Below are 72,089 nucleotides of genomic sequence, written 5' to 3' on the forward strand. Positions count from 1 at the left end.
AAGTTTCAAGCTCATTTATGCTCGCATGGCTAGTCAAACTCGATATATTAATCTCAACGATGAGCTCGTTTTTTTATATGAACTCGAATTTGGGCTTTGTTTAAGCTAGAATTAATTCAAATTAAAGTTTAACGAACCAATCTTATTGATAGAGCTGTTCATAAAGCTCGTGGCTCCGAGCTCACTCGCAACTCAAAGAAATTACACATGATTTGGCACGGTTTGAAACTGAACCAGCTCGGCTAAAATTATTTTACCTTTAATATATTCTATTTTTATATACATATAATATATTATAAAAATGTAAAAAAATGAGGAAAATCTCTCAAATCCCAATTCCTACAATAGATAAGCAGTTAAAAACAAAATTTTCGTTCGTATTTATCAAAACTCTTGCATTATTGTTGGTGCGAGTTGGTTAGGATGTTAGTGATCTTACTTTGCACGATTGTGTATTGTTTTTAACTTATTTTCTATTCGGTTGAATTCATTTAGTATTTTGTATTTGGTTGAACTTGTTATGAACTTTTTTTTGGAGTTGGTTAAAACTTAATAACTTTATTTAAAAAAAAAATGTTAAGCTAGCATGGCTTAAAATTAACCCGAGCTCGAGCTCAAATTTTTAGCTTGGTTTTAAAAAGAAGCTGAGCCCGAGGCTGGTTCACGAAGATTATGGAAGGAAAAAAGTAGAAGGGCCGGGGGTAAAAGTAATAAAGTATCGATAGAATTAGGGTTTAGGGTTTAGTAATAATAATCACTCTCTCTAGGCATCGCCGACCAGTTCGTTTGTGTGTTCCATTGATTGTGCAGCAGCAGGTATTCATCCTTCTAGCTCTTTTAACCTACTATATTATTACCTTATTCTATCTGCATTTGGTTACAATTCTCATTAGAACTGTGAGAATTTTGATCGATGAATTCTTATGATGTTCCAATCTGTATTTGCTGATTAATTTGTTATGATGATTATGTGAACCTGTGATTTTTTGTGTTGCTGGTTTAGAGTTTTTTTTGTGAATTGTGATTTGCTAGCAGTTTTGATAGTTGAATTATTCTGATATTATGATCTATATATGTATGTTATGTTGATTAACTTACTAGATTACTGTCATGTTTCTGTTGATTTTTCTTTTAATTGCTACATCATTTGTGTGAATCTGACTTTTTTTGTTACTCGGTTGATTTTTCTGTCAAGGTGCGAGAATAGTGATTTGTAAGCGTTGATTTGTTGAATTCTTTTGATGTTTCGATCTAATATATGTTGGTTTACTTGATGTCTAGTGTACATTCTGTCGATTCAATTCATTCCAATAGTTGATGAATTCACTCATATATGTGTGTGAGCGTGTTTATCTTGCATTTTTACTTTTATTGCTTGCAGATTATTAACATTTATCTTAATGCTTCTTTGTTTGACATATGATTTTTTTTCTTATAGTTAGACTCGAAGATCTCAACAACTGAAAATATGGCAGCATAAGTCTTTATTATGCATTATCAGTTAAAGATAAAGTTGCTTTGATTTGGGACCTTGATTACGGTGATTTCTATTGAATAATATCATGGTTTTTTATAATCTAGTGGCCACTTTTGTAGATTTTTAGTGTTAGCCTTAACTATTAAGTCAAATTTTGATTGTGTGTTATGTGTCATTAGTGTAAATAGTTTGAAGGTCAGCTTTAGAGTTTAAAGTGTATTATATTATATATAAGTTAAAAGGGTCTTAGCGTAATTAGTTAAACTTGTGAACAATTGTAAAAGGGATGCGTTGGTTTATCAAGAAACACAGCGTTTGATCCTAATCTGTATATATAGTGCATGCATCAAACTATCATCATCATCATCATCATCATCATCATCGTACTCAGTATATCCCACCAATAGCAATGCTATGGTAGGGTCTGAGGAGGGTAAGATGTAGACAGCCTTACCTCTATCCCATAGGGATAGAGAGGCTGCTTCCGGTGAGACCCCCGGCTCGATAGTAGTTTTGAATCAAGCCTTGGACATAAGACACATAACACTCAATCATCGGGACACCGGCTGATTGGTGCATGTGCCCTTGTCTTTCGGCTATCAACGCCACCACATGATGCCTGGTTAACCTTCCTCCACTTTTAACGTTATTTTCACGTGATTAGTAAAATAACGTCAAAATTAGTGCAATTTTACCTTTGCCCACCCAAGGGTTCACACATATATACATTATATGTGTGCACCGCAAGCAGGGCGTGCATGCATCAAACTAATTCAAGGTTAATGATCCCTGCAGCGATTCATTCAGTTATTATCACTTTTTGTTTTATTATCTTTATCAGTTCTTGAATACCAATCCTGGTCCTACATCAAGATTATACATTTGTTATGTTTTTCCAATCAACTCTCTTCTTTGAAGATCTTACTAGTCTTTTTAACACTTTAACCAGGAACAAATACCCAAATTGAAATAAATGGGTTTGTTTGTAAACTGGTTTACAATGCTATCACGATTAATAAATAACTCAAGTTCAAGTTGACCTGTAGAATTAGAATTAGAACTAAAGAAATATAAATTTTAAAGTTTCAACCACTTAACTCATTTACAACACATTTAACTCGTTGACTAATCTGTTTGATCTGTTTAAAGAAATTATATCGCACGGTTCATATTCAACTTCTGTAATCTAATAAATGATTTGGTCTTGCAGTGAAGATGGTGTTGTTCCAGTTGAGGCACCTGCTCCGGCTCTTGGTGAGCCTATGGACATCATGACAGCTTTGCAGCTTGTTTTAAGAAAATCACTTGCTCATGGTGGTCTTATTCGTGGTCTTCACGAGGCTGCAAAAGTCATTGAGAAACATGCTGCTCTGCTTTGTGTGTTAGCTGAAGATTGTAACCAGCCTGATTATCAAAAGTTGGTCAGAGCTCTTTGTGCTGACCATAACGTGAGTTTGGTAACCGTCCCCAGTGCAAAGACTCTTGGCGAGTGGGCTGGTGTAAGTTTCTTGTCTTAGAATTCTCTTATAATTATCATTTAATCAAACCTGTTTGAGTTATAGTTTGTTGTTAAACTTATTAGCATCCAAGTAGTCCCTTCATAAACACAATTATCATTATACATTGCATTATTAAATAAAGTTGAACTGATTTTATTATGGTGTAGTTTTTGAAGTCTTATTTAACATGTTAAATTTATTGCCGTTAAAGTATATCAGATTTATTATTCCTATCACTGGTGGTTTATAGGATTCTTTCTAATGTTGATATAAAATATGCAATAAAAATAGAAGTTTTGACGGTTTCATTGACATGTAATACTACAGTTGTGCAAGATTGACTCGGAAGGGAAGGCAAGGAAGGTTGTGGGTTGCTCATGCCTTGTCGTGAAGGTATTGCTAACTTTCGAAATCGTAAAAGTATATACTTGTTTATTGTACATAATTTTATTATTAATTTAAATTTTGTTAAATCTTGCAGGATTATGGCGAGGAAAGTGAAGGGCTTCACATTGTTCAGGAGTATGTGAAATCTCACTAGATAATATATGTTATATGCTAGTAGTTCATCAATGTGTTTTTTTGAACTTTTGTACGACGGATCTGTTTTAGTAATTGTTTTTGAGTGAAGACTCGTTAGATTTTTGATTATTCAAGTTTTTGTTGTACTCCTTTTGTGTCGTTGTTTTCATGAACATGGTTAAAGTACCATTAAGCATTATTCCTTGTCAAGTATATTTTTGGGTCGGAGTTTTTGTGTCAATTCCATTAACCATACATTTAAAATCACATGAGAAATAAAAAAAAAATAAAAATAAAAATGACCGCTTTACCCTTGATTTAATGGCCAAAATAGACGGAGTTTGCGAAAATTATGAAAATGACATTATTTGGAAACGTCAGGTGTTTAGTTGCAAAACATAACCTCAGGTATGAAAATGACATTTAACTCTTAATTTATTTTTCTTGATAAACAAACTTGAGTTTATATATTTAGCTGTATATTGAACAACATGATGGAAAACACTAGGGATCTTAGAATGGGGAAGTGAGAATTTAGTTGAGAGCATGTCACACCCTACACTGACGAGGCTAAATGTGACTAATTGATATCAAACTTAATAGCAGAAACACAAATGATAGAATTTAAGCACAACCTATCATTCTTATACCGATAGGCAAAGTGAACTAACAGTTCAAACCTTGAAAGATATGCTTAGAGCCTGTAATTGAGTTTGGAGGTAGATGGGATAACCATATTCCTTTAATAGAATTTTTCTATAGTTATAGTTATCACACGAGCATATAAGCTGCACAATTCGAAGAATTTTATGGAATAAAGTATAGAACACCGGTGTGTTATTAGGGCTGGTAATCATTCAAGAAACAATTGACAAGGTAATGCAGATAAAAGATTGATTAAAAGCTGCACAAGACCGTTAAAAAAGTTATACCGAAAGCCAATAGGTGAAGAAAACATTTGGAATTTCAAGTTAGGGGACCGTGTAATGTTGAAAGATCACCTTGAAAAAATGTATTGCGATTTGAAAAGAAAGGTAAATTCTAAATATGCTTGACCATTTGAAATAGTTTTCCAAGGTTGAGTCAGTGGTGTGTTAAAAAAAGCCCGAATTAAAGAGTATTCATAATACATTCAACATGTAATAGTGTAAAACATAAGAAAATGTTTACCTGACGCATAGTTGTACTAATAAAAAATTACCATACACAATTTGATGTAATGACAAATGTGGTTTACTTTTAAAATGATTAAAATAATTATCAGAGGTTCAATCCTCACTAAGAATGGTTAGTAAATAATATATTTAATTATTCAAAAATAAGTTGTTCTAATAAATGACACATATCAATGAAAAATAACGCGTCAACGACGCCTTGCATGTAGATCTTGTCATAATTTTCTTTTAACTATCTATTTAATATAATTTCAAAGACATTCAATTTTTAATTACTTTTTAGTGACTAATTTGGATCACTTACGGGCTACATACTTACTTGATCATCTCCATTTCACTCTCAGAAGGAAATCAACCAATAGGTGAGAAAACACCATGGCCCAACTTGATGTATGCATGTGGGTATGTATGTATGTATGCATGTACAGATGTATGTGTGCATGCATGTACGCATGTATGACCAGTGACGAAGCTTGGGCGAGTTCGCCTGGGCCAGACTCAAAATGTATTATAAAAATCAATGTTTTGAAACCCGGACCGGACCGGTCGGTCCGACCGGCACCCGCTACTAATACCGGTTCGGTCCATGTATTTAGCCCGTTTTCAAACAAACCGGCCGGGTTTGACGGTCGACGGCGGACCGGACCCGATGACCCGCCGGTTGAACCGGTAAAATGCTTTTGTTTTTACTTTTTAATAAAAGAAAAATTAAAAACCATGTTAGTCGCACTCTGCCTCGTTTCAATCTCACCTTGTCGCTTGCCGGACCAAATCAGCCTTGATTCTGGCTGGATTCAATGTAATTCCGGTAAGAATGAATGCAATTTTTCCGGCCATTTAAACCATTTTAGACTTTGTAAATGAATTGTGATGAAGATCTGACAAAGATGTGTGATAAACTATGATTATGTTGATTGAGGCAGCTGAGTGGCGGTGGCTATGAAGTATCTAATTAGGGTTTGAAGTTTTTAGAGTAGGGAAGAGGAGAGAACGTGAGTTTATATATTTAGGTTATTTACCCAATTTTTTTTATTAAGTTACACTTTCCCTCCTGAAAGTTTTAGTTTTATAAAAGTTAACCTTAAACCTATGCTAATGTGTGTAGTTTTATGTTCTTGTTTTTAAGTTTTTTTTTACAAAAGGATTGTTAAATATGTCTACTTAAAAAAAACTACATGTCAATATTTTTAAGACTAAAATTGTGATGAATGTTTTGGATTTTTGATTATAATGTATGTTTTTTTAGTTTCATGAAAGTTGGTTAATATATATATATATATTATTTTTGACGTCATCCGGGTCAAACACCGGTCCGCCCTCCCGGGTCGGTCCGACCTTTGACCCGGTAAGGCGTCCTGGTCGACGTCCGGGTCGGGTCTGAAAACATTGATAAAAATAAAAAACTAGGGGGGGGGACTCAAATTTTTGGTATAAAACGGGTAAATTTACACTATGTATACAAATTTTTGGATGAAAAAACGGTCAATATACAATACCGTGCAAAATAACCGGGGGGGGGGGGGGGGGGGGCCCGACCCTAAGGAAGCTTCGTCCCTGTATGTGACTATATTTATCTCTATGTATGTATGCATGCATGTAAGTATGTATGCATGCATGTATGTATGTATGTATGTATGTATGCCTGTTTGAATGTATGTATGTATGACTATTTGTATATGTATGTATGTATGCACACATATATGGATGTATGTATGCATGCATGACTTATGTATGTATGTATTTATGTACGTATGTATACATGTATGACTGTATGTATATGTATGTATGTATGTGTGTGTATGTATGCATGTGTGTATGTATGTATTTAATTGACAAGATGTTTAATGCGATTTTATTGTGCCATGCACTTGATTAGACGTGATCATTCAAATTAACGCGTATACGTAAAAGATTTAATTTAATTGACAAGATGTTCATTTATGATAAAACCAAAAAATGTAAACCGACGTTTTTAACATAATGAACCGTTATACACGTTAGATATTACCAACGGTGTTATCACAACCGGTATAATTATTGTAAAAAAATAACGAAAATTTGATAACAACCGTTGTGTTCTAGTTATGTATGTATGTATGTATGTATGTGTGTAATTATTATAGTTTCTAAACAAACCGGTTAGCAGTATAATTGGTGAAAAAAGAACAGTTACCAAGCGTATTGTTTGCAATATTGAACGGTTTTATGGACGTCCTACAAATAAATAATGGGCTTTTGTCAATAACCGTTATAAAATCACTACATTTCACTAGTTTATTTTCCCGCGTTTTGTGAAGCTGAATCGCCAATTCTTCTACAATGAATTCTTTATCCAACTTCAAACACTTCTCATCGCTGTTTCACACAAACAAAAACCCTAACACCCCTGTTTCAAGACGATGGCATATGACGGCTCTCGACACATTTTTCCGTTCACTCATAATTTGCGAAAGAGAACCAAAGCCACATGAGAATTTGAGGACTTCAAAAATATGACTAAGTTGCTGAGACTGAGTCCTATCGCCTATTCCTTAAATGATCAAGTCGATGTATATTGACGATAGATACAACAATTTTGGGATTCTGTTGTGACTGAAACCTATACAGTAAATGGTCATTTAGAACGAGAAATTAATGGTGTGATAAATGGGTCAGAAATCGTTGTGGGTCAAGCGGAAATTTGTGCTGCTCTACGGATAGATGATGCTCAAGCTAGAGAGTTTTTCTCTCAAGATGACGTTTGCTAAACTTTTCGGGAGATGGGGTATACTGGATATTTGCACCATAACAAGGTGAATAAAAACACCTATATGAAGAATGATAATTTTTTTATACACAACTTTGTGTTTTCACATAAGAGTAGTGAATGAGAGTTTGTGCCACAAGTGCAACAAATAGTTCAGGCTATTGTGAAACAACAACCCTACAACTACTCCAAGCATCTTCTGCGAGATATGTGTGACAACATTGAACAGGAACGAGAGATACTTCTATATCCCAGTATCATCATGAGAATCATTTTGTCACAAGTGCCATTGCTAGGATTGCTGGATAATCAAGGGAGAATTGAAATGATTAATCAAAATCATGATTTTATGGCAAATTTTCTTTCTATTAAACCTGCCTTAAGTTTAAATACACATTTCTCCATCGCTCTACTAGAACTGCTAGATGATTTGGACTAATATTATTTGTCTACTCTGTATGTTTTTTTACTTGAAAATATTCTGCCTTTATTAATATTATTATCGGTTATAATTATGTCAATTTGTTTATAATATATATACGTGTTTTTAGATAGTTTTTAGTGATTGTTACAATCTAAGTGAACAAACAATATTAGATACGATACTTGAGAGACCATTTGACTAAAGTCAAAACACAACATTGTTCAATGCGTTTAATTATTTTATTAATTGGTCATATACAACATAATAATTCAACATAATAATATCATATACATGCTTTTAGATAGCTGTTCAGTCCGCGATTACGCCCACGGTTAGTGTATGCGGCTTGCGGGGCGGGTGATGGTTGTGGGGCAGCTTGTGGTTGAAGACCTAGTTGAGCAAGAGGTTGTTGAAGGGCTTGAATTGTTGAAGATGAGGTTTCCTGGTTACGATTACTTGTGACAGTCGTAAAGGTCTGAACAAGTGAGACATCAGGGGTTGATTTCGTAATCTTAAAGTCATGATCGGATAGAAAACCATGTAGTTCACTAAATGCGGTTGGGAATTGGCGAGTAAGAAGAGTTGTCTTCATGCCATTATACTCTTCCCGAATACCAGATATTACAAGCATGACAAGGTCCTTCTCCTTCATTAGTTCACCAATATTGGCTAGGACATCAGAATACTCTTGGGCTCGAGCAAGATAGATGGATGGCGTTCGTCTTCGGTCATCTGAATTTTCAACAGCTGCGTTTTGAGGGTGTATTCCCTTGAGGAAGTATGCAGGGCATAAGCACACTCAAGGGACATCTAAAGATCGTAGGATGTAGTGCCTTGAACATGTCGGAAGGAGGTTTCGGAGATGGTGGATAGAAGAAGCATCCTAACATGAGCATCGTTGGAGACTTAGATGGGGTAATTCACTAATTTGGATTGGATTGCGGTGTTGGTGTAGCGCCCTCTTTTCCAGAGGAGGCTGCTAGAGTAAGGATTTCTGGTGGACAGGGGATTGTCCCATCAATATAACCGAACAAATTGTTGGTAAGAAGGAAGGGTTGGATCATTGCCTTCCAATACCCATAGTCTGTGCTTGTGAGAGAGAATCCAAATATGTGGGAATTGTGAGCAGTTTTGTCTGTTGTAGAAAAGGCAGCAATGAGGGCCATTGTTTGGCCGGAAGTTGTGTTTGATCAGATCTAGCTCTGATACCAAGATAAACTTGGTAATGATCAGTTGTATCGATTAAGGGAAAAAACAAATTAGATATCATATTTACACATAGAACCCTCTAATAGTTAATATAGAGATTGTCTAATTTACTCTAGTAATCGATGTAAGGCCCCGTTACCGGTAGCCCTACTTTAGCGTCGGATTTACTCATAAACACAGTTCTACAAATCAGAGTTTATTAAAACTTTCGCGGAATATAAAACTTTAACCGTTTATTACAAAACATTTGATCTTTTATTTAAAACCAACTTTAAAACATCATATTTAAAACATCATTTCTTCTATCTTCATATGCCAGCCGTTTAATCCATGCCATGTGTCATCCTCATGCCTTCTCAATAAACATATATACCTGTGTTACCTGCGTGCATACTAAAAGTCAGCTACGCTGAGTGAGTTCTAGTTAATCAAGCAACTTACCATACAACCATTACACGTATTACGTAAGTATCCGAAGACACATAGTCCACTGTCTAGCCTGCTCACCTTACCACTTAACTATCACTTACACCTTAGCCACTTCATGCCACTTAATAACAAAGACACATGGAGGCTGAAAAATCGAACCGGAATTGAAAATGGCTGAAAAATCGAACTGGTACCGGAACCAGAACCTACTATTGTAATGTGGTTTGGTCGTTTTTTTTATCAAATGGGTTGTGCAAACTTTGCAAATTGCAAAACATGTTTATGTAATTGCATGTCTTTTTTCACAACAAAAATTAATTTAGATTACAACATGAACATATCTAGATTAAAAACATATTGTTGAAATTAAATAAATCATAGTGGCAATATATTAAAGCAAGATCATATTATTACATATTACATTACGATGAAAGCTTGAATCAAAACCGGTGTTGTAAAACTCTCTAAGCTTGAGCTTCGTGTATTACACGGATAATTGATGAAAATTATAGCGATTAGTATTAAGTGGAAAGCAATCAAAATCCAAGACGTTAGAGATTTCAAGGGTGCTTGGCTAAATTTGATCAAGTGAGTTTTCATGACAAATCCCATATTTATGAATTATTTCATTTTTAGGTGAATACATGCATATCGATACTTACCAAGTTTGAAAAATTTTAAGTGCATCTTGTTTAAAATAATCACGTGTTAATCATTTGGTTCTTTAACTCAGGACATATATACATGTAATCAGTACATTTATTATATTGATAAAACTACATCCTAGCGTAAAATGCTGTGTAATTCTATTAGGTTGAGGGGTGTGGGGGGCTCTAATGGGGGCGCGAGTGGGGGCTCCAGCCAATAATATTATGACGTGTGGCAGAGAGAGAAACTGGATAAGGGGGGTGTTGGAGCCCCCGGTGTAGCCCCTGGCCCTGGTGTGGAGGGGCTCCAGCAGGGGCTCCAGCGGATTTTTTTTTTATTTTTTTATAAATATATTCAAAAAACGTATTATTAAAAAAACTCATAAATTATTTAAAAAAACACACATTAATAAAAAAACACATTAATATCTAAAAATAAAATAAAAATAAAAGTACTAAAAAAAACATTATTCTTATTCTTCGGCTTGGTCTTCTTCGATCAACCTCTTTCGGATACGTTCCTTTTGATTTTCCATTAGCATTTGATCGACCGGATTTAGGTTACTGAAGTCTCTAGTAAGGAAGTCCAAATCTCTCATTCGACTTTTTTCCTTTTTGTCATTAGAGACCACATCCATGGTTTTGTTGAATTTATTGAGGGATTCAACAAGATTGGCGATGTTTACAGCTTCCCCCTCAGCCGGTTTTTTCCCCTTGGCGTCCCGTCCCAATGGCCGCCTCCTCGGCGGTGAAGACGTTTCCTCCCCCGCAATGTTTAGGTCGAATCCAACGCGGCAATCCGACCCGATTGAAGTGCTATACGCTCCGGACGAACTTGTTTTAGTCCGTTTCGGCCGTACTTCCGCATCAACGTCCGGCGCCACCAGCTCAACCCACTTGGAACACCTTTTCAACCTCTGCCACAACTTTACATCGTCCCACGTCTTCACCGTCCCATACCTCCGCAAACACTCCTGCTTCCACTCTTCGACAGTGAAATTGTAACCGTCAAATCATCACTGCCACTTGGTCTCATACGACCGCTGTTCCTGTTGAAAAGATTAGTAAACAAGCCGACAAATTTTCTTATTTCGGACCACCGACCCGAAATCATATCGGGGTTCCGCTCTGTACTCCCAACGAGCGTATAGAACGTCTCCCTAACCTTTGTCCAAAAAATCTTGCTCTTTTGGTAGTCGGCTGCAAAATGAATAAATAAATTTGTAAGTCATTTAACTTTTTTATTTAACTTTTTTATTAAAAATCATTTTTAAAAACGTTAAAACAATTACCGCAACGCCGATCCTCAGAAATGACTATCCAAGCCCGACACAAGGCTTCCTTCTCATCCGATGACCACGGAGTGGTTTTTCGTTTCGTCCTCGGAGTCGAAGCCGGTCCCGACCCGTCCGTTGCAACTTGTTTTTTCCGGTGGGCGCGTCTTCTTTGTCCCGTAGCTTCACCGTGTGATTCTTGTGTCTCCGGAACAACAAAGTTAGGAGACGGTTGTATGTTGGATGGTTGAAAGCCGGATGATTGTTGCGGCTCCGAATAAAACATCGGTTGGTGCGGTGACGACCATAAATCGTCGTCAATATAATCTGAATCTAGGTTTGGGTACCAATTTCCAGCCATGTTTTTAAAAAAAAGTTTGGAAGATGGGTTGATTTTGGGTTTTTTTTTGAAGTTGTGGTAATTGTTTTATGTGAAATGGGTTATATATAGGAAGAAAAAACTTTTTTTTTTATTAAATAAGAGCCCAACGGCTCATTTTTAAGCTCCAACGGCTCTTTCACGTTTTCGCCATATTCGTCCCGCGAACCACCTTGCACCTGCTTTGTTTTTCGTGCCCGCGCCCCTCTCGCGCCCCGGTGGTGTGGTGCTCGCGCCTGGGGGCGCGAGCGGAGGGGCTCTCGCGCCCCCGTTAAAGCCCCACACCCCTCAGCCTTACTGGTGGCAATTACATGGGGCGTTAGTGAACCAGACATAAAAAGTATATATGTTAGCATGTATGTACTTTTGCGGGAATAAGAATTGATTTGTAAGCATGTTTCGATAGTAATTTACGTGATGATACACTAAATTGATTTATGATTTATAATTCATAAATTCACTAAATTTATGTTAACACAAATATTTGGAGTATGTATCCTGGTAATTAATATTGGGGAGGTCATAATGAATACTTGTAGGAGACTTGTATAAAAATAAAAGTTTGTTGAAGACGATTTATTTTATTTCTGGTTTGTACTAAAGTCTAAAAACTTTCTTGTAATGAATCCCTATTATATTTTACAATAGTACACACTTTATGAATCAAAGAAAAATATATTCAATATAAACCTTAGTACTAAAGAATAACTCGATCTTTTATTGTATCAAACATTAATATATATTAAAAAGGAGATTAAGTTCACCTTACAAAACTACTATTCAATTTACTATTTATTATTTTAATATTTTTATAACCAATAAACCACTAACCATAATTCCATTAAAAAAAAGTTCTTATTTTCTTTATTTTACTTTTTTTTCAACTAATTTAATCTTCAACAACTTATATTTTTAAACACTAAACTTAGGCAAATGTTGATTTTACATGTTTTATTTGTCAGTTAAACGATTTTCTTAAACTTTGTTTTCATATTTTTTATAGTTTGTCTTTATAATGACCGAAACTTTTTTCATGAATTAAAAATATCTCATTGTCGCACAGTTTTATATATGCGTTTCAATGTTTGATACTTCGCCTTTAAAATATTTTTTTGGCTTACTAACATATGCTTACGAATTTGTGTTGGTACCGTTGATACTAACCAAATTTGTGTAGGTTCGCAGCTGTAACATGCCGGTTTTTTTAGTTCTACATATGATAATTCATTGTATTTTAGAATTGACGTGTTTGTTTCTTTGTTTAGTTTCATAGTCATAACTTGATACACACTGACTTCGTCGACTTGCAACGAGTTTATGGTTTAACGTTTTTACTTATGTTTTTTTTGTTCAGTTTAACGGTCCCGCCGCGAAGCGCGGGTTCTTAAATCCTAGTTTAGTATAAAATAATAAATTATACGTTAACACAGTCAAGTTTGATATCAATCGGTCACGTTTAGCCCATCTGAACGGGGTGCGACAGAGCATCCACACTGAAATTAAAACCTTCTAAAGATAGAAGTATCAAAATTTTAGTATCAACATGATTACCCTCTAAACGAATTTTCTAAAAAGACCCTTAAAACATGTTAAAGAGTAGTTTTTATATAACTATTCAACTGCCCGAGTTTAGACATAAAACCAGAGTTGTTTTATACTTCGTAATCAACTAATCAAGTAACCATTTTAAGATTTTTCAAGACAAATAAAGCAAAAATAAAAAAGTTTAAATTTAAATTGAAGGGTCACACTTTCAGAATCTTGTGATCTTTAACTAACTAATCTCAAGTTATGAAGTTATATAATAGGAAAACCTGTATATTAAACGTAACCCTCATCTTAATTAGATTATATATACCCATGACTCTACTTTGGCTTTACATTCCAAGGCCTTGTCATCTAGATCCTTTTCAGCAATCTTGAGCTCCTCCACCAACATTTCAGCCCGCCAGACCTCTTTTCGTGCAGCCTCCACCTCTGCATTCATCTCTTTTAAACCCGTTTGCGCCGCTCTTTCAATCAAAAGGATGCCTTTTGCTGTTTTCTTCACCAAATTTGACCTTTCCAAAAACCCCGTCTTTTCATAAATGGCTTTTAAGTCAGCCCGAAGCCACGCCACGTCAATCTTGACCGCCTCTGCATCTGACACCTTATGCTCTCTGTCTTCCATTTTCTCAAGAACTTCACTTGTTTGAACTAGTTTGACAACCTCACAAACAACCTCAAGGATTGGTGATCTCATAGAAGATGATGTAAAAATACAGTTCGCTGCAATGTCCCCGTGTTTCTTGAAAACTGCTTCAAGAATATGTGCAACGCTTTGCTTCACTTCATATCCTTGGACACAAACTTTGCCACCTTTAGAAGATGTAACCTGAAAATGTTCGTTTGAAAATAAGATTATCTTTTTTCTTATCATACTTAAAACATTAACCAACTCGCCCGGTTTAGAATAGCTTTTAGAAGCAAATAGGATTACCTGTTTTCTCAAAGGACTGTTGTCCCTTTTGCGCTTTCCCTTTGCTTCTCTTACAGAATTTGGTGGATCATAAAAGAAAGGTTGGCAACACGTTGGCTACTTGGCTTGGTCTCTACACACTCGGCTTTTATAATGTGAGTTTCTGGGCAGTGTGGTTCAAACCGAGCAGCAAAGTTCATGAGCTTTTCCCCAGGTTTCGAACAATTATATGAAGCAATCTGCAAGAGGAATAAATACTTGGTATATAAAGGACTTAAATGATAATAATATTAATAACTAATGGAACATAGGCATCACCTGATTTGTGTTTCTTAAAAATGTAACTAGACAGTCTACAAGTTCAAGTTTCAGTTCTACACTTTCATTTATGATCCTGGCCATAATTTTCTCCATCTCGAGTTTAATTGCAGCGGGATTGGAGCTTAAAAGAATAAAAAAGTAACTCATTTGAGTTTTGAAGTTTTCAACATTAATAGCAGAAATAAAGCACGGAATGTACACGAAGCGAGCGTTCAGCGAATCCATATATTTGTTTACTTTAAATGCCAGATATTGTTAAATAATCTATGGTATTTAGATTTTAATTTTAGATAAACTGTTTGTTTTTATTTTACTTTTAAGTTGTGTCCGTTTGTGTTAATTTATGTCCATTTAGAATATTAACAAATGAACATAAACGAGCACGAACAAGAAAACATGTCCAACAAGTGTTTGTGTTCGCTTGCTTGTTTACAGGCCAATCTGAAGTGCAAACAGAACAATTGTAACTGCTAAAAAAGATCAGATTTGTTACCCATAAACCATTAAGAACTGTTTGAATAACCGAAGTTTTAATCCAGCTCCATCTAACTGCAGGTCCAACATCAGTAAAGATAAATCGAACTTGTTGAATATCTCAAGAACTCTGCCCATTTCCGTATAGCTTCTACCTGATGCATACGACAACTTCTCAAGTGTGACTACAACCATTTCAAAGCAAGCCTGCACACCAACAACAAATGGACTAAGGAACATCATATTCTAAATATTTAGCTTATGATTCATATATAATACCTTCAACTGTTGATCATCATAAGGAGTATGAGGTGCACAAATCCTTAAGATCTCACAAAAGCAACATGAAAGTGAGATATTGACATCCAGATTAGGATGTGTCACCAGTTCCTGAGCAACCGATGCCTTGATTACTGGACGCAGTGCATTTTTCATCGATCCGGACGGCTGTTGTTCCACTTCAGACAGAATTTTCTTCAATTTCTATTACAATTACACAAAATTCAGTTAACATATCATTAATGTTATATACCGATCGATCATAAGTTAATGATTTGAACTTTCAAATAAGGTAATCAATCGAAATGAGTAGTGTAGCATACGATATGAGATAAACGAGTCGTTTCGTGTTCTATTTCTGAAGCTCGAGCCTGTCTAATGAGTTTTTATTCAAGCTCGAGACCAGCTCGTGCTCGAATCGTTTATTAATTATTACTTTTATTTACTTATATATTTCAATCATAATTTACATAAATATCATAATATAAATTATTTACTTATTTTTATCATTACTTTTCATATACTGATAACTATTTATAAAGACATATTATATAGTATGCTAAATAAAAATTATATAAATAATATGCTCGTTTAGGCTCACGAGCCTCGAGCTATATATCTCGAGTATCTGACTACTAGGTTGGCTCATCTGCACCCCAAATATAAAGAAATTAGGGCAAAATCACTATGAAGAAGTTAAAACCTAGCTAAGCAAAAGAACCATTAATATCATTTTGAATCTATACTAAAGCATAATATAATATGGAGAAGAAAACCCTAGGTAGGTAGGTAGGTAGGTAGGTAAGTAGGTAGGTAGGCTTACTGAAAGAAGTATGCGAATAATATTAATATCAGTATCCTGATCCCTTAAAGATGGCAGATGTAATAGCAGCAGCTTCTTCCCGGCGTCCATCAACTCCATTTTCAGCTCATAATTAAGTGGTGATGATGAACCAGCTGACAACAACATTTTATAACTTTAGGTTACTCCTGAAAACCTTCTGAGTTTTATATATATGGACGATTTTATGCCACCTTTGCAGAATATTTCCATATATATATATATATGGAGTCGTTTCACTTTTACATTATCTTTTTACTTTTCCATAAATAAAGCCAGTTAAAACTTTAGTTACCGTTGGCAAGTAGACATGATGAGCTAATCATCAATGATTAGTAGGATAACACTTTTTCTCAATTGGTTTAAGTGCGAATAGGCATCTTTTTTTTTCTTCGGAGCATTGTGTCGTTTTAATTTTTAGCTAAATACTGTGATTGTTTTGCAACTATAAAACGAAAGTCTTTGGTTTCATTTTGATTCTTTCTAAATTTTGTGATTAAGATTTCAAAATGCTATCGAAATATTTTTATTTGGCAGTGAACGTACATACAAGATTAAGAGAAGCATTCACAAGCATTGCAAATTAAGAAACCTAACGTTATTTTTTGTTATATATACAGAGGGCTGGCCTGAGCAACAACTTGCTGCTTTGTGACCTTGAGATCAAGGGTTCAAGACGTGGAAACAACCTCTTACACAAAAGTATGCGGTCAGGCTGCGTACATTAGATCGCGAAGTCATCTGGCCTCTCCCTGAACTCTACGCAAACACAGGAGGTAGCCAGTGCACCGGTTACACCTTTTTATGTGATTTATATAAGAAAAAATTGCGATGAGAGGGTATTTAAAGCATAAAACAAAGTCAAACTAAAATGTGTCTCAACATAGGCAGATACATTAGAAACTGGATAATAATTATTTTGTATTATTATTCTGAAAATTCAAAATTTTATTGAGTCAGACAAGATTATATTATCTATCATATTGACTCATTTTAATACGTTATGCATTACTGCATTAGAGTTCATTCTTAGAAACAATTTGAGGAATAACATAGGTTTAGTTATTAGTATTGTTAAGGAGAACATGTTCTCAAGGAAATCCTTATGCACTGATGAATAAGTTTAAATTGATCATTATTTAATCAAATCAATATATCAAATAAAGTTGGGGCTCATTTAGACCCTCATTATTGATTGTTGTTTAGATTTTATAGTATTTCACAAACCCTTGTCTAAATACCAGCCACTCTTGCTACCAATTTCCCGTTGCAATACGCAACTCACCACCAAGTAATGGTAGTTCCAATTATGATCAACAATAATGTAATGATGTGGATCTTGCTAATCTTGCTTGATTCTTTCTTGATTTGAACTTTCTTTGTTGCTTCAAATTCATCTCCTTGCTGACTTGCAATTTAAACCATAAAGATTTGGACTTGCCACTTGCTATGAGCCACACACGACTCAGTTCTTGCTCTTGCTAAACACACCACATGGGTCCAGTTTCTTGCTTGCTCTTGCTTCATTTCTTGCTAGCGACTAATCTAGGCTTGCTACTTCTTTCTTCTCATTATCACATATGATCACCTCCTTTTTTCTTCTTGAAATATTACAGCCATATATTTTCACCTGCTTGTGTACTTAATTCAATCATATGACAACAATACACTTTAGGTCTGTGCTAGTATGCTTTCCCCATTATAATTCATTGTTGTCCATTTTACACAGCAACAATCACCGCCCGAACTTCCTTCCTTCTTTTCTTTCTACTAAAACAATACCTCTAAAACACTTCCAAACAAACCTATCTTCTGTCAAAAACTTCGGTCTTCTATATTAACAACTCCTACGGCCTTTTGTTGTTGAAACCTCGGTCTATCTTTCTTAGGCAACCACTGGTCCGGGTTACCTCCTTCGGTCTTGATAAGCTGCCGGTCCTTTGCAGCTTTTTTCAGTCTTTTCGGTCTTCTTCTCGCCGGTTCGGATCTGAAGTCGGTCTATATCGGTCTTCTTTATTTCCCACCGGAACTCACTTTCCGGCAGCGGTCTTCGGTCTTTTTCTCCTGTCAGAACAAGCTTTCCGACAGCGGTCTTCTTGTCACCGGCTCTTCTTCTCCGGCGACTACGGTCTTCTCTTTCTCTGGTGAGTTTTTTTTTTCATTCTTTCAAGCCATCCAGTCTATTATGGCTTTGGTCTCTTCTCACGGTCTTTCTTTCCCGGTCTATGTGCCACCGGTCTTTTGCGACACATCGGTCTTCTTTCTTTCTTTCTTGCGAGGCTTTCTTTCTTTCTTTCTTGCTAAGCGACGCCGGCCTCTTTCTTCTTTCTTGTGCGGCGCCCCTTCTTTCTTCCTTTCTTAAGGATTCAAAGATTTGAACCCAACTTTCTTTCTCTTTCGCTGACCTCGATCAGCCCTTTCTTTCTAGCGATTAAATCGCCTCTTCCTTGTTACTTTCTTATGCTGATCACAACTTCTAGATCAGCCCTTTGCGTCTTCCTATCTTTCTGTTTGATCCTAGCCTGCTTCGCCTTCAGCCCTGCAGCCAAAGGGCTATACCCTTTCTTTAAACGACTCTCAAAACGGCCCTCTTTTCTCACCCGCTTTGATACCAAATGTTGGTTCAGGCCCCAATCTCACATTCGATAAACTCACTAAACACACGTAAAGAATTGAGATTTGCTGAATATTCTAGACTATTTTCATTCATTGCTATACATACATATATAGGAGAATAAATTATAACCTAACCACTATCCCACTAACTCCAAAGAACTAGCTCCACTACTTAAGACTCTTTCAATAGATAAACTTGCTACATACTTAAATAAAATACTAAATAAAACTACGCTACCCATTCTAATTATTTAACCTATATCCATTAACCCATCAAGATTAATCCAACAACGATAACCAGAACAAAAAGTGAAGAAGGGAATTAGGATACGAATGATTTAATATCCTAGTCCGACCCCCAAGATCACCTTCCTGGTTGCTCTTGCTAACAATCGGTGTAAAAGCTATGTACCCTCCTCTCGCTTGGAGGATTAAGTACGGGAGATAAGTTATGATTAGTGAGAGAGCATATCTCTATTTTTCTTTACTGGTGGTTTATATAGAAGCAAGCATCTAATAGGGCTGGCGTCATCAACTATGTCCCTGTACCCTGGTGCAAACTGCGTGCGGTCTATTTTAGATTGTGCTAGTAAATGCAATGTTTGTTTCCTAAAGCGATGGCCTCCGAATATCACAATGGATAAAGTGTAAATGGTGTTTACTACGCGATAAATACATCGAAAAAGGAATTATGGTATATTTTGATATATTACAAAATACGTAAAAAAAGAAAGATGTTTAATAATTTTTTTCTAACAAATCCTTTTCGAATGACGATGGATAATCCATATAGTAGCGGATTTAAAGACATCATCATGTTTTGATCTTCGGATATTAAACGAATTTCTTATGACAAGTGGGTGATCAAAATCAACTTAAACTCCAATAATGGCATACACTTAATTTTTTATTAGGATATATACGTACAGAAAGATAATCACGAAAACAACATTCCCATTCAACTCATGATAAAAGTTTAACAATGAACAAACTGGATGCAAAATTAACAGTTATAACAACATTCCCCTAGGTCAGTAACCCCTTTTAAGTTTTGACCAAAATACATGATAATCACAGGAAATCTTTAGATAGTTACACATCACACCATAGCATAGCAATAACATTATCTATCTAGCCAATTTAAGTGGGCCATTTACCGATGAATCTGTTTTGGCTTTCAACTGAAAGAAGCTGTCAGTTAGAATCTTTCCAACAAGATGCAGTACCCCCACACGCCTTTTAGCCTCTTTAGACCGTTCTTCTGCAGCCGCAAGCTCTGCACGTCTCTTTCTCAGATTGTCTAGCGCAACCTTTCTAGCCGAAAGGTTGTCTGCTTTCAATGTCATAAGCAAAGTGTACATTTCACGGGCTTCCAGGTGAGCTTCAATCCATGACACATCAATGTTGACTGCTTTTGCATCAGACACCTGACTCTTTATATCTTCCAATCTTTCAATAGCATCATTAGCTTGAATCCGCTTGACAATTTCACAAACAGTTTCAAGGATTGATGATCTCACGGAATCTGTTTTCAATACACAATCGGCTGCGATATCACCGTGTTTCTTCAAAATGGCTTTAAGAATATTTGCAACACTCTGCTTAACTTTGTAGCCTTGGACACAATATATGCCACTTTCACCATTTTCTACCTATGTAAATTTAGCAGGTCAGTCGAGTAATGGGTCAAGCGGGTTGTGTAACACTTAACACTTAGTTTGGTATTTGGTTATATACGAAATTCAATCTTAGCTCTTATTACTTAACATAAGTAAACTGTAGCCCCAAAAGAGTTAACCTAATTATGGTAGTGATGTTATGTGTTTCACTTAAATGTACCTAATTTTATAACCATATTAAATATTTTAGTTATATAACATTTAAGAAAGATAAAAGCAACGATAAGCAGACACGACCAAGTTTGGAGACGTTTCACTAAAAAAAACTAGCAAAAAAGCCAAAATCACTCCGTTTTTGTCCATTTGAGGCTAAATTGCCTTTTCCAATGTTAATCTTAGAAATGTATAACATAAAAACTAATATATGGAATGCAATCTTAGAACTTTTTACTTAATATTGGTAAACTGTAGCATCAAAAGAATTAACCTAATTACAGTAGTGATGTTTTATATATATATGGTACACTTACATGTACTTAATTTTATAGCAATACTTAATATTTCTAGCTATATAAAATCTAAGAAAATTAAAAATGGCTAACACAAGCAGAAATTTTGATCTGTAAATGATATACAGCTTTTTCATTCTAGCAAATACACCTGATTTTTTATTGAATTGCCTTTTCCACTGTTCGGGGTCTAAGATAACTATAGCATCCTTATGTGACTACAAAGATAAAGCAACATGTGTTAAGTATAATTAGAATTTCATTAATCGTTGTAGGTTAATTTTAAGTTCTTGAAACTGTACGGGTGTTTAAGCGTTTACAAGGTAGAAATGTTATAAGAATATAACATTAAATAGTGCGCATGACTTACCTTCTTGTCTTTAGGCAGTTCAAGTCGGTTACAATTGACTGGATTAGCTGATAATCTAGACAGTGGTTGAGAACACAGTGGCCAATGGGTAACTTTAGGTTCAATGCAGATTCAGGATTTGATGTTTGAAACTGATCTTCATGTTCCTCGTCTTGCGGTACGTTTACATTATGGTCCATAGCAGTTTGACATTCATCAGCTTGAGGTTGAACCTCATCTTGTTGCAGACTTATATTTTGATCAACAACAATTTGGCCTCCATTAGTTTGAGTTTCTAACTTAACTCGAATGTCAATATGCATGGAACCCTCAAGATCAACTAAAAAACCAGTGTTAACATATAGTATTGCCGGGGTTATTGCCTTTTCAGGATTACGTCTTAGTTGTTGCTCGTGTGCGTATAATGCCTGTCGTGTTATGAAAATCATATTATTTAATCATGTTAAGAAGCAACTTACATAAACAAACGTACCGCAAGAAAAGTCAACTACCGCAAGAAAAGTCAACGGGCCATTGTAGGGCTCTTTACCATTCCATTGCTCTTTTGTCCTCTTCAAGCAAGTTATGATATAATTGCACCAATCCATGTTACGGATGTCATCTTCATTTCTGATTGATGAAAGAAACCTTTGACTTACGGTTCCACTCTTAGTTGTCCCACCAATGACAGAACTGAAGACAACAAGAAAATTAAGCTTGAAAAGTGTTCCACCTTTAGTATTTAATTTAAGAATTTCAATGACATTTTTAACAAATGTTATAGCAGGATAACGAAAGGGTTGTTTCTTCCATTCTTTTCTAATAACATCCTCTTTTCTCGCGTATCTCTTTTCATATATCGGAATCCCCCCCCCCCCCCCCCATGGGCACTCCGAAAACCTCATGAACCTTTGAAGGGGTTATTTTAATTTTATGGCTGCCAAGGTCTAATTCGTTCCTTTTATGATCATAGTTGTCTAACAACCAACGCCCCAATCCCATCGGTATGCGGCTTATGCTAAATGACTCAATAATTGAAATCCCATATCCCTTATATCAGACTTCTGAGCATCGGGTCAATCCTTGTAAGACTTTACACAAGTCATTTGGCGTGTTTGTCGTTTCAAGTTTTGTGTCTGTAAATGATGCAAAATATTTCTTTCTTGTTGTATCCATTCTTGAATGTTCCTGTTCCGGAAAAAAAAAAACCAACTTTTAACAAGATTCAAGTTACATTAGTAATTAAGCTAAATATAGTTAATTACTTGATACCGGCAGGTTAATTAAAGACTAAACAATTCAGCTTAACTCTCTAAAATCTAGACAAAATGATGATTTAATAAATAATAACAGCAATATATATACAAAATGCTTCTTTCTGATGAATTAGTCGAAACAATTTGTGAATGTAGTGAATCAGATCGCAAATTAATATATATATATATATCTGGTTAGAATCCGTACCAGATTAAGAGTTGTTGACGGTAGGGTTTTCAGCTGAATTGGTGGCGTATGCGACGGCAGCAAGTGTGGCATCAAGGGTTTCAGTAAATAAAACAGTTACGTACTTACGCTATAGGTTTTCTTAAAGTGCTTTTTTGTTGGGAAAGTTTTCAATATAGCCCCTTAATGATGAGAGATTTTAAATTTGCCCCTCAAAATCGTTTGTTTTAGATTTGTCTCTTTTTTAACGCATCGCCGACGATGTGTTAGTTAGTACCGCCGACGAGTTAGCTAACACATAGCCAACGATGTGTTATGCCTCAAAACACATAGTCAACGATGTGTTAGACATCCAAACACATGGTCAGTGATATTATAATATTAAAAAAAACAAAGAAAAAGCTAACACATCTTTAACCATGTGTTTGTATGCCTAATACATCTTTTACTATGTGTTTGGAGGACTAACATATCATTGATCATGTGTTTGGAAGCCTAACGCATCGTTGACTATGTGTTATCTAACTCATCGGCGGGACTACCTAATACATCGTTGGCGATGTGTTAAAAGAGAGACAAATTTGGAAAAACAATTTTGAGTTGACAAATTTAGAATATCACACTATTTTGAGAATTTTCCTTTCTTTGTTTTGCTTTTTTTTGATGAATTGCATTTTTAATTTCTACCAGGTAAATGCAAACAATATTATTCACGCTGATAAGGAAAAAAATATATTTAAAATAATGTATGATCGGTTGGTAAAACCCGCACGGCCTGGATGTGAGTCGACGCTAATTTGGTAGATATCAAGTTACGGCACCGAAACAAAAGCAAAAAAAAAAAGTTTGTCAACGCCAACTACAACAATTTTAAATATTTTAAGAAAACACCAAATTTTGTGGGTTGCAATCACAAACCAACTCAAATTCAGTCGGTAACGAGTTACGACACTGATACTAAACAACTAAAAAACGTTAAACCCCAAACACTACAAGAAATGTGAGTATTACCAGCGACAATTGTCGCTACTAAAGAGCCCGAAAATCGCCGCTAATAAGGTCGCTGGTAACGCACTACCGCAATGTCCAACCCAAAGCAATATCGCTAATGTCTAATGCCTTGCCAGATAATTTGCCGGAAATCATATCGGAGACCAATTCCCATACTCAACAAGATATATCATAAATTCATAATACTAAAATCTTCGATTACAATATGCATAATAACACAATTTATTTCTCACTAAAATTGTTCTTACATAATTATACATACAAACAACATCATTTTTCACTTAAATTTTCTTACATAAACATACTAAAATCGTCAATTACAAGATACATAATGGCACAACTTATTTCCAGAGGTCTTGACGTATGACTGTGGTGATTGTGGATGAAGGAGATCTTGACGGTGGCGGTGGTGGTTGAAGGAGATCTTGACGGTGGTGTTTTATGGTGATGGAGCTTGTAAACTGGAGTTTTTTTACGGTGGCTGTTGGTGGTGATCGGAGATCTTGACGGTGGTTGTTGGTGTTCCTACATTGGAAGGCACGGTGGAGGCAGGTGGTGAATATGTGTTGGAGAAGGGTGTGTAATTTGAGGAAATAAGGAGGGAGGAGTGTGTTTCTTTGAAGGAGAAAAGAATATGGGAACTTGTGTACCATTGGATCTTGTTTTAATCAAGAGTCAGAAACAAGATGAATCACACGGATCGTGAGTATTGCCGGCGGGTGGCTTTACCGACGACATCGGGCAATAGCGGCAACAGGGATGACTGTCGTCGCTCTTGCCCGATGTCGCCGGTAATACTCACATTTCTTTTTGTGAAATACAACAAATTAGCGTATTTAAAACAAAAAGGAAATTTAAAAAAACGTGTGTTCAGGTGGCGAGAAATTACACCAATTCGGTCGGTATCGGCCCTAAATCATAAACATAAATTACCAAACCTAAAAAATTGCTTATGAATTTTTTTTTAAAATTAACATAAAAAGGTGACGTGGCACGCCATGTAGATGCTTGCGGCACCAAGAATGGATATTTAGCTAAAGTATAATTAATATCTAAAAAATAGCTAGTTATTAAAAAGTGAAAAAAAGAACTTTATCATTTTATGTGAAGTTATAGATTGTATGTATAGTATACATGAAATATTTAAAGATTAATAAGAAAATCGTCTTTCAAAAATCAATTTACTACTATTAGATCGAGTCGGTATCTAAATTCGATGGCTCAACTTAAAATCAGAATTGTACATGATGCAAAACCTAAATTAAACGCAAAACACCCAACATCTGAGTATCCATAAAATCATACTTAATATTTTTATTGTTTCTACTTTTTTCTTTCAAAAAAATTGACCTAATACATTTTAATGTTATTAGCCCAAATTACAACAAGCTTGCCACCTCTAAAGCAAAATATAGGCTCATAATCTTATGATTTTTAAGTAGCATACCAAAAGTAACTGGCAACCTCTGAACGAGATCTATTACTTAGCCTATAAAACTAGTTGTTTAACCCACAAGTCTTTCATATCCTTAGATTCCTAATTGTTGTCATTTAGCTTCTTTTCACCAAACTGAAGTATTTACATACACTTATTCATCCGCATTTTTTAATTTAATTAAGGTATTTTGGTTTTATATAATCCCAATTATTATCTTTTGATTGTTGTCGGTCCTAACTAACGAAATGGTTGGTAATAGTCCCATCTTTTTTAATATGTTTGCTTTAACGATCCTCGGCGAATGGAAGCGTATCTCCGTTAGTCTCCAGCCGCCTGAACAACTCTTTTTTTCGGACGACTCCTTTTTTGCCGGAAAACTCAATCTGAACACCACCACCACCACTTGAACATCACCACCTGAAAACCACCGCCGCAGAACGACAACCACCACCTGAACATTACTACCTCCACTTGAACACCATTGTCGACCACCACTACCAAACATCACCACCACCGACAATTTCCACCTAAAAAGGAGTTTTTAAGCCAAAACGTTTGTCTGACGACCACTTCGGCGAATTCAATAATTGAGGTTTTAACTAAAAAAGTTTTCTAAATGTCCGATCTAAGGTTTCAAAAAGGTTTTTTACAAAAATGTTGAGTTTTCCGGAGAAAAAGAAGTTTTTGACAAAAAAACATTTTTCTGGTAACTGGACACTAATGGAGTCACGCTTCTGTTAGTCGTGGATCACTAGAAGCACATATGTTAAAAGGTGCGACTATCACTGGCCATTTTGTTAGTTGGGACCGACGGTGACTAGAAGGTGATTGTTGGGATTATTTAAAGCCAATATGACTTTACTTAATGTAATGTTTGCTTTCGTTTGCATAAGCATCCGAGCGTCATTCCTTTTGTGATTAGCTTCAAAGAGCGACCGAATCCAAGACACATTAATGTTGGAGGCTTCTAAATCCGACAATTGGCTCTCGCTGAACCTAGCAAAGAATTGATGGTCATAAACCAAACAACTGATGTTTATCAGTTGTTCTCCATTACGTTTTTTTTTCAAACTGATACTCCAAAACATCTAATCAAATAAATTGTTGTTATGAAAGAACTGAAGATATAACAATTGCTCAAGAAAACTGTTGATGATACGAATATAAGTTGTTTAAGCAAAGATCAGTAGTTATCATAAGATTCTTTTATAGACAGTTGTATGTATTAGTTCATCAGTAGTTTGTAACTAATTTGGTTAGATATCGCTTTCACCTTTTTCTCATCAGTAGTTTGGCACATGTATAAATTAAGAAGATAGTCTCTTCTTTATTAACACTTTTCACATATCACACATTCACCTTATCATAATACTATTGTACTGAAAATCGGTGAATGATGAACTAAGTTTAAGTGGGGATTAGATTGTAATCATTCGGTTACAATTAATACGAACTTGTCCTTTCATATGAAACCTCTAAATAGCTTTATGATATATGTTGCTTAATTAATTTGACAATATATACTAGTTGGTTCATAACCTCGTATCTCTGGAAGTTGGAGACCATTCTTGGAAAGAAAAAAACTATTCTTTCATCAAATCAACTCCGGATTCCATGAGGATTGAAGATTTCATAAGCAACATGAGCGGTCAATCTCTTCGAATCATAGGTAAGTGTAAGAGTATTTAATCTAGATTTAATGTTGTGCACATGTGCTTGATTAATCCTTTGTAATTGACTGAATGGCTTGAATTAAGTTGTTATTATTGTCTTGGATTCCTAATTGTTAAGATTTCCTTACATCAATAACATTGTGAAATGGGGATTGCTATTAAGACCGATTCATACCCGGGTTTGTTAACTGTTTCTGGTTTATGAAGTGTGCAATTGTTTATGATTCATAGAAGACGATTGTTGACACCTATGATTAGGAATGCATGCTGAGAAACCCAAAATATCAAGTGTGTTTAACTAAAACCAAGTCATTTGTGTATATTAATCTAGTTCTATATATTTTTGAACCCGCGTGTGATTTGTTTTCCATTCATTGTTACAACTTGTTTAAGTGCATATTTATCTCAAATCAATCATTGCTAGCGTGTTCAGCACTCAGACTGTTTCTTCATGAATTAAATAACATCATAACGATTAAAATCAGTTACACTGAACAATGACTACAAAATCTTCGTGGTTTGACAAAAGTGACTTGTCATAACTAGTTTAAGGTGAATAACAACACTATTTTAATCATATTCTTTTATTAGACCATGACAGCTACATCAAAATGGCGATCTTGTCGGTGAGTTCGTGTGCTTAGTGTTTTTATGTGATTTTATTTTTTTTTGTTTGACTTTACTTTTTATTTTTACTTTATTTTTATTTTTATTTTTTCCCTATTACACGAGGGGTGTTAATTGTGCATGTGATAGGTGCATGTGCATCGTTTCTTAGGAAAACAGTCACCACTTGTATTTGAGCCACAATTTGAAAGATTAGTAAGACATAATAGAGCTCAACAAAAACAATCAGGAATGGAAGATCATAACCAAAACCTGAGGCATGAAGATAATCAATTTAACCCCATCGAAACCAACATAACCAAACTGAAAATAACCCAAACGTTTACCAAGCCTGACCGAAGACTACCAACTCCACATGCACCTGAACTACCGGAACAAGAACCTGAACTACTCAGTTCAACAATCCATAAACCAAAACAACAGCCAACCTGAATCACATGTCCACACAGCAACCCCCGTCACATAATACAATTGAATCAAGATGAATACTATGTTAGTATGCATACAGAAGATGAAGAAGGTGAAGGGGATTGGGATGATCAGAATGAAGGGAAAGCTGGTAATTACTCGAAAGTTAGGGCAAATACCGAGTATGCCAAGAAGATGAATTTGAAGATGGCTGGGAGATACTGGAGCAGCGGGTTAATAGTAATCAGTGGGTTGGTAATGGAGACGAGAATGCGGGTGGTAATCGAAATGGTATTGGTAAATAGAGAGTTAATTTGGGAAATTTAAGACTGGATAAAGAACCACAAGGTGGGGCCAAGTTAACAAAAATGGTCAAACAAGAAGAAAATCATATCTCTCATTTAAGGTGCGAATAGTCGGTTCAGACCGGCTATATCTGATGATGCTTCACCGATTGTACCATCAGTTCGTGTGCAGGGAAGAAGAATGTAAATCACGTTCATCTTAAATCAATTGTCTGCTCAAATTTCACTTTATGGCTTTAGAATATCCATATTCTCACTTATCAGATCTAAGAGGCAATATGCAGTTCTATTGGTGAAAAACGTATAGCAACAAGGTAAGATGATCATATATCATTCTTAGAGCATGAATTGTTGCTATTGAAGAATGAGAAGGTTAAGAGAGAGATTGGTAAAGTTGGTACAAAATTTCTGGTTTGTAAAGATTGTGGGAAACTGAGACATAAGACATAAATTGTCCCGATTTGATTACGATGAGGAACCCGAAGAGGTGTATTATGATTTATGCTTACGGGGATTCAAAGGGTCAAGGCTTCAACTCAAACAAACCATTCGGGGTTAAGGAACCATCCAAGTTAAAAATATAGGAACCCTGCAACACAGTCAACCACCAATTTTTCAGGAACCAATCGAAACCGCCAATAAAATAATTACCGTCAAAGCGGCCATCAGCGGAATTTGCAGAATTAAAGTGGTAATGGCGGGTATAACTGAGATACTACCAGGACAATAATACTTCAGGTGGTTATAATTAGAACCAACAGAGAGGATCTTCGAGTAATATTAATGATTCGAATGCCAAGATGGAAGCACTGGTGACGATGGTGACCGACTTGCAGAAAGAAAATCAGAGGAACTTTGTAGCTACCATGGAGAAACAATTTAGTCAACTAGCTTCAGACATGGCTGGATTAAAGAAAACTCCGATCACCTGCCAAATGACACCACAACAAACCCGCAACATTTCAACTTGAGCTCAATGAAAGGGAACAATGTACATGCCAACGCAGTAAGTCTTTACCTAATTTTGAAATTTTTAGTGTTCAAGTGGATCCACAATGACAATTTGTTGAAGGGGTGGTGAAAGATGTTAGTGATGATATTAAAAGTTTTGGCAAATATGAAACAATTTTCCAAAATAACCTTGAATTAAAGAATAATGAAAGATTTTTTTTTTTTTTTTTGTAAAACTTATTCTTGTGATAAGTGTTTAAATGGTAAACTGACCAACATAAGGGATGATGGAGTGTAGAATAATATCACCCCGATTAAACTCCAAGACCCGAGAGTACCACTTTTATCAATTCAAATTGGGGAATCAAAAATTGTTTGGGCACTTCTAGATCTTGGAGCTTGTGTTAGTATCATGTCTGATAGTTTACATGTTTAGTATGAGCTTGGTCAGTTAAAAAAAGGCAAGCATCACCGTGGTGTTAACGGATCAAACTCATTCACTTCCTCGTGGCATGATATCTAATGTGATGGCATATGTGGAGGATTTCTGCTACCCAGTTGACTTTCTAGTACTTGACTATGCTAAAAGCGTGAAGAACACACAACCTATAGTCATACTAGGTAGGCCATTCCTTGCTACAGAACATGCGGTGATTGATTGTGCTAAAGGGAGATTGGGAATTAAATGTGGGAACTGTGACAAACAATTATCATTGTTTGAAAATGCTATTGGCCCTCTTGTTGACAAGGAAAGCCCAATGGAGGATTTTGTTAACAAGTGTGTCTCCTTGAGTAAGGATCACACAAAAGAGGATTTTTTTTGTGATTGACAGGTATGAGCGAGACAGTAGCATGGAGGTGAAAAAACGAAATGAGATAGTGAATGAGGTTAGCGATAATGAGGAAGTAACAACAAGGAAAGGAAAGAAGACGAGAAAGAAGGAGATAAAGAGACCACGTGTACACGATGCAAAACGGAGATTAGCAATGTTTGGCCATGATCTTGGCTTGCCAGTATATTTGGAGTAACTACTTAAGGAAAAGCGTGCATTTACCGATAGGGTTGCACAGAGTCCGCCATGAGTGTGAAAAAAAAGTAAATAAAATTTTATTTTAATTTGGTTTGCATTTTATTTTTAGTTTGTATATTGCTAATTGTTTATTTCAAGTGTACCATCTTAGTAAAAGCTAAGTGAGGGGATACCAAACGGGGAAAAGTTGGAGTTGAAGTGGTCAATGAAAATGTTGTTTGAAAATGAGATTCCAGCTCGTGTGACACAAAGGTTGGACCTTTATCTATTCGCGACACACGAGGACCTAAGGTTTCAGCAAAATTAAAAATTTGGATCACCGATCACATTGAGCTCCTTGGAAATGCATTCATGTTTCTTTTTCTACAAGCATCAGGTATGTGTACATTATGTTATAATTGAACTTTATAGGTGTATTTCTCTAGAAACCCTTACGAGACCTTACTCGCCCACCTAGGCAACCGAGGGGGGGAGTTTAAAGGGTTTGCTGCATACACTAAATGAAACTGTGATTCCTATGAAAGTGAGTTAGATCTTTTAACTAGTTGACTTGCTTAACAAAATTTATTATAAAACTTAATAATTCAGCTTCGTAATTAATTTCTAAAATTGAATTAATAATTTTTATTTCAAAACTTTTTGAAGACCTAAGTTAACCATTATGAGAAGCTTGCTTCTACACGTCTTAAGATTTTGTGATGGGTTCCATTCTTTGGATAAGATGGTTTTTTACCATGCCAACGCATGCACCAAATTGCCATTTATATCGGGTGATTTCGCTTTCATAATCCATTTTGTCATTCTAGTTTAGTATTTAAGAGTGTTATTGTAGAATAAATTGATGTGACCATCACAATAGAGCTCGTTTTCAAAATTGTTAAACAATCAATTTTAACCTCGTCCTCCTAAAATGCTATTCAAATGTTTAAATTCTAAACACCAAGTCAAAGTACTAGAAAGAGCACTATACAGATTGCTGACACTTCTTGTTACTTGACCAAATCACAACAAACAAGAAATACTAGGAGTCACATGACATTTTTCTAACTAAAGCCAAGCTAAGCTAACGGGAGGGAAAGGCCCCGAAGCAAGGAGAAAGATCGTTCTCGTAAAGCAGTACTGGTTCAAGGACTTGGTAGCGAGGGTGTCACTTGTATATTCTCTCCGCAAGGGGAAAGAAAGTGTGCCGCCAAGTCTTGCTCTGGCTTACCAAAAATCATAGGAGTGGTAGCACAACGGCTGACAAGCAAGAAAGGGCACTCCCAGCATGAGGTTACCAATAGGCAATGTTACCCTCAAGTGTGAGGATGAGGGGAAAATTAAAAAAAATGTCATTGCCCGTAGGTAGCTCGAGGGTGCTCAGAAACCAACCAACATTGTTAACTATTAATTACTATTATTAATTTCAAGTTATAGATATTTGGTCGGTGAGCTTATGCTTCTCGATAGTTTTCTCAGCAATTTTTTTCAAAAAGGAAATAAAATTGGGTCGTTTAGATGGGGATAACGAGCCAAGGGGACGGATATACATAATTCATATTGGTAGCCCAACTTCCTTCGTATTGTGAGATAAGCCCCTATACTTAAATACACATTATATATATATATATATATATATATAAGCATGCTAGATAATTATTTGAGTGTAGCCATTATGTTTCACAAGAATTAGAACTTACTTGGCATATGCATGTTGAGATCTTAATACCACCACCTGCAAGGAGAACTAGGACTGTAGAAAACCGGCACATGTAATCTTGTACTCAATAAAAGATCTCTTCTCTACAGTATTCTTTAGAACCCATTTTGAGCCACTTCCCTTTCGTTTGTTAACGCTGATATTACAAACCGTGTTAGTCTTGGCCTTTTATTTAAACCATGTTTGATGAAATTTGGTACATTAGAGTTATATATAGTCAATATGTAGAACATAATACACAATGTATATATGTCTCATTTCATCTTGTACTTGTTATATATGGATAAAAATAAGGGAAAAATGAAAAAAAAAATGATAAGAAAAAGAAAAAAAAGTTGCTAGTTGATATCTCAGTGGTTGCAAATAGCAATATTATATTTGCGAATTTCATTGTTTGTTTGTTTTGAATAAATTGGGTTTCATTCACCTTAGTGAAAAAAATCCTATTCCGCACCCTATCCTAAGCCCCAACATAACTCGCTAGTCCTGATTTTTATGTAATCGATGGTTAATGGATGGATATATGATCGGTAGGCAAGCTTATTACCTTGTGTCTCATAATTGATCTTGAGGGCATATGTATACTAGCGCACTTCTAGCTAGTCCAGATATTAAACCAAGCTGAACTATATATCTTTAAGAGGTATGAACATGTATACTCTGTCTGGAAACAAAGTACACTTGTACAGGCAACTCCATTATTTTAAAGCATCATGAAATATATTTGTCGGGTCATCAATCTAGAAAGTGTCGGCAATTGGGTATGCCTTGGACCTTACTAACATTTATGATGGTAATTGATATACCTATCAATGAGGTTGATGCTTCCATTAGATTTTCCTTGAGGGCAAGCAAGAGATAAGTGTGAGGATGTAATAGTCGGTTATAAATCATGTATTTATTTGTATTATCTTATTAGTTTTATTAAGTTTTTTTTGTTTGAATTATGGTACTTCATACATGCTTTTGATTTTCAGGTTCTTGTGCATTAAAGATACATTTTGGAAGCATGTAATTGAATAATATGAAGTATCGGGATGATCTGTAATAACTTATTATCAAAACTAGAGAATTTGGGTAAAAGTTGGTTTCAGCATATCATTTGCTAAAATCAGAGTATCTTATACTATGTAGAGAAGCAACGTAGATCAGAAAGTTTTAAAGTATGGTTTGTTGAATTAGAGTACCATTTGCTGAGTCATAGTACCATTTGTTGAAACAAGAGTACCATATGTTAGACCAGATTAAGCTACATGGTCACAAACTAAAAACCCTATATAAGGATAAAGTTAGGGTTTGAGAAAATATCATATCTCTGGAGGCTGGAAACCGGAGACCATTCTTGAATAGAGACAACTATTCTTTCATCAAATTAACTCTGAATTCTACTGGAATCACCCAAGTTCCATAATCTAGTTTGTTAAAAGAAGTTTACATGACATATAAAGCAACAAAGGGACTATTGATTTAGATTAACAACTTAAAATAATAATATAATAGCAAGAAGTCATCACTCTAAATGGTACCATAATCTAGTAAACTTTAACCTATATCTATAAAACTTAGGGGACCACAATATAGTAATCTTTAACCTATATCTATAAAACGTAGGGCATCTCCAGTGGGTGTAATGGAATCCCACGTGGAATAGTTTTAAATTTCAAACAAGTGAGTTGTATCATTGTAGAGTTTGTTAGAAATGATATGTATTGAAAACACACACTATTGTTGTCTCTTTGTAGATGGGGCCAACAACCACATTTAAAATGCATGCAATTAATTTCAACGGAACCTTTTTTTGATTTTTTTACTTAAAGCACTAAAATTTTAATAGATAAAACCCTATAATCTACCATATGTGTATACGTATACAAACCTTCATTCACATATATCACACAAACGAATAATCTCTAGCTCCAATTTCTCTTTACCGGTTTAAATTCCATTACACAAACAATGAGCTCGAGCGACGAAAAACAATGCATTCTTCTCCTTCACGTGGTCTTTTAGACACATACGACTCGAGTAACGAAGAAAATACCCAATAACCTCCTCCACCTCCACCCACAATTACTATTTTTACTCCTTATACTAATGATAATATGTTCATGCAATGCGTTATACAACAGTTCAAGAAACTTTGTCTGATATAGTTGAAAACATCTTTATGGCAGTTTATGATTTGTCAAGTACCGGAGCAGGCTCAAATTCTACGCCACGTCCAAAGCGGAAGCGCAAAATAATATACGGAAGTCGAGATGAGGAGGTGCGCATCTTTGGAACGACTACTTTTCTCTCATATCAGTGTGCCTCGAACACATATTTAGACGTCGGTTTCTGATGAGTCGTACACTTTTCCTTATAATTGTCAATTATGTGTCTTCTAATTACCAATACTTTAGACAAAGAAGAGATGTTTCAGTAAAAATGCACATCCGCCATACGTCAGTTGGCATACGGCACGGGAGCTGATCCAACCGATAAATAGGTACGGATCGGTGAACCTACAGCCAAGGAATGTTTAAAAATATTTTTCCAGTATGTAATCAAACTATATTCAAAAGCATATCTTAGAATACCTAATGAAAACGACATTCAACGGTTATTCGAGACTCATGAAAGCCGACACGGCTTTCCAGGAATTCTAGGTAGTATAGATTGCATGCATTTTCCATGGAAAAAGTGTCCAGTTTCTTGGAAAGGGCAATATACCAGAGGTGATCATGGATGTCCCACCATAATGCTAGAGGTGGTTGCATCATGTGACCTTTGGATTTGGCATCCTTTTTTTAGAGTTGCGGGATCGATCAATGACATCAACGTCATAAATTAGTTACCGGTTGATGTGCGTAAAGTGGTATATAAAATTTTAGCAAATAATGACCAAGCACAACGAGTAATAAAAACCTAGAATATCCTAAACTAAACCATTAGTAACAGACAAGTGAACCTATCGGGTGTAGAATAGCTATGGGAAGATCGGGAAGATCGAACCCTATAGACACTTATTAAATTAACGAAACTAGTTATAAAAGCTAATTTAAAGTAATAATTAAGAAAATATATATTTTTGGATTTTTATTTATTTTATTTTAAAAACTAATAATTAATTAAACTAATTACTTAATTAAATTAAAGTAAACTAGAAAATTAAATTACCGAATAAGACTTTAGTAAATTCAAATGAGAGCAAGAGTTACCTAGGCAAGGAATCCGAATTGTGATGACTCGGGCTTTTATCGATACGAGAAAATGTTATGGGAACCGGGAATCTAAAGGCATGAAACTCTAGGAAACTTAATGGATCCTTAATCACTCTCAATGTGTCATCTAAAAAGAAATCTTAGAGATCATGTAAAAACACCGGCTTATTAGTTCACCTGTCAGTTCACCAACTATGATTAATTACCCTAGAAAACAGCTAACCCGTCGGTTTCACTATCTCAATGCACCTAAGTACACGGGGTGGTTTTTGAACAGTCTAAAGGACACGGGTAAACAGTGAAATTAAGGCAAAAATAGGCAAACCTCCTGTCAGATAATTTAACCTAAAACCCTAACAACGCAGACAAACCCGACAACTTATCACCCGTCGGATATTTAAGCTAGTAAGAATATAAACTTCTAATAATATGCCAAAAATCATTGCGCATAAATAGAAGCACCAAAGCACCAAAAAAAATAAATATTGTTGATGTGTTGCAATGATTGTTGACCACCTCAAACAAAGATATAATAATATTAATTCTAATATTGTGGATGTGTGGTTCGCGGCTCCCAAAAAAACCTCACGTAGGTTATGTAATAATAATAACAAGTATTTTAGCCCCGCGTTGCTGGGGCGGTCGATTAACGACAACTATATATGATGATGATCATCATCATAGGATCGAATGCATTGTCATCCTAGACCTTATAACTAAGTTGAAGGTCATCTAGGTAAAATGTGGCCAAAAATTGTTAAACAGAATAGCTACCACGGCTTCCTCGCTAGCAATGGTCTCGAATCGGAACCCGACAATGGTTGATGATCATCATTCGTAGGCTCAGATACGTGACCATTATAGCTGTTAGCAAACAAATTGATGAAAGGGTGATCGTAAAGCCGCCGCTAAACAATACACTACATAGTAACCAAACCGACCGAAAAAAACGTAAAGGCGTAAAGTCGTGGGCAGGTCAACAATAGACCACAAACGACAAACACAACAGCCTATTGCCATCACGATTCCACCGCAATTTTCGAATCAGAACCCAATGGCGATAAACGGTCATCATGATGGGCTCATATACATGACTGTTATAGCTGTTATCAACCAAACCGATAGACCACAATCGGCAAACACAAAGGGCACAAACCTTTATACAGAGTCGTTTAATGGTAAATTCGGATAAAAAAAGGACAAACCTATCAAAGTTGAAGCAACTGCTACCTTCGCCGGCCACTGAACCACGACACCAACGCCCTCCAGTGCCACCAAGGGTTTCGAATTGAAACCCGGCATTTTTTATTTAGGGATGAAAGATCAACAAACAGAGGACGGTGAGTGAAAGTTACATGAATACGAAGACGATAGCGAAGGGTGATGAAGAAGACGGAGGCTTTACCTGAATGTATGCAATCTGACGAGAAGCTAATATACCTGAATGTATACAGTTTATAACTTAATATAGTCCGTGATAAGTCATACCAACTATGAGGGGTACGTGTCAGGTAGAGAGCTCACAATGTCATGAACAGTAAATCTGAAAGAGGAGCTCAATGTTACTTTTTGATATATATATATATATATAATACTAGTTTTTGTTCCCGTATTAAGGGGGTGTTTTATATTGTTTTTTTAATATTTATTTATTTTTTGAATTTATAACTTTTTTATTGTATGAAAGTTAATAATATACTTATGGTTTGATAATATAAATTGTTTCACAAATAAATGAGATGTTATAACCCGGTTTTAAAGCTATATAGTTTTGATAAGACCCAAGACCCGTTTATTTTTTACTATAAAATTGGCTTTTTTAATTATAAATAATATTTATGAAAGTTAATAATATACTTATGGTATAACTGGACACCAACTCCTCAGAACTTGGTAAATTCAACTCCATTAACAGATACTTATAAAGTTTTTTTCCGTTTACACCCATTATCTCAAGTTTTGGATCGAACTAATCCATTGACACAAATAGTTCATGGGAGAAAATTGAGTTATTTGGGCCCGGGGGGATTGACTGCGCGAACTGCTACTTTTCCAATACGAGATATTCATCCTAGTACCTATGGGCGTATTTGCCCAATTAACACATCTGAAGGAATAAATGTTGGACTTATTGGATCCTTAGCAATTCATGCGAGGATTGGCCGTTCGGGGTCTCTAGAAAGTCCGTTTTATAAAATTTCTGAGAGATTAAAAGGGGCACAAATGCTTTATTTATCACCGGGTAGAGATGAATACTATATGGTAGCGGCACGAAATTCTTTGGCCTTGAATCAAGGTATTCAGGAAGAACAGGTTGTTCCAGCTCGATATCGTCAAGAATTCCTGACTATTGCATGGGAACAGGTTCATATTCGAAGTATTTTTTCTTTCCAATATTTTTCTATTGGAGCTTCCCTCATTCCTTTTATCGAGCATAATGACGCGAATCGGGCTTTAATGAGTTCTAATATGCAACGCCAAGCAGTCCCTCTTTCTCAGTCCGAGAAGTGCAATGTTGGAACTGGATTAGAAGGCCAAGCGGCTCTAGATTCAGGGGCTCTTGCTATAGCTGAACACGAAGGAAAGATTTTTTATACCGATACTGACAAGATCCTTTTATCAGGTAATAGAAATACTCTAAGGATTCCATTAGTTATGTATCAACATTCCAACAAAAATACTTGTATGCATCAAAAACCCCAGGTTCGGCAGGGTAAATGCATTAAAAAGGGACAAATTTTAGCGTATGGTGCTGCTACAGTTGGTGGCGAACACGCTTTGGGTAAAAACGTATTAGTAGCTTATATGCCATGGGAAGGTTACAATTTTGAAGATGCGGTACTCATTAGCGAGCGCTTAGTATATGAAGATATTTATACTTCTTTTCATATACGTAAATATGAAATTCAGATTAACCAAGGCACCGAAAGGTCACTAATGAAATTCCGCATTTAGAAGTCCATTTACTCCGAAATTTAGACAAAAATGGAATTGTAATGCTGGGATCTTGGGTGGAAACCGGTGATATTTTAGTAGGTAAATTCACGCCCCAAATGGTGAAAGAATCATCATATGCCCCAGAAGATAGATTGTTACGAACCATACTTGGCATGCGGGTATATACTTCAAAAGAAACTTGTCTAAAACTACCTATTGGCGGCAGGGGTCGGGTTATTGATGTGAGATGGGTCCAGAGCTCTAAGACAAATGAGACAGAGAAAACAGAAAGTATTCGTGTATATATTTTACAGAAACGTGAAATAAAAATAGACGATAAAGTAGCTGGAAGACATGGAAATAAGGGTATCATTTCAAAAATTTTACCTAGACAAGATATGCCTTATTTGCAAGATGGAAGAGCTGTTGATATGGTCTTCAATCCATTAGGAGTACCTTTGCGAATGAATGTAGGACCAATTTTTGAATCTTCACTCGGGTTAGCGGGGGATTTGCTAGACAGACATTATCGAATAGTGCCTTTTGATGAGAGATATGAACAAGAAGCTTCGAGAAAACTGGTGTTTTCTGAATTATATGAAGCCAGTAAGCAAACAGCGACCAAAAACCATTTATTTTTTTTACTATAAAATTGTTTTTTTAATTTAAATAATATGTATCTTTTTTAAATAAATAAGATATTAATTTTTAGTATATCCTATTTTATAGGATTTTTACATCAATAATTTGGTGAAAATAGTTTTTTATTTAATGAGATGTTATAACCCGTTTAAGAAATATTTTTGTTTGGTAAGACCCATACTCATGAATTCGGGTCAAATGCATGAGAAGCCTCCATTTAAAAAATCAAGCAAATCTGGTGACTCCAAAAAAAAGGGGACGACTACATCGCGACACGTAGGATTTTTATGTTTTCGTTTATATATATATATATATATATATATATATATATATATATATATATATATTATAGATTCTCCCCAAGAAATAATAATTATCATATATATGACGGCTTCTGGAGTACTTCGTAATAATAATAATTTCTTTCAAAGTAGGGTCAATAATACATGTCTTCAAATCTTGAAGGCCCTCTCATATTCTTTTTTGTCCACCGACACAAGTAATGGATTGATAGATAAATGTGATGTGGGCTTCACTTCCATCAAGTCTTGTGGGCCATCATCAGTTTTAGACTTCTCTCGTCATGTTATTATCCACAACAAATAAAATGGTGAGTAACATATTTCACTTAAATGCACATCACATCATTTAATTGAAAGACACACTTTATAATAATTATACTAACATATTCAAATATTCACCCGTTGGTTTTAAGTTAGTAAAATTACTCTACTTTAGCCCGTTGTCTCTCGAAACCATTAAACTCACATATGAGCCAATTAATACAATATTCAGTTAAAAAAACTAGCTCAAAAGTATTTAAAAGTATAGGAAATATGTATAATAATATGTATATAATTTAGCCCATATCAAATATCCCCACACTTAAACTTTTTTCGTCCTCGAAAAATATGTATTGCAATGGAATCTTAATTCAAAATCGATCTTTAAAACATATAAGTTACTTTTAAGCATAGATAAACGCAAAAACCGTGATTGCCGATATTGTTGTCCACCTAAACTCAGGCACCAACCTATCGAACCCCAAATTTCATTAAGCGTTTTAAAGTTCAAAAGCTACAGCTACACCTACCCCATCTCAGACAAAGAGAGCTAAAAGAAATAGAGTCGAAGCATACCGGTTCGACAAATCACCATAAGCCAAGGACTCGTTGATGGTACTAATTAGATGCACTCGGTGGAATTTGATGGATGAATGGTCATGAGAAGGCCTTACGAGCAATTCCTAAATATTATTGGACTTTGTCCTATAAATCCCTAATTTAATATTTATTGACTAAGAACGTCGAGCCCCAATAGTGTATCCTCAGAATCACTATCCCCTTGGTAACACGTAAACTCTCAGCCCCGTCTAGTATGTGCATCTTTGGCCTCTTTTACTAACTTTGGAGAATGCTTATTTGGCATTTTACAATACATAACTTTTCACATTCAATTGCTTTTTGGAACAACTTTTCGGAGCACACTTTCAAAACATACTTTTTTTTTCTTTTTCTTTTTTGTATATCACCCTTAATATATAATTATTTTCTAGGCTCGTAAAAAGATGGACATGTGGTGGTGTGGTGGTTTCAGTGCATTTAAGTCTTACACTCTCAAAGTTTTTAGATTATGGTAATCCTCCATAAGAATCGAAATTCGGTCTCACCGTTTTTCAAATAATTAGATATATAAAATATGCTAAAGAGGGTTATCAAAGCTAGTTGGGCCTACCGACACATCCCAAATTAAGTGCGCTACCTTTTATTTAATCTCATATATAATAGTAGTTTTAAAAGATCAACCCTAAACCCTATACGCAAAATATATTTTTGGGACATTTTTTTTAAGTTTTTCAATTTTTTTATATATATCTTTTTTTTTGTTTTTTATATCTATTTTTTGTTTTTTTTTTTTGAAATTTTTTTTATAAAAATCTAAAAACGTCAGTTTCCCAGCCCCATACTTAAATTTCACATTCTCCTCAATGGGAGACAAGAAAAAAACAAAAATAAAGCAGAAATAAAATAAAATAAAATAAAATAAAATAAAACAAAGCATAAAGAAAATGGAACAGATTCCCCTGGTAATATGGCAATGATCTGTGTATGTCATGTTCCAATAAAGCGACCGTATAGCATTTCTTTCGGGGCGACAGCTTCTGGGTACCCTCTACAATCAAATAAGCTAGAACGCCCCCGTCCGAATGGAGATTGAGTACGAACGAAAGTATCCAAACCTGCAAAACAAAGCTCAAAGCACCCAAAGCAGACATCAAACAGACTCTAAAAACTTAAAACAGACTCAAAATACAAAAATAATAGAAAACAAATAAAAAGTATACAAACTCTACACTCAGGTATTACCCGAGGCCTATCCCTATCAAGCAATCAATGTAGGGATATCGAGGAGAAATACATCTTCCTCGACCGAATCAACCGGCCCACCGATATAATGCTTTAACCTATGGCCGTTCACCTTCCACGCTCTCCCCTCATGACCAACTAACTCAACTGCATCGTGCGGGAATGCCGCCTTCACCGTATACGGACCAACCCATCTCGATCTAAGCTTACCTGGAAACAACTTCAGATGGGAATTATAAACCAACACTCGATCCCCACACTTGAACTCTTTCACCTTCTTTAACTTTCGATCATGCAACGCCTTCGTACGCTCCCTATAACTCCATGATCTCGCGTACGCCTCATCTCTCAGCTCCTAAACCTCATGAATTTGGAGACACCGGTTTTTCGCAGTTTGGGTTAGGTCAAGATTAGCGGATCTCAACGCCCATATGCTCTATGCTCTAACTCAATCGGTAGATGGCACGCTTTCCCATAAACCATCCTAAAGGGTGTGGTCCCAATAGGCGTTTTAAACGCTGTGCGGAAAGCCCAAAGTGCGTCATCCAACTTGTCATAACAGTCCTTTCGGTTCTTGCCGACAGTTTTCTCTAGAATTCGCTTCACTCCTCGGTTTGCGTTCTCCACTTGCCCACTCGTCTGTGGATTATAGGCGGTAGACAATCGGTGGGTGACCCCATACCGTGCCAACGCCTTCTCCATATGGGCATTACAGAAATGTGTGCCCCTATCACTGATCAAGGCCTTGGGAGTACCAAACCGACAGAACAACCTCTTCAAGAATCCCACTACAACTCGGGCGTCGTTAGTGAGCAAGGCTTGAGCTTCAACCCACTTGGAAACGTAGTCGATAGCCACGAGAATGTATCGGTTCCCTCGAGAAGAGGGGAACAGACCCATGAAATCAATGCCCCAAACGTCAAAAACCTCACAAACCTGAATAGGGTTTTGGGGCATCTCATTAAGGGATGAGATGTTACCAATGCGCTGACATGCGTCACATTGTCTGACAAACTTGTGTGAGTCTTTGAAAATCGATGGCCAAAAAAAGCCGAAATCTAGAAATTTCCTAGCGGCGGAAGATGAACCATGATGACCTCCAGTTAAACCCTCATGACAATGCCTAAGAATCTCACGCCCCTCTTCCCTACTCACACACCTTCTCAACACTCGATCGGAGCCTACACGAAACAAATACGGCGCATCCCATATGGAGTGGCTGGCGTCTGCGAAAAACTTCCTCCTCTGCTGATAACTCATGTCCTTGACCACCACTCCTTCAGCCAGATAATTCGCAATGTCGGAGAACCACGACAGACCCTCCTCTTCAGCACTCACGTACAAAACTGGCTCTCTCTCAAATCTCAATCTTACCATCATCAACGACTCGTGGGGAAACTTATCCCCGATGACATCCTCTTTAATTTCCTCTTTCTTCGGATCCTCCAGACGTGATAAGCGATCCGCAGCAACATTCTCCGCTCCTTTTTTTATCTCTAATCTCAATATCGAAGTCGGAAAGAAAGAGAATCCATCGTATCAGGCGAGGCTTGGCATCTTTCTTGGAGAAAAGGTATCGCAATGCCGCATGATCAGTATAAATGATGGTTTTGGACAACACAAGATAAGAACGAAATTTGTCGAACGCGAAGACCAATGCTAGAAGCTCCTTCTCAGTAATCGTGTAATTCTCCTGAGCATCATTGAGGGTCTTACTTGTTTAATAGATAGGATGGAAGCGCTTGTCCTTCCGCTGACCTAAAACAGCCCCGAATGCAAAATCACTAGCTTCGCACATGAGCTCGAAGGGTAAGCTCCAGTCGGGTGCTACTAAGACGGGGCATTAACCAACTGCCCCTTGAGAAACTCAAACGCCTTCAGACAATCAGCATCGAAGTCGAATGTGACGTCCTTCTCTAGAAGGCGAGTCATGGGCCGGGTGATCTTAGAAAAATCTCTAATGAACCTACGATAAAAACCCGCATGCCCGAGAAAACTCCGAACTAATTTCACACTAGTCGGTGGAGGAAGTCTACAGATGTGTCGATTTTAGCTCTGTCTACCTCAATACCGCCGCGCGAAATCTTGTGCCCGAGCACAATGCCTTTAATCACCATGAAGTGGCACTTCTCCCAGTTCAACATCAACTTAGTCTCTATGCATCGCTTCATCATCCTCTTATGATTAGATAGACATTGATCGAATGAGTCCCCGTATACCAAAAAATCGTCCATGAAACTCTCGATCATGTCCTGGAATATCGTTACCATGCAACGCTGGAAAGTAGCTGGAGCATTACATAACCCGAAAGGCATATTTTTGTACGCGAAGGTACCGTATGGGCATGTAAATGTGGTCTTTTCCTGATCCTCATGTGCGACCGGGATCTGGAAACCTGAAAATCCATCAAGAAAACTGTAAAACTGTCGTCCCGACGGACGCTCCAACATCTGATCGATGAACGGAAGAGGAAAGTGGTCTTTCCTAGTAGAGTCGTTAAGCCTCCTGTAGTCGATATACACCCTCCAACCTGTGACTGTCCTAGTCGGAATAAGCTCGTTACGCTCGTTAGTGACAACTACCATCCCTCCCTTCTTAGGGACAACCTGAACGGGACTCACCCATGAAGAATCGGAGATGGGATAGATCAGGCCTGCGTCGAGGAGTTTGATAACTTCCTTTTTTACCACCTCCGACATGTTAGGGTTGAGCATCCTCTGAGGTTGGATTACAGGCTTGTACTCATCCTCCATGAGTATCCTGTGCGTGCAAAAGTTCGGGTTAATGGCCTGGATGTCCACGAGTTTCCACGCAATAGCCTGTTTATGTGCCTTGAGCACATCAAGCAGCCTCGACTTCTCATCATCCGTCAACTGAGAAGAACGATAACAGGCAAATCGGCATCACCGTCCAAGAAAACGTACTTCAAATGAGGAGGTGGCTCTTTAAGCTCGAGGGATGGTGGTGCCTCAATCGATGGTCTCACCTTCGGTCCCTCGGTACTATCGGCAACCGTGAACTCTTGCTCAATGGTGCTTGCTACCATTGTGGAAACCCAAATCATCTCCGTAATGCATGTCCTCAACTTACACAAGCTCATCAAGCCCAATCCATGACTACACCATACTACTTGACCCATGCTTACCGGGCTCAAACCCATCAACCTTATGTCCCTCAAGCTCCTCCCATCAATCAAGGTCAACCTTACTTAACCCAACACTACCAAACCTCGCAACCACAAGCTCAAGTTTACCAGACATATTTCTACCAAACAACCTTCTTGCAAGCTGTTCAAGCTCACGTTATTCAAGATACCCCAAATCAATCTACCTTGACTGCTACAACTCTTATAAATGCAACTTCTCAAGGTGCTTCAAGTCACGTCAATTAAACTACTCAAGGACCCCAAAGACTTTTGTCGTTTTCTTTACCTGTCTTTATTATCTTGTCTTTTCTTAAATACGTATTGTAACGCCTCTTTATGGCCTTATTTCCGTATTTGGACTATTTATCTTCTATAATATATAAAGTTTCTTTTGATTTAAATAGATTGTTTATTGAAGCCTACTTCTATCTTACTCCTTTACCTTCATTGACCCTAACTATTATAAGTTACCCTTCTTAAACTTTAATTCTTTACGTTTAAAAGTTGTCTTAAAAATTTCTTTACTTTATTAAAATTCACTGCAACTTTTGAAATTATTTTATACTTTGATGACTTTCTAGTGTCTTAAATTAAAACTCCATAAAATTTTTGTTTACTCAAAGTCATGTTTTACTTAAATGATTGGTAAACCCACACGATGAGACGAATAATGTGGACCATCCGACGATAACAATAATTATGGTCCGGAACATGATTATCGAAGTCCTCGCATGGAAATCATGATGCGTATGATTGTGTGTCATAATATAGAATTGAAATTGGTTGGAATAACGGTACAAATGTAAAGATGATAAGGACATGGTGGATACGCCGCTGGTACATCCTATATATAAGTGCCCTTATCGGATTTGCATTTGGAGCGTTATTTTAACTATTCAAAGTTTGGTGTTATGATAATTTTTTTTTAAATCTTCCTTTCCTCGAAATTTAATGGTGTTGTTATAGTATTCTTCAATTTCGGGACGAAATTCTCTAAAGTAGGGGAGACTGTAACTACTCAAGATTTTAACTTATTATTTTTCATAACCGTTACCCTTTTGTTTCCATGTTTGGGAAATCTTATCACGTTTATTGAGCAACTAATATTTTGTTTAAATGTTTATTATATATATATATCTATATATTATAATATAAATACTTTGAAACATATACCATTTAAACCCAAAACTAAACTTTTACCCCTAAATGTTTCCATCTCTAAACACCAAGGATCATATTGCAAATTCTATTATTTTTATTAAACCATATGAATCTTATAACCCGTCACCCAGATCCGAACCAGCCCTAGACCCATTTATTCTATCCGGGTACCCAATCCAAACTCCAATCCAATTCCCATTAGCGAAATTTGGTTAACTTGGACCTTAATTATCGCTATGTATAATGTTAATTGATATCATAGTTATATTCGGCCTAAATAAACGATCTAAACATGTTAATATAATATCAATTTGATCCATTTTTCCATTTATAACTAAACCGACAATCCTAATTCTTGATGGACACGAAATCGATTGTTATAATGCAATTAATTTACACGATTCAATCCTCAAACCTTAGCCGACGTTACCCCCATATTTAATTAGATTAGTTTGGTCTATTTTCTGTTCGTTCATAACCCATCAGCGCCGCTACTGTTTCTGTATGATTAACCCTCTTCCGATCTTCATACGAGGTAATTGTTTACATCATTAGAATCGCGTTTGTGTGGGGATCAAAATCCCTAAGTCTAATTTACTTTAACATCAACAGATTTGGCTAATTGAATTCGCTATCTTAATCAAATCTGCTGGTGCTTGTGTCTGTTTAAAATATATCAAGTCTAGATTATATAGCATGTACTAGATAAGCCCAACTGGTTAGTTCAGATAACTTATGGGGGGCAGGTCGCGGGTTCGAGACCCTGCCACCCCGATTTTTCAGTTTATTTTGTTATTTATTTTTTTTAAATCTCTATTAAGTATATAATTAATATTAATAATCAAATAAAACTATTTTATTGAAAACCGAGTTTATGATACTTTCTTAACTCACGTTTTCATTCGCGTATATATATATATATATCAAGTAAACTATATATATATATATAAATATGTTTTTAAAACTAAAGAAAAAAATATAATATTTTCAAGATATGTTTCACTACTAGAAAAATAGGCATTTGCGACAGTCTTTTCGGTCGCAAAACGGTCGCAACTGTCCTGTTGCGACCGCTTTGCAACCGAAAATGCAATCGGAAAAACACAGGTCGCAACATTTTGCGAATGCTGTTACAATTGCGACTACTATTACCGTCGCAAATTTTGCAATCATTGCCGCAAATTTTGCGACTCCTGCTGCGGTCGCAAATCTAGCTACCCATGCAGCGGTCGCAATTTTTGTAACCACTAAGGCAGTCGCAAATCTAGCTACCCCTGTCGCGGTCGCAATTCTAGCTACCACTGCAGCCGTCGCAACTTTTGTAACCACTAATGCGGTCGCAAATCTTGTAACCGCTGGTGTTGTCGCAAATCTTGTGACTATAAGGTTTGCTGTTGTCTTTGGTCGCAATGCAATAGTAATCTTTTTTGCTAAAATATTAAAAAACTTACACACACACGCAATATTTACAAAATAATATAAACTAGTATTTCAAACCCCCGCAACGAATCGTAATCAAAGACTAAAGACATCCAAATGTTACAATGAAATCCAATGAAATCTGTCATATATTAACAGTCGTTTATAACAATAGAGACTTCATATACAAAAACAAAACTACCCTACATGCTTTATCACCACCACCAATCTAGATGGAAAAACAAATGATCTGAAATGCAGCCAAAAAAGTAGTTAGCTGATACACTAACCGGTTGAATTCATTATGCAAGTCATTAATGTTTTAAATAAATTATGCATTTTTTTCAAACCATAATCAAATATTGGTATGATTGATGGCGGCTTACATGAAATTTGGAGGCTTGTCGATGCCATGGTCCTCGCATGAGAATCCGCTTTGGAGGAATTCGACAAGGCAGAGATGAACCGCACATCTGCTCCTTAACTAACAAAGCTGCAATCTTTTGACTAATGGAGCTGCAATCTTGCTGGCATGTTTTACATCTAAAATAATAATTTACTTCAAACAAAGGTATATAATATATACAAAATAAAAGCCCCAAGATTCCCATTGTTTTGACTCGCAATCCCATAAATAATACAAGAGTTTACCTGTTAATGTAAACTTGTCAACCAAGCTGACTCAAATTAGACTGTAAAGCTGCCGACAAAACACCGAGTCACAATCGTCATCCGATCAACGATAGACCGGAATCTGTAACCACAACAGCGAAAACCGACTAAAAGGCTGCAGTAAAGACACTTGCTAAAAACAGAATGACAACAACAGGCAGCTGCCATGCAGTTTGTAAACGATTTGTAAACGAGCCGATGACTTATAATCAAACTATAAACAGGCTGTAATAAGCAGGTTATATGTGAGTTGTAAACGAGCCCATGGTATATAATCATATTATTAACAGGCTATAACTAAATATAATCTAGCCAACCCGTTTGCAACTTGTCTAAAATGAATTGTAATCTCAAACAACCAGTTACTAAGCACGCCTTTCGATCCTAAACTGATTATTATGAAAACTAAAGTGATAGTTTGACTTTCACAAGTCAAACTTTCAAACTATAAACGGGCTGCAATAAACCGTTTACAGCGGGGTTGTAATAAACATGTTACAGATGAGTTGTAAACGGGCCCATGGTATATGATCATACTATTAACGGGCTGCGACAAACATGTTTAACGAGTTATAAATTGATACTAGGTATTTTACTAGGCATATGCAAGTAAAGTGTAAGACCCATGAAACCACTTAAATATTATAGTTTGCATTCATAATCATACCTATTAAAATTATTGGTAAAGGAGAATTAGTTTTAGATCTAGCGGTTCATGATCTACTGGTCTTTAATTAGTTCATATGCAATTAGTATAGTCAACCTGTTTTTTGAGTTCCTAAACTGATTTTGTTAATAAATAAAATAGCCAACTATCATATATTTATGCATATGACAGGTAAGGGTGAGTTGCATACCTTGTGCAAGCAAAGTAGTAGAGAAAACACACTTCAATTGTCGACTCGTACAGTTTAAACACGTATTTGAATCAATACTTCTATTTCCTCCTATAACGATAGAAAAGGAAAAATAATTAATAAGAATAACAACATTGCTGAATAATATTGTGCTATTGAACTATAAACATGTATATAAAGATGGCTAAACTATTAGTACATAAATATGTAGTCAAGCATGGGCATGACAATTACAAGACAAAACCAAGGTTTAAACGAGCATGCTGCTTTACTTCTTCATTTTCGATCAGTTGCCAGAAAAAGTAAATGAACAAATACGAACATGCTCCGTAGTATTCACTCGATTCGTTTAAAAGCCTTATCTAAATCATCTAAATAAGACCATTTAGAACGTTTTATGCATTAAAAACATAAGTTTGCATGTTTCTGGCATGTTTGACCAATTATAATCAACCCAAAAAATGCGTCAGATTAAAAACATAGTGTTCGACAATTATTGATCACCATAATCTCTTGTTAATGATTAATTAAATCCTAACCTAGACAGATTGCTAAATTCCCTATGCTTTATCTCACTTCTAATCTGTTAGGCATTTCACTGAACACCTGGTGAGCAGCATCAATCCCTTCTATTCTCTAGGATCAATTAATCATCAAAATCACCCCCAAAAACCACTAAATGACTCGTATAAAGCTCTAAAACCCTAGAATCATATCCAACAATCACCGAATAACAAGATTTATCTCTAAAACCCTAGAATGCGAAAATAATAGACGAAAATCAATTCAGATTCAGTTCAGATCCAACAATCACTGAATCACTAGATTCAACAATCACTAAATCATTACAAATCAATCAGCTACAACACATATTACGTGATTATAGTAAAGTATCTTCATAAAATCATTACAAATAACTAATTAGCAATCTAACCTAACCGAACAACCTAACAATAACCGGCACTATTGAGAATTTAACCGATATAACCTAATCGTTAATACTAACAATCAATCAAAATCCATGGCAACTAATTGGTAAAAAGTGATGAGAAAACGAACCGGACGAATTAACCGATGAAGCGGCAGCGGAGATCGTCAGAGTGACGTTATCTCGCAACGTAGATCGCCGGAGTGATGTTAACGGCAGCGGATGAGCAGAGATTGATGATCGTCGTGACGGACTGACATGAGAGATGTTCAACAGAGATTGCAAACGAGCCCTATATATGTTTTAGAAATTAATAATTTACCCCTATATGTTTTAGAAATAAACTTTACAGTATTTTTTTATTTTTATGTGGTGACTGGTGAGTGGTGACAACATTTGATGTTGGTGTTGCTTAGCAGAGCCGAGCCAGAACTCAAATAGGCCCGAGCTCGGTTTATTTAACTTTCATATAACTCGAGCTTGAGCTTAAGCTTGGTTTGTTTTAATCTCTATTCTTAAAGCTCAAGTTCGGCTTACGAGTAGTTTTTCAAGATTGTGCTCGACTCATTTACCATTTAAATTAAGTTGAAGTTTAAATAAAAACACAATGCAACTAAGCCAACGACAACAATAGCATAATCCTACTATGTAGTGCATTTCTCGTACAAAGTAAAACACCATGACATTCTGTATGTTTATTTAGTGAAATGGAGTGTTACAATTAACTAATTTTTTTTTCTATTTATAATGCGTAAGGCATATTTAGCCTTCTGAAAGGGAAATAAAATACATGTTCACTGCTTGTATATTTGATTAATAGTATAAGTCTTTTAGTTTTCACAACGAATGAATAGATATAAATACAAGTTTTTGCTTTCAAATATGCCTCAAAATTTTCTAAAAAACAAATATGTTGCAAACACATAATTATTAGCAAAATATAATAATGCGGGAAATAACGAAAACATATTTAAGCTAGACATATTATTTTAGTGCTATGATAACAAATCATGCTATTTTGTCAAATTTATAAACTAAATTTGATACTACCATAACCACCAAGTCAAGAAAGTGAATACTACTACTACTGATAATAATAATAATAATAATAATAATAATAATAATAATAATAATAATAACAACAAATATACCTTCCATGAAGAAGAAATCAGAAATCGGATGGGCTTAGAGGAAAATACAAACCCTGTGAAGAGGTATGTACCCGCCTCAACACCAATCAAGGCGGGTCAACCCACAAGATAAAGACATTATCAAGGCACAAAGCCAAAACCTAGGCGCATGGCGCATACAAAACATGCTCAGGCATCATATGCTCGCGCATCACATATGCGCGCGGCGCATCAACGCGCGGCGCATATCACATGCTCTTGCACATCACATATGCTCGCGCGTCGCATATGCGCGCGGCGCACAATCGCGCGGCGCATATCACACGCTCGTGCATATCACACCTGCGCATGAAATATCTGCGCGTGAGAATAAAAAGAAGACTTCGCGCATCCTCAGGATGGGCGCATATCACACGTGCACATAATCAACCTCGTCCTTATTCAAGTCAGGATTAGGGCGACCTTGATTGTGCACGTCAGACAATCTTCTAGAAGGCATCTTTTTAAGGAGTAAGAATATGCTGATATTGACAGCTGCCAAATGAAAGGTCGACAACTCAGCATGACACATGTGCTACCACATAATTACAACCAACGAGAAAGCGCCAGGTGTCCCAGAGGACACATGGCGCAGTGCGGTTGGAGGAGGCCAACGAGGCTGAGCCCAACCAGTGGAAACCCTAGCACTATAAATACAGCATCAACTCCACTTTGATGGGACATTCATTCACACTCAATCATTGACAGTTACAAGCAGTGATATCACATTCAATCACATTGAATTATATTCACTCACAGTCAGTTACAGAGAAAACACACAGTCACACAAATCAAGAGTATTCAGCGATCAGCAATACTCTTGAGATTCACTTACATACAACATTATTATCTTCTCAAAAAGATACTGATTCTCACGCCGGAGGGTTACCCCAAAGAGGACCCCTCTGTCCCTTTCTGAGGGGTAAGTAACGGCGCTGTTCATTTTGTAGGTGGAAGAACTCGGATCCAGAAGAACCATCGGTGAAATAGTTTAATCACATCCGAGGAAAGTAGATCTGCTACCAGTGAGTAGATCCACGTTTCTTCATTGGCGCCATCCACTGTTACAAACGGCAATCAGATCTCATCCAGATCTAAAAAATTCAATCACCATGGTTTCTGGAGTTCGTAACATTGATCAAGCTCTGGAGGATATTGAACGTGAGGGTGTTAACGACGGACAGCAGGTTCTGAGGGTTCCGCGTGATTCTACGCGTACCACCAGCAACCGTCCCTTCGTCACAACCCCTCACGGCCAGACTGAAACTCCTCCAGACGATCACACGTTACAAAATATGGCCGGCGCGAAGTTGAAAGGACCAATGGGTCCAGAAGATGAAGCAGACGATCCGAATGAATGGCTCATAAATGAGCAGCGGCGTCTGATGGATAAATACACTGAAATGATCAAACAGAAGAAGCTAGCCGACCAAACACAAAGGCAAGCGATGGAGAAGCAGCCCACAAAAAGGCCGCGCGCGCCGGAAGAAGGGCATTCTGTTCACACTGCACACACAGAGTTCAGTGATGAAGAGGTGCATAGCATGAGAAAGACAAGGGATACTCATGCAGGAGGCTCGCAGCTCCGCGCGCCTGTGAACATGGCGCCAGGAGCCAGAGCAGATCCGGATCTGCACATGCCATACAGCCCACCGGTCAGAGGGCAAGTGGACGTAACCACCCCCTACAGACCAGCCATCCTGGTAAAACACTCAAAGTTTACTGCGCGCATCGCGCAGGCTCCCATCCAGCACAAGACCAAGATGCCAAGTGGTCTGGGGAAATATGATGGCACGACAGATCCAGATGACTTTTTGCAAGGTTTCTATAACACGGGAAACCTAGAGAGCTGGACGATGCCAACATGGTGTCATATGTTTGCCCGCTGCCTCACGGGCGCAGCGCGAGTATGGTTCGAGAGCTTGCCGACAGGGCAAATTGATGGGTTCGAGGAACTGTTAGAAAAGTTCCAGGCCCACTTCGTACAGCAGCGCAGGCACACGCGCGATCCTGATGACATCATGCACTGCATCCGCAGGAATGATGAAACGATTGAAGATTACATCACTCGTTTCAATCAGGAGTCCCTGGCAATCGGGGGCATAACTGAGCAGCTCCTGCGCGTGGCCTTTATACAAGGCGCGCGCAGTGATCAGTTACGACGAGCTCTCGTAAGCAAGGATGGTATGCCCACCACGTGGGCCAAGTTAATGGAGGCATCGCGAGTTTTCGCGAGAAATGAGAAACAGATTGCCCAAGATAGGGCAAGAGAAAGAGCGCATCAGGCTGAATCACCGCGCAGCAAAGAGAAGAGGGCCAAACAGAACTCTGTATGGTCCAGGTTGCAGCCAACAAGTTTTTCTTCCGCGGAAAAACAAGCGCAACCAAGCTCACCCCAGCCCCAAAAGGATGCTCGTAAACACGGGGAGAGTGACAAGAGGGAGGGCGGCAGAGATCCTAGCAGACCTCTGCCAAGAATATGGACTCCCCTCACTAAAACACCTTCACAGGTGTTAAGTACTGAGAATGTCCAATTCAAGCCTCCCAAGCAACTACACTACAAGGGGCCGCAAAACAGTGGCAAATATTGTGAATTTCACAGGTCCCCGGGCCACAACACCGACGCATGCCATCATTTAAAGGATGCGATCGAGAAGGATGTAAAGTCTGGCAGGCTGGCTCACTTGGTAAAAAACCAAAGAATAGAAGATGAGCAACCGGAGGGAGCCTCTGCCAGCAAGAAGTACAAAAGAATCTGTGTGGCTGAGGGGGGACGACAAGGGCAGACGTCAAGAAAGAGAAGCGCGCAAATTCACGGAGATTGGCGCGAGCAGCAAGTCATCTTCCCAAGAATCAGGGGAGGCCCTTCAATAAGCAGTCCTCTCGTTATTACCACACACATTGCTCATTACGAAGTGTCAAAGGTCCTGGTGGACACTGGAAGCGAATCTGACATTATGTATGAGCAGTGTTTCAGAAAGTTAGACCCGGCAGACCAAGCTCGGCTCGAAATTGTGAACGCACCAATCTGTGGTGTCTCAAATGAAATCATACATCCCCTAGGCCAGATTCAGTTTGAATTAACTATGGGGGATGATGAGCACAAGCGAGCCGAAGTGGTCAACTTCTTGGTCTTGCCCACCACGTCATGCCACAATATGATCCTGGGTAGGGGAACGATTGCCCAATTTAATGCTGTACCATCGCCAGCGCACGGCGCATTGGGGATCCCTACACCAACAGGCGTCTCTTCGTTTGAGCATGGGGATGAGCGACAGGGGTGTCCTCTTTCTTCTGTTTCTTACTGGCCCCTGCGCCAGATTTCCCCTTAGCTTTGCGCTTTAGTAGAGGCGCCTCCTCTTCCTCCTCCTCCTCCTCTTCCGCGAGCTCTAGCTCGTAGTTTTCAAGCGCATCTACAAAAACAAGCGACAGAACTGTTAATAAGCTTGGGTCTTCTAAAGGAATGAGCAAGAGTGCGAAGGCTTACCAGGCGCGTCACCGTCAAAGTCAAAATCCAGATCCACTGGGATGAACATGTCATCGAAGCGATCCGGGAAACCAACCTCCCCAATGCCAAGTTCGACGGAGCCGCCCTCCACATGTTCATCATAAGCGGCAAGGATGTAATCCTTGGTGACTGCGCAAAGACGAGTTAAATGATATCAGCAAAAGAAGGATGTTAGCGCAATAAAAAAAATAAAAAATAAAAAAAAAAAAAAAAAAAAAAAAAAACCTACACAACCCGTCGACTTGGATAACGGGCTCAAGCGCGCTGTCGGCCCAGAGCCTGCTCATGCCGACCCCAACCAGCGCCTCCTCGCAAATCTTCTTCGCGGGGGATGGTTCGGCGGTCAGTTTCTTAACCCATGCGCCAGTTGGGTTCTTGAGGACATCCTCATCCGCAGGCGCAGAAGTGATAGAGCGCATGGTCATACGGATGGGGATCACACCGGCCTTAATGTAAAAAAACCTCTCTGACCAGTCATGAAGGCTCTTGAATGAAACAGTGGAGCACTTCACCTTCTGACTGCGAGGAATAAAAGATATCCAATTGTCTTGGATCTTGGCCTTATAAAAATATTGAAAGCGCCGAGGAGTGGGTTCCTCGCGCTGGGATTTGCACATGAACTCAAAGTGAGTCACGCGCACGAGTCCAAACGGATGGACTTGGGATATGTGAATCCCATAGAACTTCAACAGTGCACCCACAAACCTTGTCATCGGGAGACGAAGGTTGCAGTGGCTGAAAAAGTGGCTATATAGGGATATATAGCCGGCAGGCGGGTTCGCCGCCGTTTGCCCGGACCTAGGCAACATGCAGCCAAACAGGGTGGGAAAACCCTGAGAGGTGATGAGGTTGTCGAGATCCGCCTGCTTCAATTTGCAGGGGATTTCATTCCACCTTTTGGTGGCCTTGGTCCTCCCTACCTCCTCCGATGTGGTTTCAACAACCTTCTTCCCCTTCCCCTTTTGCTTCAATGTCGACATCACCACAGATTTCACACGGCGTCTTCGAGAGGCAACGGAGGTGATTGAAGGGCTAGACGAGTATGAACTATCAGACATACAACTGTAATAGCTGATAATCGAGGATTCGAATCGATGTAAACACTCAAATCAGAATGTGAAAGCAGGAATTCGAATTTGAACAACAATAAAGATGAGCATAAAATTTCCTAAGGGCCTGCTTTTATAGGACCAGGAGAGAGAAAAGTGGCAGCTGATCGGATTCCACGCGCCCCCACTCGCAGGGGCAACCCAACGAAGGCGCGACACGTGTCCCTAACAGCTGTCTGAGGTGACAAACCGACCTGCCACGGAACAGACACGCGCCCCCACTCGCAGGTACTAACCAATGCGAGCGCGACACGTGTTCAAGACAGCTGTGAGAGGACGTGAAAGGCAACTGTAGCACCTCGAGCACACGAAACGTCTGACACGTTTATGGCGCACGTCACCACCAACCAACCACGTGTTTGGACCTTTGGTTTTCAACAAAGTGGATAGAACTTCGCGCGATGACGGAAACAACCAAGAAAACGACAAAACCCCCTATAAATGGACAATTCAGTGAGTCTAATATCTATCTTACCACGCTCGCGCGAGATAAGACACACATTAGACTGGGGGGGCTTGAAGAGGTATGTACCCGCCTCAACACCAATCAAGGCGGGTCAACCCACAAGATAAAGACATTATCAAGGCACAAAGCCAAAACCTAGGCGCATGGCGCATACAAAACATGCTCAGGCATCATATGCTCGCGCATCACATATGCGCGCGGCGCATCAACGCGCGGCGCATATCACATGCTCTTGCACATCACATATGCTCGCGCGTCGCATATGCGCGCGGCGCACAATCGCGCGGCGCATATCACACGCTCGTGCATATCACACCTGCGCATGAAATATCTGCGCGTGAGAATAAAAAGAAGACTTCGCGCATCCTCAGGATGGGCGCATATCACACGTGCACATAATCAACCTCGTCCTTATTCAAGTCAGGATTAGGGCGACCTTGATTGTGCACGTCAGACAATCTTCTAGAAGGCATCTTTTTAAGGAGTAAGAATATGCTGATATTGACAGCTGCCAAATGAAAGGTCGACAACTCAGCATGACACATGTGCTACCACATAATTACAACCAACGAGAAAGCGCCAGGTGTCCCAGAGGACACATGGCGCAGTGCGGTTGGAGGAGGCCAACGAGGCTGAGCCCAACCAGTGGAAACCCTAGCACTATAAATACAGCATCAACTCCACTTTGATGGGACATTCATTCACACTCAATCATTGACAGTTACAAGCAGTGATATCACATTCAATCACATTGAATTATATTCACTCACAGTCAGTTACAGAGAAAACACACAGTCACACAAATCAAGAGTATTCAGCGATCAGCAATACTCTTGAGATTCACTTACATACAACATTATTATCTTCTCAAAAAGATACTGATTCTCACGCCGGAGGGTTACCCCAAAGAGGACCCCTCTGTCCCTTTCTGAGGGGTAAGTAACGGCGCTGTTCATTTTGTAGGTGGAAGAACTCGGATCCAGAAGAACCATCGGTGAAATAGTTTAATCACATCCGAGGAAAGTAGATCTGCTACCAGTGAGTAGATCCACGTTTCTTCACCCTGAAATGTAGAAAGTGGATATGCCCAGATTGAATAAATCAAAGGAGAAAAATAAGGTTATTCTACACATATTTAACATCCGTACATTCGCAATTGTTAAATCTACTGCTACCGATATATGACGGTCGCAAATCCAAGCAAAAACTATGTAAAAACTCTGACCGCCTAGGTCACGGTTGTAAAAACTCTCATCCCATGTAAAAACTCTGACCGCAAAATAATCGGTTGCAAAATCTCCGACCGTCTAGCCACTAAAAATAAATGGTTGCAAAAAATCCGACCGCAAAATAAACGGTTGCAAAAATTCCGACCACCTAGCGACCGAAAATAAACAGTTGCAAAAACTCAACCGCAAAATAAACGGTTGCAAAAATTCCGACCACCTAGCTACCGAAAATAAACAATTGCAAAAACTCCGACCGCAAAATAAACGGTTGCAAAAACTCCGACCGCAAAATAAACGGTTGCCAAAACTCCGACCGCAAAATAGATGGTTGCAAAAATTCCGACCACCTAGTTACCGGAAATAAACGGTTGCAAAAACTCCGACCGCAAAATAAACGGTTGCAAAAACTCCGACCGCCTAGCCACCGAAAATAAACGGTTGCAGAAACTTTGACCGCTTAGCTACCGCTACGCTTGATTGTCATTTTCGGTAGCAATTTTGCTAAATCGGTCGCTAACTTTGCTACCATTTTTTTCGGTAGCAAATTTTGATGGCAATTGCTCAATTTTCTAGTAGTGTTTTATAATAAAATTAATTGTTTTAAATAATAAATCTTTATATATAATATTATATTATTATAATATTAATTTAATAATGGTTATCGAGTTTTCATAATCGATCTTGTACATTTACTTAGAGTATCCGTATTTACCTTTTTCCTTTATAGGCCTTATCGTCAACGCGTTTAATAATGGGTCATGATCCTCAGTTGTTATTCTTAATATTCTCTTTTCACTTTTGTTCGTCTATCGAGGTGAGTACCACATTCCTCTATTTTACCGCTTTCAATGTTTTGGGGACATATGCGTAAATATACTTTTCATATATATACTTATACTCAAAATTGCAACTTTGTCTTATGTGTTAACAACTTATACCTTACTTGTTTATGTGCTTATTTGCTTTGTATGCTTTTGCATTCAGAGAGGTCCAACATAATCTCAGTCTAGTATGATCATACGCCAGTCGTTAGCCTTTGTGCTTCTCGACATCTCAGTTATACTTGCTCATTTGGTTATTTTGTTATTCTCATATGACTTGTTGCAGCTACATAGTTTTGTTATATATACTATATGTACAACTAAACTGGTGTGTTGCTCACTCAACATGTGTTGTTGACAAAATTCTATTTTATACGCATATGCAGGTTATCGCTTGAATTAATTGCAAGACTTTGTGAAGATTTAGTGAAGAATTATGTTTGAAAAGATAAAATCAAGAATTAAATTTGTGCTTATTGTTTGTTTAATGAGTTGTATTTTGTATTTGATTTATTTGGAATTGAATAAAATTAATAGATATTGTCATATAAATATTGCATGATAGTACCTTGAGAGCTGTGGCAATCAGTTCGCGCCCCGACATTTCCGCCGTAGGTTGGGGTGTGACAGATTTGACGACATCGAAGGTGACGTTCTCCTCCCCTACACGAAGTGTAATTTTGCCGTCGAAGACGTCAATAAGCGCTTTAGCAGTACGCAGGAAGGGTCATCCCCAAAATGAGTGGGACCTGATCGTCAGCCTCCATGTCGAGAATAACAAAATCCACAGGGAAAATGAATTTATAGACTTTAACGAGTACGTTTTCCGCGATTCCTCGCGGATATTTCACCAAACGGTCAGCCAAGGATAAACTCATGCGCGTTGGGACCGGCTCGCCAAGGTCTAGCTTTTTGTAGAGAGAATATGGCATCGGATTTATGCTAGCACCTAAATCGGCCAACGCGTAGCTCTCAGTTGAGCTGCCAAACAAACACGGAATCGTAAAGTGTCACGGGTCTGCTAATTTCTCCGGCAGCTTGTTCTGGACTACCGCAAAGCATCCTTCATTTAGACATACTGTCGAAAGCCCCTCTAGCTTCTTCTTATTCGAAAGATGATCTTTTAAGAATTTGGCATATTTAGGCATATGTTGGAGTGCCTCGACAAACAGAAGATTGATTTTTAGTTGTTTAAACATGTCCAAGAAATGTCCATATTGCTGTCATGCTTCTGCCGCAGAAGATGAGCGGGATACGGAACTCGAGTAAGATCGACTTCGGGACTCTTCTTATCTTCAATCTTCTTCTCAACAACTGTCTATGTTGGAGACTCGCCGTTTGACGCGGTACTTGCTGGGACTCACCTCTCTTGTGCCCTCACAGGAGTCTCCATCTCTATCTCCTCGTCCACCGGCTCCTCATCATCTGCCGGCGACTACTCTCGATCACCTCCTCTGCAACTACGGGTGGTCACCGCCTTTAACTGTGCCTTTGGGTTAAGCTTTATGCTGCCCTGAAATGCTCCGACCTGCTTATTAGGTAGATACTGCTTCATCATCCCATCCACATTTCGAAACATCTGCAAAAATAACGACTGCTGGTTCTTTAATAGGGTGTCGTGCTCAGCTAGTCTCTGTTGTGTGGTATTATCTCTATCAATAAGGTGAGAAAGCATCGTAGATTGCTTAGTTAGAAGCTCCTTAAGATCCGGATCCATACCGCTACTCTTCCCCGAACTCGAACTCCCTGCTGCCTCTGGGTCACTAACCTGAACCTGCTCCTGCCTCTGCTGAAAACCCCGAGCATTACCTCCCAACCTCCAACCATAGTTGGAGTTATTTCTCCATCCTGAGTTTCCGTAGGCATTCGCTCCTCTATTCTAATTTCCCAAGTAGTCCACCATCTCCTGCTGATCGACCGGACAATCAACTGTATCGTGCCCTCAGCGACAGAGTTCGCATTTTTGAGCGATCTTCTTCAATTCTCGGATATCCGTCTGCATTGCCTCTAAGGCAGCAGCGATGCTAGTATCATTCGAGACCTGATAAATGCCTCGAGCGGAAGAAGTGGTTGTTTTAGAGGTACCTCGGGAGGACGGCTCGTGCTTCTCAGCTAGGGCGAAACTCTCAAACAACGACTCACACTCATTTATATCCAGCTTATCTAACATGTTTCCTCCAGCTGACGTATTGAATCTCTTCTGCATCTCAAATGTCAACCCGTTATATAATTTCTAGACTACGGCCCATTCGAGTAGACCATGTTGGGGGCATCTACTAAGCAGATTATGGAACCTTTCCCAAGCCAAAGGGTATGGCTCGAAGTCACGAGGCTTTAGATGGCGGAAAGTACTTCTTAAGGAATTCAGCTTGAAGATTATCCCAGGTAGTGATGGACCCAGGGGGAAGGTTTTCCAACCACGATGAAGCACAACCCTCAAGAGAAAATGGAAAACGATGAAGGTAGATAGAAGCACGAGTGAAGTTGGCAATATTGAAAGTGTCGCAAATACGAGTGAATTTGTTCAGATGTACAGGCGCGTCCTCGTCTTCAAGTCCATGAAATGGGGCAGAATTAGTAATGGAATTCATGACGTTGGTCGGAATCTGCCAATTATTGGCATTAGGCATCGCCGGACGTGCGATAGTAGACCGTCTCCCTATAACTCCCTCATTCGCTCTCGAGTGAACCGTACGCCTAAGGAGGTTAACGTCTGTAACGATTCCGACGAAACCAGGTATACCCTAACCGGTAGACAGTAGTTACGTCATATTTAATGTCGGGTACATGAATTACCATAGTAATTATACGAGAATACATGGTTCACTGTATTGATTGTACGCGAATATATAATTCATCGTATTGAATATGCAATTAATCGATCGATAGTTATTGAAACCCGAACAAATCGAGGGTTCAATTATAGACGATATCTATAATATTTAGTGATTTTACGAAGCATTAATGCTTCGGGATAAGTGAATTAAAGCACAGAAAAAGAATTTCGATTTAATGGTACGTCGGTACATTAAACGAAACCTTTAATACCAAACCGAGCAAGAGACGATCGATCAAGCCGAAAAAGATGCGCAATAATTAATAATATGATGTTTTAAGTTAATAAATGTCATGGTTTAAGTTTTTAAATCGGTTTTATATAAATTTCATTTTTAAGTCGAAAAACGACCGTTTTAGCCTCGTTTTAAGCCGAATTAAACATTTAACCGAAAAACGAACTGAACCAGATTATCCAAAACATTATCCGGATTGCGAGAATCCAAATGAGTGGCCAAGAATGGAGAGGTGGGCCCCACCCCACCCCTCCTTTAACACCGATCGGATTGGGGATCATCCCCTAACCCTTCATTTTCTTTTTTCTCATCAAACCACTAAACATTCATCAACTCTTTCCATATTATGATTCAAAAACCGAGAGTTCTAGCAAGAAAAACAAGGTAATGATCGAGTTATGCACGTGTTCATCTTCGTTTCTTGAGTTTATTTGCAAGAAAATGAGGTTTCAAAGATGAAAACCTATTCTTGCATGATCAAGTGATGTATACGGGTTATACAAGGGATCTTGGTCCAAGAAAGGAGTTAAACAAGCCAAAAACGAATTTTTACGGTTCAAACTTTGTTTTTAAAGCAATAACCGAAACTATAGTGTAAGAGGCTTGATCGTGAGTGTAACTTGCTTGGTATTGTGGTATGTTGGTTGTAGGTTCTGTATTTAGTGGTAAATAAGGCGGAAAAACGAGTTTGTAGCTTGTAGTGGCGGAGATCGAAAGGTATATTCGGTTTATGTTCGGTTTTGGAGTTTTTGGACAGATTGTTGATGGTTTAGAGTTGGCTCATGAAATTTTACAGGGATGTTCTATGAATTTTTGGTAATTTTTGGACAAAGGATGAATATTTGGTGAATTTAATGCTCGGTTTTGGCCAAAAATGGTGAAAAATAGTTAAATATCATGAAAAATTCTGGAAAATTCCAGATAAGCTTTTATAACATGTATAAGTCACACACAAAATTTTAGGTCAGTTGGAGAAGTCTAAAAAGGCTTTTCGGTTAAACGAGTTCTAGGGTTTTCTAGCCCGGTTTTGGTGAAAATGGCATGTAAAAAGAGATTTTGGTTATGGAAAAATTACAGGGGACTATGTTGATGGCAGGGGTCATCCAGAAAAAATTTGGGATTTTTCTAAGGTCGTTTGGTATTTACGACATATTTAGTGTTTAAATGGTGTTTAAAAATAGATAAATAAATTTTAAATATAAAAATTAATTCTGGAATTATTTTTATAAAATTCCCCACTGTCAAAATGTGATTTGTGCAAAATTTCAAGATCCGAGATTAAACGGATAATTATTTGTACAAAAACAAACTTTTAAAGCTTAAAACGAGTAAACCGGTAAAGTTCGCCTAAGCGAGCTGACTGGTGTATAAAAACCATAAAAATGAACTATTTTCATTTAACTGATTTAAACAAGTAAAAATAAATCATCCGAAAATAATTCAAATGATTTGGGTAATTTTAAACGATTTAACAGTTTCCGGTACGCCAAAGACGGAAACGGGTCCCGCGGCTAATCGGGGCGTCTAAACCGAGCTCTAATTTCACAACTTTAATTAAATTATCAGTCAACCACTATTTTCGGGTCGTGTGTGACCAAATTCATTTTGAAACGTAAAATCGGATAACCGTGCTAGGCACGCAAAACGGGAAAAACGACTAATAGTAATTTTGACTAGTAAACTCTAAACGACATCACAATCTGAGTCCGGAGAAGTGTTTCTGGGTTAACATTGCCCCCGGAACGGTTACAGTACTGGGTTAACAGTGTCCCCAGATGTACCGGTTGATACAGTTAAGGATTATATAAATAATAATTGTATAATAACGAACGTTGGGATCATATTACAGATTGGACGTGTTAACTGATAATGATTGTTGTTACCTGCTAGCATGTGCTAAGGTGAGTTTCACGAGCTCCTTTTTCTGAATTGTTTTTTTTTTAATATTTTCCCAGGGCGGAAGCATGTTACTACTGAAATGTTTAAGTACATACTGAACGCATGGATTTGCGTGTATTTATAAATATTTGATTGTACGGGAGTCGTACGGAATGGGTACAGTACTTGGTTAACAGTGTCCCCAGATGACTCTAGAAGTGTTTATGGGTTAACATTGCCCCCGGAATGGGTACAGTACTGGGTAAACAGTGTCCCCAGATGTCCCTAGAAGTGTTTCCGGGTTAACATTGCCCCCGTAAAGGGTACAGTACTGGGTTAACAGTGTCCCCAGATAATATTATATTATGATATTGATTTAACATGGTTTACTCAAATTGTGAAACTCACCAACTATTCGTAGTTGACCCGTTTTCTCACATGCTTTTCAGGTACAATTAAGATGAAGTGATTGCTTACGTGCTAAGTGCTTGATGTGTGTAAGATTTGCTTGCGGGATGTTAGGATACATTATAATAAATAGAATTATGTTTCGTATTGTATGATGTGTGTATCACCTAGACGGTAATGAAATACACGATAATGTAATTGGAAGTATATTAATGCATTCAGTTTTCTTTATGAACAATGTGGTTGATATCAGAGGTGTCTGTAGCATCCCGTTTACGTTTCCGCTGCGGTTACGGGGTGTTACAGCGTCACCCATATCTAATGTGGAATCAGAAATGTGTACCTTGCTTTCGCCTAGAGCACGTGTAATCTCTCGAAACTACCTACGGCGCTCACGGAAATCTCTCTCGGGTTCGTCAGAAGCAGTGCACTCTGGTGGTCCTAGTGAACGTGTACGTCGCATATGCTGAAAAACAAGTAAAATAATGAGGACCCAAGCTTATCCCTAAAGCACACGTTACAATCAAGGCACATATAGCAATCAAGAGCAATTATATAATAAAATAAAACTAATTAATTAACTTAAAACTAAAACTAAAAACAAATAAAAAAGCAAATAGAAACTAGTTCGCTATTACCAAGTGTCCCCGGCAACGGCGCCAAAAACTTAATGTGCATAAAGTGGTATATAAAATTTTAGTAAATAATGACCAAGCAAAACGAGTAATAAAAACCTAGAATACCCTAAACCAAACCACTAGCAACAGACAAGTGAACCTATCGGGTGTAGAATAGCTATAGGAAGACCATGAATATCGAACCCTAGAGACACTTATTAAATTAACGAAACTAGTTCTAAAAGCTAATTTAAAGTAATAATAAGAAAATATATATGTTTTGGATTTTTATTTATTTTATTTTAAAAACTAATAATTAATTAAACTAATTACTTAATTAAATTAAAGTAAACTAGAAAATTAAATTACCGAATAAGACTTTAGTAAATTCAAATGAGAGCAAGAGTTACCTAGGCAAGGAATCCGAATTGTGACGACTCGGGATTTTATCGGTTACGGGAAAATGTTATGGGAACCGGGAATCTAAAGGTATGAAGCTCTAGGAAACTTAATGGATCCTTAATCACTCTCAAGGTGTCACCTAAAAAGAAATCTTAGAGACATGTAAAAACACCGGCTTATTAGTTCACCTGTCAGTTCACCAACTATAATTAATTACCCTAGAAAACAGCTAACCCGTCGGTTTCACTATCTCAATGCACCTAAGTACACGGGGTGGTTTTTGAACAGTCTAAAGGACACGGGTAAACAGTGAAATTAAGGCAAAAATAGACAAACCTCCTGTCAGATAATTTAACCTAAAACCCTAACAACGCAGACAAACCCGACAACTTATCACCCGTCGGATATTTAAGCTAGTAAGAATATAAACTTCTAATAATATGCCAAAAAACAGTTTTTATGGTGAATGAGCTCAATAAACCATAAACAAGTTGCAAACACACGGTAAACAACCCTAACATGCAACCTATAATCGAAAGACAATCAATCTAGCAACATGTTAAACATTCATTCAAGCACAAATCAAAAGTAAATATGCATGAGACACATCCAATAAAACTAATCAAAACTTTTAATTAATCAAAATCCCATAAACAAAACCCGATAAACGACAAGTCCAAAGCAATCAACAAAACATCATCACAAGTCTAGATAACTAAAAGTATTTAGCCAATAACCATGTTTAAAACAAGAAAATAAACAAGTTCAATACTGGAGTTCATAATAAAAATAATAAATCAAACCAATCATGAGTAGACGTGAACCCAAAGCCTTTACTATAAATAACTTGCGCTCCCTTCTCGTCTTTCTTGCGTGTGAATAGAAGCACCAAAGCAACAAAAATAAATAAATACTGTTGATGTGTTGCAATGATTGTTGACCACCTCAAACAAAGATATAATAATATTAATTCTAAGGCTGAGGGGTGTGGGGGGCGCGAGAGGGGGCGTGAGTGGGGGCGCCATCCAATAATATTGTGACGTGTGGCAGAGAGAGAAACTTGATAAGATGGGTATTGGTAGTGGTGATAGCGCCCCGGGGCATGGTGTGGAGGGGCGCGAGAGGGGGCGCGAGCGGTTTTTTTTTTTTTTTTTATAAATGTATTACCCAACGAATCCGGAATTTCTCAAAAACTCAATCGGAATCCGGTCAAAACCTCAACGAATCCGGTCTTCAAAAACTCAATCGGAATCCGGTCAAAACCGGAATTTCTCAACCCGGAATCCGGTCAAAACCATGGCACCTTCACTCTCTCTCCTCCTCCTCACCACCACCGTAACCTCCACCGGAATCCGGTCAAAACCATGGCACCTTCACTCTCTCTCCTCCTCCTCACCACCACCGTAACCTCCACCGGAATCCGGTCAAAACCATGGCACCTTCACTCTCTCTCCTCCTCCTCACCACCACCGTAACCTCCACCACCATCGGCGTCACCTACACTCGGTGGTTGAATTGAAGCTTTTCTGCACGAATATATATATATATATATATATATATATATATATATATATATATATATATATATATATATATATGCTGAAACATTCCCAAGACACCCAGCTTAAACCCCAACGGCTCTATTTTGCATCCCAAGACACCCCTCACGCTCAACCTGTCCCGCGAGCCTCCTGGCGCCAGCCTCGTTTTCCGCTCTCGCGCCCCTCTCGCGCCCCTCTAGCGCCCCGGTGGTGTGGCTCTCGCGCCCCGGGGCGCGAGCGAACTCCCTCTCGCGTCCTGACTAGCGCTCCGCACCCCTCAGCCTAATATTGTGAATGTGTGGTTCGCGGCTCCCAAAAAAACCTCACGTAGATTGTAATAATAATAATAATAATAATATTCTCCCCAAGAAATAATAATTATCATATATATGGCGGCTGCTGGAGTACTTCGTAATAATAATAATTTCTTTTAAAGTAGGGTCAATAATAATATGTCTTCAAATCTTGCGGGCCCTCTCATATTCTTTTTTCTCCACCGAGACAACTAATGGATTGATAGATAAATGTGACGTGGGCTTCACTTCCATGGTGGGTTGAATTCTATTATTATAATTCTTCTTTTCAACTTATATATTCTTGAAAATAGAAAACCAAAATTCATAATCAGGCTCGTTGATCAATTCTGTCGGCGAACCAATTGCCAAAATCAATATATCTTTTTAAGTCTTGTGGGCCATCATCAATTTTATACTTCCCTCGTCATGCTACTATCCACAACAAAAAATAGTGAATAACATATTTCACTCAAATGCACATCACACCATTTAATTGAAAAGACACACTTTATAATAATTATACTAACATATTCAAATATTCACCCGTTAGTTTTAAGTTAGTAAAATTACTCTATTTTAGTCTGTTGTCCCTCAAAACCATTAAATTCACATATGAGCCAATTAATATAATATTTAGTAAAAAAAACTAGCTCAAAAGTATTTAAAAGTATAGGACATATGTATAATAATATGAATATAATTTAGCCCGTATCACCGGTATTCAATGAGGTGTTAGACGGGTTTGCACTGCAATACAGTTTTATAGTGAACGAGATGGAATACAACCTAGGATACTATCTTGCGGATTGAATTTATCCGGAATGGTCAACAATTGTAAAAAGTTTCTCGTTTCCAACCAAAAAAAGATAAGAAGATGGTATACTTCAAAGAAAGACAAAAGCTAGAAAGAATGGATGTTGAGAGGGCGTTCGGTTTCCTCCAAGTTCAATGGCACATTATACGAGGGCCAACAAGGATTTGAAGCTTAAAAGTTATAACCGATATAATGTATACATGCATAATACTACACAAAATGATTGTTGAAGTTGAAGGCTACGCAGTATCCGAGTGGTCGGATGAGGAGGATGTGGAGTTGCCACCAACAAACAATTTCCCCGAACTCTTAACAGATCAGGGATTTACGTAACATAGAAACTCTTCATACGCTACGACACAATTTAGTTGAGCACCTTTGGTCAATTAATGTGGTATTGCAGGTTGAATAATGTCTTTAGGTGATAAATTTATTGCATGATTTAGGTTGCATGATTAATGTGTATTACAGTTGCACTCTTATAACTCTTTCAATTTACACTTTTAAATTATCTTCCATTCATTCACATTACCATGGATCATGAAGTTCGTTTACACCCAATCGAAACTATCCCGAACTACGAGTATACTCAACAACCTAGTGTTGTTCATCCCCACATGCCTGACTACATGTATACTCAACAACCCGGTGACATACCTACCCACGTCCCGAACTACGGGTATACTCAACAACCCGGTGTCGTACCTCCCCACATCCCGAACTACGGGTATACTCAACAACTTGGTGGTGTACCTCCCGGTTACCAATACTTCAATCCGGGTTTCGAACCAACTTTTCAATCGGGTTCGTATACAACCCGACTAACACCCAATCTCTCGGTACGTCGACTACATCATCGGTTACTACTCTGTCATCCACCCGAAAGAAAACTAGTAAACAAGAGGGTGCGGGCACTTCTAAGTCTAAATCTCAAATTCATAAATGGTCCAGTGAAGAAGAAAAAGCTTTGACATGAGCTTACATCATGTCACAAACAACCCAATCGTAGGCAAGAACCAAAAAACCAATGAGTACTGGGTTTGGTCTACGACTACTTCTAAAGTGAGACTGAAAATATTTATAATCGAACCACCAAAATTGTGAAGTCCTATTGGTATTTGGTAGCACCTCCAACAAAGAAATTTACTAAATTTGGAATCGCAATCGTCGCCACTAGGGATGAGCATTTTTTCCCAAATACCCGTACCCGTACCTGTTCAGTACCCGTACATGTCTATTGGGCATTACGGGTACAGGTATGGGTACAAGTATGAGTATTACTGGTACTAGTATCTGTTTAGAATATGTAGGGACTTTTATTAGGTTTCCAACATTCATAACTTAACTTTCAAGCGGGATTTTCAAAACATAATATAAGTTGAATAACTTCATTCTCAATCTATATGTGTGTATTCATATATTCATATATTAGTATTCGTATATTTTTATTTTTTGTATGTGTAATTGTGTATTTCATTAAATAACATATATTAATTTTCTCTCTTGTTTTTCTATAGAAATTAAGGAAGCAATAAACAAAGAAAAGGAAAAGAGAATGGATTTTATATTATGGTTGATTTGCTTCATTTTTAGTTTTGGTATTATGTTTTGGTTGCGGTATTATGGTTCTCGTTATGGTATTACGGTTTTGGTGTTTTAAATATTTGATTGTCAATATCGTATCGTTACCTAGTTTAGTGGAGATTTAAAAAAAAAAAGAAAAAAGGGGTACTAAAGCGAGTACCGTACCCAAAGTACCTGTACCCGTACCCGTACCATATAATTTGGGTACGGGTATGGGTACCAAGATTTACTGATTTTAGGTACGGGTACTTGCGGGTACATGTAATCCTAAAGGTACGGGTACGATCCCGATCTCATCCCTAGTCGCCACCACAACGGGTTTTCCGATGACCAAGTCATCAACATGTATAAAAAAGTGTATTATAAAGAAACCAATCAACACTTCAAGTATGAACACCTTTTTCATATTGTAAAAAACGAGCCAAAATGGCATGCACTAGTGCCATTAGTTTCAAGAGAATGAAGACATCAGAATCGGGCTACTATACCACGTCTATTTCCAACGCAATCGACCTCGACTCAAAATGGCATGCACCGGTGCCATTTTGTTTTGGTTTTTTTTGGAGGTTTTTTTCTCGGTTTCGTTTCTATTCGTTTCAATATTTTTATTTCGTTTTGATAGTTTTTCTCAGTTTCGTTTATATTCGGTCGTTTTAGTTTCATTATGGTTTCTTTTTTTTTTCAATATTGTATTTTCGTTTTCGTCGGTTTTTTCGATTTCCATTTTGTTTATTTCAATTAAGTTTCATTTTTTGTTCGTTGTTTTAGCCAGTTTTCTTTATTTCGGGTTCAATTTTTTTTGTTTTCTTTTGGTCATTTCGTTTTGGTTTCTGTTCGCGCGCGCAAACGAAGCATCGAACACGACATCGGATCGTAATCGGTGCTAGTAAGTATGTCACACAGCGCTTCTGTACATGCGAGGACACACATTTACTAACCCCGGTAAGTGTGAACAATGTCATCCACATAATTGATGCCTTAACGCACGTAATCTTTGGCGAAAATCAAGAATTGAAAGCTTCAATACAAATAAATCATTTTTTAAACCAATTGGTTTTGACCTTAATCCTGTTACTACCCAACACCGTTATAACCTGAAACATGTTCTGACATGACCCCATTCGACTTGAACCCGTACTTACCCTGCCCAAACCAAATTAACCCTTTTATGTATCGATTTGTTCCGACACTAAAATGGTTTGACCCATGACCCGAGCCGTTTAATTTTTTTTAAAGTATATCAATATCATGCTCAAATATCATGCTCAAATTAAAGAGAATAAAATGCTCGTTTTTATTATATAATTATTTTTAAAACAATTGGCGTGTTAAAAAGTTATGTCCGTTAATTAGATCGTGGGGTAGTTAGTTTAGAATAAGGATTAAACGTGTACCATTTCTTTATATTTACAAAAGGTGTATAAACTTGAGAGACCAAAGTTGTATTTATTTTTGTAAATTAAGTTTACGTATAATTGGTGGAGAAATACCATTTTACCCTTAATTTCTCAAATTTATATGCCATGTAAATTATACATAAAACAATTACTTTTATACCTTTTAAATTTTTAAGAGGTCCTTGTTATTTGCTTTATATATGATATAGATATAGATATAAACGGAAATATTATACACTTAGAAATATAGATAGTATTACTTTTAAGATTGAAGTCACTTTCTTAGATTACTTTTGGTCAGGCTTAGAGAATCATAATAGACATTAATCCCACCTTTCAATTATTGGCCATAACTACTTTTAGCTAACGATTTTTTTTTGTTGGCGATGCTACCTTTTAACATATTTTTACTAACGGATTCTGACTAACAGAATTCTAACTCCGTTAGTCGCAGGTCGTTGGAAAAATGTTCTTGGCTAGAAAACTCTATTTTAGTGGAAAACTCAACATTTTTGTCCAAAACATCTTTGTAACCTCATATTGGACATTTAGAAACTTTTTTCTAATAAATCCCCAATTTTTTAGGTTGTCGGAACCCTAAAACCACCGTCTGAGTCAGCTAGTGGTGGTGAGTAACTTGGTGGTGGTGTTCGGGCGGTGGGTGTCGGTGATGGTGGTGGTCGACGGTGGTGTTCAAGTGATGGTGGTGGTGTTCAGGTTGAGTTTTCCGGAGAAAAAACTTTTTACGACCAACGAATAACGACGTTAGTATTATATTAGTTAGGATCTGTTGGTGGGAAATATGTAGAAAGGTGGGACCGCCAGTAAACATTTTGTTAATTTGAACCGGTGACAGTCAATAGTTGATAGTTTGAATTATCTAAATTCAATAAACCTAGTTTGAATTATCTAAATCTAATAAACCTACAATTAACATGAGTTAATATGTGTGAAATATACAATTGTTCAACACTATTATATTTTCGACATTGTGTATCTAGCCGGTGATGGTTCCATAATCTTTTTATATAGGTTCGTTTTTTTTATTATTATTTTTAACTGAAAGGGTATTCTAGTCAACTTATAATTTAATGTAAAAGCTAACGAAAGTAAGTCTTAACCCCAAATTAGTACAAAATCAAAAAACAAAACATAAGTTACTTTTAGAAGTTAATACCCTACTTAAGTCAAACCATAAGAACCATTTGTGTGGTCTAATCTGAAAATTATATCTTGTGTTAACAATGAAGTGCAAATATAAACTAGACTACTTAGCAATTCTGACCACTATATGGACTTTAACTTTGATAAAATACATTGCACAATAATATATATATATATATATATATATAGAGAGAGAGAGAGAGAGATATGCATGGTTCAACTCATAGTGACGTTTATAATGTGTTCTAACACATGGGACAAAAAATGTTGCTTTGATATACTTTCTATGCATCTTTGCCTTTATAAAACGTAACATCCCAAAATCTTGATATAGTATATATACTAATAAACGATTTGAATGTTACCTAACATAATGTTAAGCACTTATTTTATGAGATAAATGAGTTATGTTAATGAAACCTATGATGGATTAAGGTTACGTTAGGTCCCAAATTTGTGGTTATATTTAGATTAACTATCGTTTGGGATGATTTCGTCAATAATGGTAGAAGGGCTCTGGTTTTGAAGAAGTCAACTAGGACGTTCTTGTGTGAACTTGGCTCTTTTACCAATTTTTTGTTGGAATTTTTTAGTGAATAAATAGATTTTTACTAACTAAGGACACAAATGATTGTATTTATACATTGTTATATAACTAACTATTTATTTGAGTTCTTTTATGTGAGGCCTTTGCAACGAATCAACCCATGTTCAAGCCGGAGCTAAGATGAATGGGATATCGATGCTCGAAGTTGAGTAGTTCAAATTAATAATTAATGTGGAACTTGGGTGATTCTAGTAGAAATTTGTTACATATGTTATATGCTAACAAGTATTTTGTCATAAAATAATATAGAGGTTTTATGTTTGACATAGTCTTTTCATGATCAATATTAGGAGTTTTGTACTTTTAACTCATAAAATGGCAGTAAGCATGTCATGAATAAATGGCGATATATATTGTGTACAATAAAGTTATAAAACCATGTCATTAATCAAACGAGAGTTTTTGTCTTTTGGTATGAGTGTATGACCACTTTAAATAACCTTTTCCATATATGAAAAAGAAATGAAAGAAATAAAATGGGAGATTAAGTTCCATATGATTTAGAAGATATGAGTACTCTCTAATTGACGATCATCTTCGTTTTTTCCACTTCAATTCAAGAACAACATTTTATCCGGTGAAATCTTGGGCGTGAGTGCCTTCTCCAGCATTATACAAACTGTTTAGGTTGTTATACCCTGTGAGACGGATGGACTATTAATATAATTTGTATTTATGTTTATTTCCTTTTCGGTTTTATATGCAGTATTGTACTACAGTATTTCTCTTGTATAGCGAGAGTATAGTCATACTTATTTTATTATTTCATGTCCTACACTTTTCAAGAAGACTAATTGTATATTGACTTATTGAGTATCGACGATATATAAATAAGATCATACAAG

At 37.3% G+C, this 72,089-nt stretch overlaps 1 protein-coding gene, 1 long non-coding RNA gene and 2 pseudogenes across 3 annotated transcripts; 2 read left to right on the forward strand and 2 right to left on the reverse strand.

The window, feature by feature from the left end:
• Positions 1–2,670: 2,670 nt before the first annotated feature.
• Positions 2,671–3,559, forward strand: LOC143552436 (small ribosomal subunit protein eS12 pseudogene; annotated as a pseudogene). The gene is made up of 3 exons (XR_013138655.1): positions 2,671–2,976; positions 3,304–3,369; positions 3,458–3,559. The product of XR_013138655.1 is annotated as a small ribosomal subunit protein eS12 pseudogene (transcript).
• Positions 3,560–14,508: 10,949 nt separating this feature from the next.
• LOC143552427 (sister chromatid cohesion protein PDS5 homolog E-like) lies at positions 14,509–15,671 on the reverse strand. The gene is made up of 3 exons (XM_077042655.1): positions 15,314–15,671; positions 15,054–15,241; positions 14,509–14,681 (listed from the first exon to the last, which is right to left on the reverse strand). The coding sequence occupies exons 1-3, from the start codon at positions 15,467–15,469 to the stop codon at positions 14,537–14,539; spliced, it is 489 nt and encodes a 162-aa protein (XP_076898770.1). The 5' UTR covers positions 15,470–15,671; the 3' UTR covers positions 14,509–14,536.
• A 12,266-nt stretch (positions 15,672–27,937) lies between these two features.
• On the forward strand, positions 27,938–38,623 carry LOC143552437 (DNA-directed RNA polymerase subunit beta-like; annotated as a pseudogene).
• Positions 38,624–47,004: 8,381 nt separating this feature from the next.
• Positions 47,005–49,455, reverse strand: LOC143552428 (uncharacterized). Its single transcript, XR_013138650.1, has 4 exons — positions 49,308–49,455; positions 48,236–48,325; positions 47,358–47,460; positions 47,005–47,249 (listed from the first exon to the last, which is right to left on the reverse strand). It is a non-coding gene; the product is annotated as an uncharacterized LOC143552428 (long non-coding RNA).
• Positions 49,456–72,089: the final 22,634 nt, after the last annotated feature.

This window comes from Bidens hawaiensis, unplaced genomic scaffold, assembly GCF_021521415.1.
Source record: "Bidens hawaiensis isolate Kalapana, Puna unplaced genomic scaffold, B.hawaiensis_p1.1 tig00016869_1, whole genome shotgun sequence".
Taxonomy (NCBI): domain Eukaryota; kingdom Viridiplantae; phylum Streptophyta; class Magnoliopsida; order Asterales; family Asteraceae; genus Bidens; species Bidens hawaiensis.

What these genes read in the sequence shown, in the direction of transcription:
- LOC143552427 (XM_077042655.1), bottom strand. Translation starts at nt 15,469, where the DNA reads ATGAAAAATGCACTGCGTCCAGTAATCAAGGCATCGGTTGCTCAGGAA. An exon ending in ATGATGATCAACAGTTGAAG is followed by an intron (nt 15,242 to 15,313) that starts GTATTATATATG and finishes GTTGGTGTGCAG; the next exon opens with GCTTGCTTTGAAATGGTTGT. An exon ending in CAGTTCTTAATGGTTTATGG is followed by an intron (nt 14,682 to 15,053) that starts GTAACAAATCTG and finishes TATTCTTTTAAG; the next exon opens with CTCCAATCCCGCTGCAATTA.